A 70,253-nucleotide genomic window follows, 5' to 3' on the forward strand; every position below is an offset into this window, starting at 1 on the left:
AAATTTTGGTTTCCATTATTAACATAACAGGGCATTTGGAAAAACAAAATTTGATCAGGCAGCGTGTGCATGTATGTTATGAAGAAGTAGTGTTTGACAAATTTGCTGGAATTCTTTGAGGATGTAACAAACAGGGTGGTTAAAGGTGAACCAGTGGCTGTGGTGTATTTGGACTTCCAAAAGGCATTTGACAAGTTGCCACAAAAGATTACTGCACAAGATGAAAGTTCATAGGCTTTGGGGTAATATATTAGCATGGATAAAGGATTGGCTAAAGAACTGAGTCAGGATAAATGGTTCATTCTCTGGTTGGCAACCAGTATCTAGTAGGGTGCCACAGGGATCAGTGCTGGGACCCCAACTGTTTACAATCTATATATTACACTCTGTCCCTCCTTCCAATTTGGTAACGTAGCCTAGTTTGTTATTCCTCCAAACTTTGTATCAGTAATGTGTGAGGAGAACACACTTCTGCAAAAGGACATAGGCAGGTGAAGTGAGTGGGGAAAAATTTGACTGTTGGAAAGTGAGGTCATGCACTTTAGCAGGAAAAAAAAAACAAAGAGCAAATGTTTATTTAAATGGAGCAAGATTGTAAAGTGCCACAGTACAGTACAGCAGGAGTGGAGGGGGGTGGGGGAGTGCATCTACTCATTGGAATTCAGAAAAATGAGGTCATCTTATTGAAATGTATAAGATTGAGGAGGTGTGACTGGGTAGATACAGGTGAGGATTTTTCCAGATGGGGGAGACAACAACTAGAGGCATGATCTTAGAATAAGGGGCTGCCCATTTAGAACTGATAAATTTCTTGAGGGTTGTCAATCTGTGGAATTTGCTGCCTGAGATGTGGAAAGCTGAGACATGAATAAATTTAAGACTGTAATACAGTTTCTTAAACGCTAAGGGGTTATGTGGCAATGGGTGGGGATGAGTCCATGATCAGATCAGCCATAATCTTAAATGGTGGAAGAAGCTCAGCTGTGGGGTCTACTCCTGGTCATATTTCTCATATTAAGTTTCCCTATGGCTGGAGCTGAGATTATCCAATATCTTTACCAGGTTAGTTGAGTAGGTGCTAGTTTCCATAACTATACATAAGTTCAGTGAGACTGAGCCCTTAAAACAAGAAACATGAGTTTGACTTCATGTACAGTGCCCATGATGATGGGTGTGCCATGCAATAATCAACGACTCTTCTGATCCCTCCACAGTCCTTCTACTTTGACCGGGATGATGTTGCCCTGCGTCACTTTGCTGAGTTCTTCAAGGAGCAGTCACATGAGGAATGTGAGCATGCTGAGAAACTGATGAAATTCCAGAATCGGCGTGGAGGCCGAATCATCTTGGCAGACATCAAGGTTTGGCTCCATAAACGAGGGGCCTTCTGTTTGGTTCCCCTTAAACTGATTGTTCCCAATACATGTTAAAGGAGTTGGTTCCAATTCCACAGGAACCAGCCATTTGGACAAACTGGTCCATGCTGGTGATCAGGCTCCAGATGTCGTCCTCCCACCTTGCTTTATCCAGCAACATATCGTTCTATTCCTTTTTCCCTCATGTACTTATTTAGCTTCCCCTTAAATACATCTATGCTGTTCACCTCATAAATTTTACACCAGTAGTTGACTTAATTCAGTAATTCAATATTTTAACACATTGGTTCATGGTAAACTAGACTTCTTCTGATTGCATTTTCTTTCATCCTTATTTTCCTTCAATACTGTCCTATTTCCAAACTTGTTTTTACTGCTTGTAGTATTACATATATGCCACTAGAGGGCACTGCAGTCAGACTTGCAGGTTACCTGTACAGGTGTGGCAGGCCACCAGGTGTGATCCTCAGCACTGGAGTTCCATTAAACGCACTAAGGTCAATACAGTTAATGTACAATACTTTACCTCGTGGAGTCATTATCAGAGTATCTAAAGACAAAAAATACTTGGTTTGTTTTAATCTGACTTTCCTCTTCAGAAACCAGAGCAGGATGAGTGGAGCAATGGTCTGGAGGCCATGCAGAGAGCTCTGCAAATGGAGAAGAATGTGAACCAGAGTCTGTTGGATCTGCACAAACTCTCCACTGGGAGCACTGACCCTCATGTAAGTTCCTAATGCTTCAATGTGGGCTTTTGGGTAAGTTGCTGTCCTTGAACTTAATTTAAAAGATCTGTGTCCAATAGCTTTGTGTTGGGTCTATTTTAGGGTAGATATTGTAAGTGTCTGATCCTAGCACCTTTTTGTATAGCAAGTTTTCATCAAAATGATGGAATTACTGCATCAATTTCAATTGCACCACTTAACTATCCTCGAGTCCAAGAGGACTAAAATCCCAACTCTCAAGCAGTAAGCTCCAATGTTCCTTGATATCTGCTACTGGCCATAACTCCTTTTCTGTTTCTCCATCAGTTGTGTGACTTCCTGGAGACCCACTACTTGGACGAACAAGTGAAGATGATCAAGAAGCTTGGCGATCACATCACCAACCTGAAGAGACTGGGAGCCCCTGAGAATGGCCTGGGAGTGTACCTGTTTGACAAGCACACTCTGGGGGAGAGTGACTGAAGCTTCTGATCAGTACTCTTGTTTATACAATATGTGTGAGACTCTGTCCTACATAGAATGATGGCTTTGTACAGGCTGAGACCTGGGCTCTTGATGTGAAATGTAATCGACTGTAAATAAGCTGTTCAATATTGGACTGGGTTTTGTCTCCCAGCAAGTTAGTGGTTACTTATTTTCCATTTACCATAACTTGTTTGCAGCACAAGTATTGCATTCGGCTATGCAACAATCATACATTGGCCTCCTGTGCTGTAACCACTCAGCTGGCTCTCCAAGAGCACTTCAGCTTGTCCTACTCCCTTGCATTTTCCTTGTTTCCCTGCAATGTTTTTCCTTCATGTACTTGTTCAATCCTATGATTGAAAATGTCTTCACCACCCTCTCGGACAGTGCAATCCAGATATTAACCACTCATTGCATAAAAGTTTATCCTCATGTCAGCTGTGGTTCTTCTGTCAATTGTCTTAAATTTGTGTCTGCTGGTTCTCGTCCCTTCTACTACTGTTAATAGTCCTATAATTTGGCTCGTTGCTGGGGTAATTTCAATATATTGACAGTTATATTCATAAAAACATAAATGCAGTCGTTGTCCATTTTGGTTCTGTCAAGACTGCACCACCATTAAATATGATCATAACTAATCCTTTACCACCACCATGTTCATGCTTTTACCCCATAGCCCTTGATGCCTTTTGTATCAAGATATCTCATATCCTTCTTAAATATATTCAGCAATTGGGCTCCACTGCCTTCTGTAGTCAATAGTTCCCCAGTTTCCCCATCCTGAGTGAAAACATTTATCATCTTTGCGCTAAATTTCCTACAGCATAGTCTGAGCCTGTGACTTTTTATTCTCAACTTCCCAGCAAAGGGCTACTTCCTCCCCACATCCAATCTCTCCAAACCAGTCTGAATTTTATGATTTAATAAGATCCCCTTTCACTCTTCTGGTGAATACAGGCCTGGTCAAGCTATTCTCTCGTCATACGACAATCTTTACATCCAAGGAATCAGTCTGGTGGAACTTCGCTGCGCTCTTAAGGAGACCCAAAACTGTGCACAATACACCAGGTGTAGTTTCACCAAGGCCATGTATAATTGTAGTAAGACATTCTTGCTCCTGTACTGTGGAAAAATTGTAAATATTAAATTTGGGTTCCTCCTCCAAATCTATTTATATATGTGATTAGTTGGGGCCCAAGCACCGATCCCTGTGGTATCCCACTAGTCACGACTCACCACCCAGGAAAAGACCTGTTTATTCCGACTGTGTTTTCTATCAATTAACCAATTTTCAATCCACAGTCTATTACCCCCAATCCCATGTGCTTTAATTTTTCACACTAACCTCTTGTGGGACTTTATCAAAGGCCTTCTGAAAATCCAAATATACGACATCCACCGGTTCTCCCTTATCTAATCTCAGTTACATCCTCGAAAAAAACTCCAGTAGGTTTGTCAAACACAATTTTCTTTTCATAAATCCATATTGACTTTGTCTAATCCCGTTGATAGTTTCCAAGTGTCCTTTTATCACATTCTACTAATGTTAGGCTAACCGGGCTGCAATTACCTGTTTTCTTTCTCCTTCCTTTTTAAAATAGTGGGGTTACATTTGCCACCCTCCATTCTGCGGCAACTGTTCCATAATCTGTAGAAATTTGGACGATGATAACCAATGCAACCACTATTTCCATGGCTACCACTTTTATTCCTCTGGGATGCAGATTATCAGGCCCTGGGGATTTATCAGCTTTCAGTCCCATTAGTTTCTCCAGCACTATTTTCTGACTAATAATCATTACCTTTAATTTCTCTTGCTCACGAGATCCTTAGTTCCCTAGCATTTCTGTGATGTTATTTGTGTCCTCTTCTGTAAAGACAGAACCAAAGTATTTAATTGTTCTGCCATTTCCTTGTTCCCCATTATAAATTATCCCATTTGTGACTGAAAAGGACCTTCATTTGTCTTTACTAATCTTTTTCTTTTTACAGACTGGGAGAAACTTTTACAGTCGGTTTTTATGATCCTTGCAAGATTAGTCTCATACTATTTTCCTCCTCTTAAACAATCTCTTGGTCCTTTTTTGCTGAATACTAAATTGCTCCCAATCCTCAGGATTGCTACTTGTTCTGGCAACTTTGTATGACTCCTCTTTGGATCTAATACTATCCTTATATTCTTGTGTAAACCATGGTTGGGCCACTTTTCCTTTTGTGTTTTTGAAGCAGAAAGGAATGTATAATTGTTGCAATTCATGTATTCGTTACTTAAATGTTAGCCATTGACTATCCACCATCATGCCTTTTAATGACTCTTCCCAATCTATCATAGCCATTCCTCATACCTTCATAGTTTCCTCTGTTTAGATTTAGGACCTAGTTTTGGATTGGACAACTTCACTTTCAATCTTCATAAAGAATTCAATTATGTTATGATCATTCTTCCCTAAAGCACCCCGCACAAAAAGACTATTAATTAACCCCTTCTCATTGTACAATACCCAATCTACAATAGGTATTCAGACATGTTGAAGATCTAATTTCAATTGTACGTATATGTAACGACTCAAAAATCTGGTTCCTGTAAACTCACTCAGGTGCAACATCATCCATCTTTATTCCAGCCCAAGAGTGCCAGTGTGACAAAGACACCCAGCTTATATACAGGTGATCAAGCACACATGCCACGTGTGTCCAGCCCAATGATCTCCGACCGCGGCGCCCTCTGGTGTCTTGTGACTACCAAGCATTAATACACAAGAGTATATCTTGCAAATTGTATTCATGCATTTCAATCTAGCGTTGCAATGCTGTAATACAACAAGTGAAAATGTTCACGTTTGTTCAGCCACATAAGGCAGTGAGACCACAGGTACATTTTAGTGTCTTAAAGGAGGCAGAGAGGTTTACATAATAACATGCTATGCCATTTGGCACCTCGAGCCTGTTCCGCCATTCAGTAAAATCATGACTGGTCTGATCTTGGTCTCAATACTTTCCTGCCTGTTCCCCATAACCCTTGACTCCGCTATTGTTCAAAAATCTATCTATCTCCACCTTAAATGTATTCAATGACCCTGCCTCCACACACGCGCACACACACACAGACACACACAGTACTGAGTGAAAGCCGCACTGTCAGAGGGGCAGTACTGAGGGAGTGCCGCACTGTCAGAGGGGCAGTACTGAGGGAGTGCCGCACTGTCAGAAGGGCAGGACTGAGGGAGCGCCGCACTGTCAGAGGGGCAGGACTGAGGGAGCGCCGCACTGTCAGAGGGACAATACTCACAGGATTCTTCACTGTCGGAGGAGCAGCACTAAGGGATTGCCACACTGTCTGAAGGGCACTACTGAGGGATTGTTGTACAGACTCATGTTTGATTCAGGTTGGTCAACTGTGCTCATTGGTGGCATCTCCCCTGAAAGGGTAGTGCCTGTGGTGTGATTGGTGGCTCCGGATCTGAATCACTGCCGCACTCTCTGCCCCATCTAAAGCAGAGTTTTAATCCAAGGGATCACCTCTCATCAGCTCATCGAGAACTGAACCACTTCTGCACTGAAACCAGACGTCACGGCTTTGAATCTCCGGGATACACCAGCATGAAAGGTCAATGACCAGAGGGGAGAGATGAGGACGATTATTTTAACGCAGGGAGTTGTTGTGATCCGGAACGCACTGCCTGAAAGGGCGGTGGAATCAGATTCAACAGTAACTTTGAAGAGGGAATTGCATATACACTTGACAAAAGTTGCAGGGCTATGGGGAAGGAGCTGAGGAATGGGACGAATTGGATGGCTCTTACAAAGTGCCTGCACAGGCACGATGGGCCGAATGCCTCTTTCTGTGCTGATAGAATCTATGATGAGCCAGACAGTTAGAGCATACCTGAGCCTCATCATTTCAATCAGATTTAAATATTCATCATTTCAATCAGATTTAAATATTCTTTCGAGTCACTGAAAACCGACTGTGAAAGGACACGTCTAACACATCAAATTGAGGGGCAGGAAAAGACCAGCTGGTCCATCAAGCCTGCCCCAAAACATGCCGGAGCAAATCATAGAATCATAGAATGGGTACAGCACAGAGGGAGGCCATTCGGCCTATCGAGCCCGTGCCGGCTCTCTTCAAGAGCACTTCAGCTCGTCCCACTCCCCCGCCCTTCCCCTGCAACCCTGCTATTAATTTTTCCTTCAGGTACTTATCCAATTCCCTTTTGAAAGCCACGATTGAGTCTACCTCCACCACCCTCTCGGGCATTGCATTCCAGATCCCAACCACTCGCTGCGTAAACATGTTGACTTTGGTTCTTTTGCCAGTCACTTTAAATCTGTGTCCTCTGGTTCTCGACCCTTCTGCCAATGGGAACAGTTCCTGTCTATCGACTCTGTCCAGACACCTCATGATTTTGAATCCCTCTATCAAATGGAGATGTGGGTGACAATGTGTTCAGTAATGTTCACTCCCTCTCATTCTCACTCAATATATTGAATTTTACCAGACATCATTCCATGAGAATAAAAATGAAAGATTGTTGATGCCCCCATGTAGCCAATCCTCAGACACATGCCCATTCTCTGTATTCGAACTGGGGGCAGTTCACACCACCCACAGGATGGAATTCCCATTCCACTGGCCAATGCTTGGTTTGTAAATGCACCAAGATGACTTGATTGCTTTGAATATTGTCTCAGTGCCACAGAAACTTGCAAGTAACAAACTTCGCCAGATTATGAAAAACCCCTTTGGAGAAAGTCGAAAATTATAATTTCATTCAAGTGAGAGCGTTAAACAACGGCACACTTTCAGATTTGAAGACGTTCAAGGAACCCAAAGGCAGTGACATCACCAAGACTGATCTCCCCCAGACCCCTCCTACAAATCCCCTCTCCTTTGTTAATTGGTGCCTCAATTCCTGATTGGCTCTGAGGGATTGTCAATCATCATTGGTGATGTCATACCCTGTTTGACTGCAGCTGTTCCAATAGTATAAATATAGGAGCTTGTGCAAGACTGTGTGAGTTTCAGAATTGTGCAGAGGATAGTGAAATATAGATAGTGAAGATGGCTTCCCAAGTGTGTCAGAACTACCACAAGGACTGTGAGGCTGCTGTCAACAAGCATATCAACATGGAGCTCTGTTCCTCCTATGTTTATCTCTCCATGGTGAGTTGTGTATTCCTTGTTGCTGCATTCTGAAAAGTTGTTAATTCTCCAGTTCAATGAATTGGCTTTATGTTGTATTTCTCTGGACTTCCTTCCCTGGGGGAGCAGAATCTTTGGGCAGTGAGAACTTCAGGTGTGTAATACAGGGGATCTTGTTGAGTTCATGGACTGCTCCTGACAGCAGCTGCCCTCTATTGAGGTTTAATATTGGAAACCAGCTCAGCTGCTGCCTGAGTGTGTGACAGAAGAGCACAAACCTGGTCAGGGGCGTGTTGACCTGAAACAATGTTCAGTTTCAGTGGGGGACTGCAGTGAGTGAAATGTGGGTAGGTTCTCATTAGTGCTCTCATTAATTGGAGGTGATGTACTGAGAATCCTGCTGTTGGAGCCCTGCTCACTGCTGAGATCTCTTGCACTATTGTTGTGTAAACTACTGGAGTGGAGGATTTTTCTCACTCCATGTCCAAACTTTGATTAGAATGGAAGAATAATCATTTCTATAATGCCTTTCACTACCTTGGAATATCCAAAGTGCTTTGTAGCCAATGAAGGAGTTAAGTGTAGTTACCTGTTATGTGGGAAATGCAGCAGCCAATTAGTGCACAGGATGCTCCCACAAACTGAAATGAGATAATGATCAGATCATCTGTTTTCGTGGTGTTGGTTGAGGGATAAATATTAGCCAGGACACTGCAGAGAGCTCTCTGCAGTAGTATTTAGAACATGGAGAAGGCTTGAGGAACCAATGGCTGACTCCAGTCATTCACTCAGATCATTGCTAATCTTGTACCTCAACTCCACCTCCTGCACTGTCCCCATATCCTTTGCTATCCAAAAGTCTATTGCTCTTGAATATACTCTGACTGGAATTCTCTACCCCAGGAGTTGTGGAGGCTCAGAGTCATCACATTGAGTTTAGAAATTCCTCCTCATCTCAGTCCTCAATGACCCCTGGTTCTTGACTCTCCAGCAAGGGGAACCATCCTCCCTGCATCTAATCCTTCAAGTCCTGTAAGAATTTTGTACATGCCTAATGACATCACCTCTCATCCTTCGAACCTTGAGAATAGAGGCTCAGTCTGCTCAATCTCTCCTCCTTGATCTTTCACATGCACCTGATGACTGACACACTCTTGTGTGAATGACACAGTAGAGGAGGTATTGCTTATCCAGGAGTAGAATTTAGTTTGACTGGACATTAAATATAATCCTGAACTTTAGTTTTATATGTTCAACCAGCAAAGGAAAAACTTTCATCATGCTATGGGGAGGTGAGGCTCAACTCCAATTGATGAAGTCAATGGCATTTTGCTAGTTTACAAATGGTGTCTATCTTTTTAAGAATTCATTCATTCTGTGGAAAAATAACTCTTGCATTGTATATGAAGATCAAGGTCTAAATAGGCTGTCTTAATTTCTCTCTGCAGTCGTTCTATTTTGACCGGGATGATGTTGCCCTGTGTCACTTTGCTGAGTTCTTCAAGGAGCAGTCACATGAGGAACGTGAGCATGCTGAGAAACTGATGCAATTCCAGAATCGCCGTGGAGGACGGATCATCTTGTCTGACATCAAGGTTTGGTTCAATTATCTAGTGGCCTTCTGTCTGGATACCCTTTGACCTGATTGATTCAAATACCTCCTAAAGCAATTGATTCCATGGTTGTGGTAGTGGAATTCAGTAATTCTATATTCCTGTGACACATTTCTGATTGCTTTTTTTAATCCTATTTTCCTTTGTATTGTCTTTTGTATTTTGTTTGTACATTGTAAGTGAACTGCCTGTGATTTTCCTCTTCAGAAACCAGAGCAGGATGAGTGGAGCAATGGTCTGGATGCAATGCAGAGAGCTCTGCAGATGGAGAAGAATGTGAACCAGAGTCTGCTGGATCTGCACAAAATCTCCACTGGGAGCACTGACCCTCATGTAAGTTCCTCATGTGGGTTTCTGGGCAACTTGGAGGTGGTGGAATATTGCTATCCTTGAGCTGTTTCAAAAGTGCTCCATGCCCAATAGCTTTGTTTTTAAGGGGAGGGTGGTCTCTCTTGGGTTCTTCAGGGGGTGGGGGAGAGGACCATGAAGTTGGCCTACTGTGGACATTGAGACATAAATGGGTCCCAATGTTTCCAGGATCTAAGCTCACATTGTACAGTAGCTACTGGATCATTAGAGCAAATGTACATCAATTTCAATTGCCCTACCTGATCCTTCTCCACTCAGAGAATTAAAATCCTAACTTTGGAGGGGGGATGCTCTGATCCTTGATATCTGCTACTGGCCATAACTCATTTCCCTCTTTTCTTTCAGTTGTGTGACTTCCTGGAGACCCACTACTTGGATGAACAAGTGAAGATGATCAAGAAGCTTGGAGATCACATCACCAACCTGAAGAGACTGGGAGCCCCTGAGAATGGCATGGGAGTGTACCTTTTTGACAGGCACACTCTGGGGGAGAGTGACTAAACTGACTGGGATCAAGCTTATTGTGTTTAGTACTTGCATTTATATAATCAGGCCCATATACTGTAGGGAATGAAGGCTTGTGACTTTGTGCAAAAAGAGCTGAAACCCACAACAGTAAATAAACTGTTCAACATAGGGCTGTGTTTTGTCACCTTGTAAATTTGAGTGGTTACTTAAATGAAAAATAACACAAGTTGGTTTCCATCAAACAAGAATTACACTGACCTGTGCAACATTTATATGGGATTCAGTCCTATGAAATGTGTTTTCGCCTTGTGTAATGTCTATGTATTGACTGGGCCATTCAGGCACCTGTTATAAGATCTAAAATGTTCAATGGTGTGTTTGGACAACTGACAGTCCCATGGCATATTGGCCCAGTGCCCAAAAGTCTGGTCAGAGGTATGTATTGATAAGGTACAGAGATGTTTAGGAAGGCATGTCTGGAGCTTGGGACTGATAAGCTGTATACAATTACCTGTTCCAATGATCTGTCTTTGTACAAATGACAAATCAATCCAACAAGATGTAACATCTGCTAAACTCAGGGCCAATTTGCCAGTAATTCATTGTTGCACCATTTCAGTCCAATGAAGAAAAAGTCCTGGATTAGCTTCCTATTTAATCTATCTGCCTCGTGAACGAACAGCAGTTTGTATTCAATCGCTGCAACAGATCCTCTTCAGTTATGCAGGTCGTTCAGTAATGGGACTCACCACTGCTGCTATTGGCTTGCTGTTAAGCTTTGTAGGCAGAAAAGCAATATCTCAGCACACTGAACTCTGGGCACTACAATTGGGTGAGGAGCGAAAGCAACAGCTGTCATCAGCTTGCTGTCATAGCTTCAGTGCTGCGTGTGGATACCCTAGTCGTTCTGGGAGAGCTTCTCTTCTGTCTACTCCCCTAATGGTTGAATAACTTGCCAACACAACCTCCATTCACATGAATAAGGTATTGCAAGACTAACGATACTCCAAAAACATTTAATACTTGGGGAAGGTGTAAATGTATTTAATTCCACAAAGCAAACGGAACAAGATGTTAAACCCATTTCTGGCCACAATGCCGAAGCACTCAATTTATAAGCCCATCAATTTTTTTTTTTCTTAGTAATGAAATTCACAGTGGTACTATCACCCTGGATTCGATCTCCATTTCTCTCCTCCGTGGCTATGAATGGATACAAATGGTACTGCTGCTCCAATAATCCAGTGTTTACAAGTTATTTTTAGTAATTTAACTGAGAACTGTGTTGAGTGCAATTAAATAGCCATGCACAGACATTCCAGGTTAATGTCTTGGCAACACTCAAGCGCCTTTTGGCTATCGATGTTACAAAATGTCATATATTGATGAGCCACAGTTCCACGAGTCGGCCTGGGTTTGCGTGCTGATGGGTTTGATAGCTTCATGTATCAACAAATCTCCAGCTCACTCGATGTGAAACTTTACAGGTGCTCGTGTTTTAAGAATTACTTACAATTTACAGCACAGGAAAAAGACCATTTGGGCCAACTGGGCCATGCTGTGGTTTATGCTCCATGTGAAACTTGTCCCACCCCACTTCATCTAGACCTATTAGCATATCCTTCTATTCCTTTCTCCTTGTGTTTATCTAGCTTTCCCTTAAATGCATCTATGCTCTTTGCATTCAGAGTTATTACTGCGGGTAGCTCAGTAAACGCACCGCTGCTGCTGTGGACTTTCTGTTAAGCTGTGTGGGTAAAGAAGTGAGCAACAGCTATAAAGACCCGCAATGTTTGAGATCAAGGAAAGCATTTATTGTCTGTCACTAATTGCCTTTGAGAAGGTGCTGGTCAGCCATCTTCTGGAACCGCTGCAGTCTTGTGGTGAAGGTACTCCAACAGTGCTTTTCGGGAGGAAGTTCCTGGATTTTGCCGCAGTGACGAAAAAGGAATGGTGATATATTTCCAAGTCAGGTTGGTGAGTATCGTGGAGGTGAACTTGCAGGCATTAGTATTCCCAAACTTCTGCTGCCCTTGTCCTTCTAATTGCTAGAGCTCGTGGGATGGCTTGCGCTGCTGAAAAAGCCTTGGCGAGTTGCTGCAGTGCATCTTGTCGATGGTACACACTGCAGCCATGGTGCACCGGTGGTGGAAGCAGTGAATGTGGAAGGTGGTGGATGGGGTGCCAATCAAGCGGCCTGCTTTGTCCTGGATGGTGTCGAGCTTCTTGATGATTGCTGAAGCTGCACTCAGCCAGTCAAGTGGAGAGTATTCCACCACACACCTGACTTGTGCCTTGTCGATGCTGGAAAGACGTTAGGTGTCAGGAGGTGAGACACTCACTGCAAAATACCCAGCCTCTGGTCTGCTCTTATTACCAGAGTAGTTATGCGGCTGGGCGAGTTCAGTTCCTGATCAGCGATGACCCCCAGGGGTTAATGCTGGGGAATTCAGCGACAGTGAATGTTAAGGGCAGGTGGTTAGTCTCTCGCTTATTGCAGATAGTCATTGCCTGGCACTTGTGTGGTGCCATTGTTACTTGCCCATTATCAGCCCCACACTGAATGTCATCCAGGTCTTGCTGCATGTGGGCATGGACTGCTTCATTTTCTGATGTCTTGCAAATGGAACAGAACACTGTGTAATCATCAGCAAACATTCCCACTCCTGGCCTTTATGATGGAGGGAAGTTCATTGATGAAGCAGCTTAAGATAGCTGGGCCAAGGACACTGCCCTGAGGTATTCCTGCAGAGATGTCCTGGGGCTTAGATGATTGACCTCCAACAACCACTTCCTTTGTTCTAGATATGAGTCCAGCTCATCGAGAGTTTTCTATATTCGCATTGACTTCAATTTTACAAGGGCTACTTGATGCCGCACTCCATCAGATGCTGCCTTGCTGTGAAAGGCAGTCACTCTCTCCTCACCTGGAATTCAGTTCCTTTGTACATGTTTGGACCAAGGCTGCAATGAGATCAGGAGCCGAGTGGTCCTGGCACAACCCAAATTGGGCATCGGTGAGCAGATTATTGTCGACAAAATCTTCCCTCACTTTGCTGAAGTTTGAGTGTAGACTGATGGGGCGGTAATTGGCCTGAATGGATTTGTCCTGCTTTTTCTGGACAGGACGTACCAGGGCAGTTTTTCACATTGTTGGGTAGATGCCAGTGTCTCTGTACTGGAACAGCTTGGCTAGAGGTGTGGCCATGAATTTACAGATTGTGGTGCAATACAATTCTGCAGTTGCTGATGACCCACAGTGCCTCATGGATGACCAGTTTTGAGCTGCTAGATCTGTTTTGAATCTATTCCATTTAACACTGTGGTCAAGCCACTCACCACGAAGGAGAGTGTCCTCAGTGTGAAGACAAGACTTTGTCTCCACAAGGACTGTGTGGTGGTCACTGCTACCAATGCTGTCATGGACAGATGAATCTGTGACAGGTCGATTGCTGAGGACAAGATCAGTAGGTTTTTCCCTTGTATTGATTCTCTCACCATCTATCAGAAGCCCAATCTGGATGTTATGTCCTTCAGGACTCAGCCCGCTTGCTCATTGCTGCCGAGCCCCTCTTGGTAATGGACATTGAAGCCTATTGCTAATATCAGTGCTTCTTCCAAGTGGCCTTCAACACTGAGGAGTACTGATTCATCAGCTGAGGGAGGGCGGTAGGTGTAAATCAGCAGGAGGTTTCCATTCCCAAGCTTGACCTGAACCCATGAGACTTGATAGGGTCCAGCGTAAATGTTCAGGACTCCTACCGCTACTCCCTCCCGACTATATACCACTGGGCCGCCACCTCTGGTGGGTCTGCCCTTCTGGTGGGACAGGACATACGCAGGGATGGTGAAGGAGGAATCTGGGACATTCGCTGAAAGGTATAATTCTGTGATTATGACTATGTCAGGCTGTTGCTTGGCTAACCTGTGGGACAGCTCTCCCCATTTAGGCACAAGATACCTGATGTTAGTGAGGAGGACTTTGCAGTGTCGACTGGGCTGGGTGTACCATTGTCATGTCAGAAGCCGGTGCCGAGGTCAATGCCGGGTTGTCCATCCTGTTTTATTCTAATTATTGTTTCTCGCAGCGGTTTTTACAACTGATCGGCTTGCTTGGCAATTTCAGAGGGCAGTTACGACTCAACCACATTGCTTTGGGTTTGGAGTCATATCGGCCAGATTTCCTTCCCGAAGGACATTATTGAAGCAGGTGGGTTTCTATGACAAACCGATGGCTCCCTGGGCAAATTTACTGATACTAGCTTTTCATTCCAGATTTTAATTTCATGAACTGAATTTCAATTCCCCAGCTGCCGTGGTGGGACTTTGGATCATTAGTCCAGGCCTCTGAATTACTCGTCCAGTAACATAACCACTATGTTACCGTATTCTTTGCATCTCTCAATGGCACTTTTGGAGTTTCGATGTCACCACAACTCGTACGTTGATGAGACACAATTCTAAAAGTCATGTTGGGTTTTGCGTGCTGATGGGTTTGACGGCTTCATGTTTCAGACAAAACAAATTCTTCAGCTCACTCGATGTGAAAAAACTTCACAGCTGCCCTTGTTTTAAGAATTACATAGAATTTACAGCACAGAAAAAGGCCATTCAGCCTGGCAAATTGCAGTGGTGAGCGGTTCTTCTTGAACGTAAAACACATCAATGATGAGGTGAGGAACCGAATGAGAAAAGATCAATTTAATAGTCTTTCAATCATGAGCATGGAGAGCGAAGTACTGAGAGGACTTGACTTCACACACTGAGCCTCCTCCCAACTTCATTTAACCCTATCAGCATATCCTTCCAATCCTTCCTCCCGCAGGTGTTCATCTAGCTTCCCCTTAAACGCGTCTATGCTTTTTGTCTCAACTATTCCTATTGATAGCGAGTTAAACATTCTAAACACTCATTGAGTAAAGAAGTTTCTTTTGAAGTCTCTCTTAGATTTTTAATTATAACTTTCTATATAATTCTATGGAAATCAGAACTTTGCACCATATACCAAGTGTTGTCTAGCCAAGGTGCTAAATAAACTTACCATGCTGCACAGGGATGTGGTTCAGTTCACCTCAAATGTGTTCTCCCTGTGGCCGAGGAGCTCCTCCCAGAGTCACAGTGCGTATTTCGTCCCCTCCGGGTAACAACGGACATGATCTTTGCAGCACGCCAATTGCAGGAAAAATGCAGGGAGCAGCGCCAACCCTTATACATGGCATTTTTCGATCTTATAAAGGCCTTTGAGACTGTCGACCGTGAAGGTTTATGGAGCGTCCTCCCTCCATTTTGGATACCCACAAAAGTTTGTCAACATCCTTGGCCTGCTCCACGTCGACATGCATGCCGTGATCCTTATCAGCGGATTTGTTACAGACCCATTCCACATCCGAAGCGGGGTCAAACAGGGTTGCGTCATCGCTCCAAAGCTCTTCTCAATCTTCCTCGCTGCCAACTCCACCTCACTGTCAACAAGCTTCCTGCTGGAGTGGAAATAATATACAGAATCAGTGGGAAGCAGTTTAACCTATGCCCTCTCCAGACCAGTGCAAGACCACCCAAACCTCTGTCGTTGAACTGCAGTATGCGGACGACGCCTGCGTCTGCGCACATTCTGAGGCTGAACTCCAGAATTTAGTCGATGTCGTCACTGAGGCATATGAAATCATGGGCCTTGCACTTAACATCCATAAGGGAAAGTGCCTCCATCAGCCTGTCTTCGCCGCACAGCACGGCCCCCCGGACATCAAGATTCACGGCGTGGCTCTCGACAATGTGGACCACTTCCTATACCGTGGGTGCCTCCTGTCAACAAAGGCAGACATCGATGCGGAGATTCAATATCGCCTCCAGTGCGCCAGTGCAGCCTTCAGCTGCCTGAGGAAAGGAGTGTTCGAAGACCAGGCCCTCAAACCTACCACCAAGCTCACGCTCTACAGAACTGTAGTAATACCCACCCTACTGTATGGATCAGAGGCATGGACGACTTACAGAAGGCACATCTCGTCGCTGGAGATATATCACCAAAGATGCCTCCGTAAGATGCTGTAAATTCCCTGGGAGGACAGATGCACCGACATCAGTGTCCTCGCGCAGGCTAACATCCCCAGCATTGAAGCACTAACCACATGCGATCAACTTTTCTGGGCAGGCCACTTCGTCAACATGCCAGACATGAGACTCTCTCAGCAACTGCTCTATGTGGAACTCCTTTATGGCAAACGAGCCAAAGTTGAGCAGTGGAAACGTTACAAGGACACCCTCAAAACCTCTCTGATGAAGTGCAACAGCACCACTGATGCCTGGGAGACCCTGGCCGAAGTCCATCCTAGTTGGAAAAAGTGTATCCGGGAGGGTGTTGAGCTCTTCGAATCTCAACGCTGCGAGCGTGAAGAGGTCAGCTGCTGGGTTCAGCTGCAGGTATTCCTCGCTCTGAGCTCAGAACTGCGCCAATGGTTAACACTCATCTGTGCCTTTCTATCTCTAGAATTGACTCTTTCAATGCTCTCCTGCTGGCCTTACATGCTCCATAAACTTAAGCTTATCCAAAACTCTGCTGCCCGTATCCTAACACACACCGAGTCCCACTCACCCATGACCCCTGTGCTTGTGGACCATCATTGGCTCCCGGTCTGACAGCGCCTCAAATTCAAGATTCTTATCCTTGTATTAAATCCCACCATAGCCCTTCCCTCACCTCTTTTCCCAGCACATTGATAATATCGGTGCTGTTTCCTGCTCTCACAATAAACTGGAACATTTAATTCACTATGTTCCCAATTTCCACCCTTCACTCACCTTCACATGGTCCATTTCTGTCACTTCACTTCCCTTTCTCGACTTCTCTGTCTATCAGACAAATATCCAATGAGTTGTTTGGATGTTGCTTCAAACCCGCAGATACCTGCAAATGACCAAACTACTGAACAATCCAGAACTCTTAAAAAGACACTGAATCGCAAACAACAGAGGATTCAATGAACCTTTCAAGGTGGCCATTAACTGGTCCAGGCAGAGCACGGTCGATAGGGTGTTCTCTCTGTCTGCCTGCCTTTGTTCCGCGGCTATATCCGTGCCCGGGTATCCCTGGATTGGGAGCATGTGGTGTCTGCCGGTATGCTTGAGGCTTTCCGTCATCGGAGGGCACCAGAGGGAGGGGAGCGCAGCGTGGATACAAGGAAATAATGTAAATTTTTTAAGTTTTTATGCTAGTTTTGTCATAATGTGGATCTGACAGTTTATTCCCCCTTATAAAGGGAGCACTTATGGTTTAAGTGTTTCCGATAGCTGAATTAAAATGCCCAAAGAATAGAGAATCCAATTAAACCTGTGACTCTGGATATTTGAACTGTGTTTGAGGAAAGTTCGGACAATTGAGATCCTCATTGAGATGTCAGCCAATGATGCTCATTCTTCGAAGATCTGATTGGCTCTGGGAGTCCATCTCCCTCCTCCCTTTACTTGATTGGTGCTCTGAGAAGATGCAACTTCTGATTGGGTATTGATGACTGTCACTCATCATCAAGAGTGCCACACCCTGGATTATCCCTCAGTATAAATATTGGAGTTTGATATTAGTGAAATGTTATCTTTGTACTTTTAAAAAGTTTTTACTTTGGAAAAATAAAATATTAAGATGGCTTCTCAAGTGCGTCAGAATTACCACAAGGACTCTGAGGATGCTGTCAACAAGCAGATCAACATGGAGCTCTATTCCTCCTATGTTTATCTCTCTATGGTGAGTTTTGTATTTTTTGCCACTTTACAATGGAGACTATGTAATGTGAATTTATGAAATCCTGTGCTGTACCCAGCCCACCTATTTCTCTCTTTCTGCCCACCTGCCCCCAGCCCTGAATCTATGCAGTGAGTTCACTTTAAAGCTATAATATGATACAATTTATCTTAATTTGTATTTATTAACAAATTCTCTTTGTTTCTTGCAGCAGCTGTATCATCTGATTATTTTGATTCTTTTTTTCCTGGGATCTTGAGCTTGATGAAGTTTATTTGGAATACATTCTGTACACAATGCAAGGAATTCAGAATTTGTATCCTCATTCTAAATCACTGCATGGATTTTCCTTACCTTGCTGGTTCAATGGGTGATGTCATAAAAATAAATCTAGGCCATTTCAGAGGGATGTCAGGAAGTATTCTTTCCCACCAGTGTGGTGGAAATCTGAAACACTTTCTTTCCCAGCCATCCCTCACCTCCACGGGGAGGATGGGAAGCAAGTGTTACAAATGTTTCTGCTTCCCTCCTGTTCCTAGTATTTCTCGCCACTAATTTTCAGGACCAGTTTGTATCCTTCTGTCTTTCCTCTAACTTTTTGCAATCATAAAGCAGATAGTTAATTATCAATTATCTGTGCTCAGTGGACTCTCCCTTAACCCCTGTGACCTTCACCAAGCACCCTCAAATTCTGAGGGGTTCTCATAACTTTTATTCTGTGGTCTCTGGTTCTCCTCTACAATGCTTTGATTTGTGTAGACTGTCAAATTAATGCTGCTTGTGGTAGTTCTAGTTCCTTGGCATGAATGCAGCCAGTAAAACTCGGTTAGTTTTTCATTTTTATTATATGAATTCTGCATTGGGACTAGATCTAGTTTAGGCAATTGCTTTTACTGCCTCTCAACTAGCCTGTACAAAATGTATTTGGGTTAATAAACAATTATTATTGGAGCATGCTACTGGTGACCAGGGTATAAATCTTGTGGCAATTCCTTCACCTAATTTCCAGAGCTACAATGAATATTGGGTGCCAAGATTCAGGTTCCAGTTTTAAGCATGTTCAATCAAAGCTGAATTGGTGATCGAGTGATGCAGCACAGGAGGTTATTCAGTCCATTGTGCCTTGCTGAATGTTGGGTGGAGCGATACAACTGTTTCCATAGCCTACAAATGTTTCTAAATCACGTAAGAGGATGAGACTGGGGAATTAGTAATGGGCAACATAGAGATGGCAGAAAATCTGAACAAATATCTTGTATCTCTCTTTACAGTAGAGGACAGTAACAACATTCCAATGGTGGATAGTCAAGGGGCTATCTGGGGGAGGTACTTAATGCAATAACAATCACCTGAGGAAGTAGTACTCAGTAAGATAATTGGGCTCAATTATGTCCTGATGGCTTGCATCCTCGGGCCTTGAGAAGCAGGGATTGTGGATGTATTGGTTATAATTTACCAAAATTACCTGGATTCTGGGGAGGTCCCAGCAGATTGGAAAGCTGCAAATGTAATGCCCCTTCCTTTTTTTTTTTGAAATAAAAGAAACTTTTGACCAGTTAGCCTAATATCTGATAGGGAAAATGTTGGAGTCCATTATTAACATCGCAGGGACATTTGGAAAAGCAAAATTTGATCAGGCAGAGTCGGCATGGATTTGTGAGGGGAAGTCGTGTTTGACAAATTTGCTGGAATTCTTTGAGGATGTCATGAACAGGGTGGATGAAAGTGAACCAGTGGCTGTTTTGTATTTGGACCTCCAGAAGGTATTTGAGAAGGTGCCACAAAAGATTACGGCACAAGATGAAAGTTCACAGGCTTTGGGGGTAATATATTAGCATTGATAGAGGATTGGCTAAAGAACCGAGTCAGGATAAATGGTTCATTCTCTGGTTGGCAACCTGGATCTAGTAGAGTGCTGCAAGGATCAGTGCTGGGACCCCAACTATTTACAATCTATATTACATTCTGTCCCTCCTTCCAAGTCGGTTACGTCGCCTAGTTTGTTCCTCCCAACTTTGTATCAGTAATGTGTGAGGAGAACACACTTCTGCAGAAGGACATAGGCAGGCTAAGTGAGTGGGCAAAAATTTGACTGTAGGAAAGTGAGGTCATGCACTTTAGCAGAACAAGAATCAAAGAGCAAATGTTTATTGAAATGGAGCAAGATTGCAAAGTGTCGCAGTACAGCAGGAGCGGAGTGGGGTGGGGTGTGGTGGGTGCCTCTACTCATTTGGAATTCAGAAGAATGAGGTGAACTTATTGAAGTGTATATGATTGAGGGGGCTTGACTGGGTAGATACAGAGGATGTTTCCACTGATGGGGAGACTACAACTAGAGGGCATGATCTTAAAATAAGGGGCTGCCCATTTAGAACTGAAATATCTTGAGCGGTGTCAATCTGTGGAATTCACTGCCTGAGCTGTGGAAAGCTGAGACATTGAATAAATTTAAGACTGTAATACAGTTTCTTAAATGCTAAGGGGTTATGTGGGGATGAGTCCATGATCAGATCAGCCATAATCTTAAATGGTGGAACAGGCTCTGAGCTGTGTGGTCCACTCCTGTTCATATTTCTCATGTTAGGTTTCCCTATGGCTGGTGCTGAGATTATCCAATGTATTTACCAGGTTAATTGAGTAGGTTCTAGTTTCCATAAATATACATACAAGTTCAGTGAGACTGAGCTCTTGAAGCAAGAAAAATGAGTTTGGCTTCATGTACAGTGCCCATGCTGATGGGTCTGCCATGCAATAATCAACTACTCTTCTGATCCCTCCGCAGTCCTTCTACTTTGACCGGGATGATGTTGCCCTGCGTCACTTTGCTGAGTTCTTCAAGGAGCAGTCACATGAGGAACGTGAGCATGCTGAGAAACTGATGAAATTCCAGAATCGGCGTGGAGGCCGAATCATCTTGGCAGACATCAAGGTTTGGCTCCATAAACGAGGGCCCTTCTGTTTGGTTCCCCTTAGACTGATTGTTCACAATACATTGTAAAGGAGTTGGTTCCAATTTACAGCACAGGAACCAGCAATTTGGACAAACTGGTCCATGCTGGTGATCAGGCTCCAGATGTCGTCCTCCCACCTTGCTTTATCCAGCAACATGTCGTTCTAATCCTTTTTCCCTCATGTACTTATTTAGCTTCCCCTCAAATACATCTATGCTGTTCACCTCATAAATTTGACACCGTTAGTTGACTTAATGCAGTAATTCAATATTCTAACATATTGGTTCATGGTAACATAAACTTCTGATTTCATTTTTTCATCCCTAATTTCCTTCAATACTGTCCTATTTACAAATGTGTTTTTACTGTTTGTACTATTACATATGTGCCACCAGAGGGCACTGCAGTCAGACTTGCAGGTTACCTGTACAGGTGCGCCAGGTGCAGTACAGAAGGCAGGTCACCAGGTGTGATCCTCACCACCGAGAGTTCCATTAAATAAAGTCCTGTCCCCTCAGTACAGATTCACATGAGGCATGTAGTGAAGTCAAGGTCACTCTGGACCTACACCTTTATTTCAAGCTCTGGAATGCTGCACTTGCCTGAGACCTGTCCTTGTATACCTGTCTCTTGCAAGTGCATCACTGGTGGTAAGGTATGCTGGTGGTTACAGGTCAATCTTATTAGTCATGTATAGTATGTTATATATATTCACCCTCCCCCCCCCCCCCCCAAGGTCTTATTGTCTTTATAGGTTCAGTCTCAGGTGGTCTGCACTCTCGCATGGAGCGTCTGAGTTGTGGTTCAGTTGTTTGCCTTGGTGTCTGTTTTTCTTTGGGTGTGGTTGCCGGTATCTTGCCTGGGCTGTCTGTTGCGATTGCCCTTTCCTCAGGTTGTTCTCTCCATCTGTCCATCAGTTGTGATGCGAGTTCCACATTGTAGTCTGCCCCTCTGGTTCCACAGTGTTGTTGGTAAATCTGATTTTGACTTGGCCTACATGCCTCTGGCAGGTTTTGCCATTGTCCATTAGTACTACCAGTAGCCTGTTTCCTTCCTTGCCCGTTACTGTCCCTGCAAGCCATTTGGGACCCCTGCCATAGTTTAGTACAAACACTTTGTCCCCTATCTCATTCCATCTCCCCCTCGAATTTCTGTCATGCTACTCAATCAGCTTATGGCGCTTTGCCTCAATGATTCCATGCATGTCTGGGAGGATTAATGAGTGCCTTGTTTTTAAAGTCTTTAACATCAACAGTTGCACAGGGGGATCCCAGTCAATGAGTGCGGACGAGATCTGTATGCCAGCAGCAGTCGCGACAGGTGATCCTGTAGCATGCGACCTTGTATTTTAAGCATGCCTTGTTTAATGATTTGCACTGCTCTCTCCACCTGGCTGTTGGAGGCTGGCTTGATGTGATTTATGCCATGGTCAATTAAAAAATCTTGGAATTCTGTGCTGGTGAAGCACGGACCATTGTCACTGACCAATATGTCAGGGATTCCGTGCATTGCAAACGTAGTTGCAAGGTTCTCCAGTGGTGGAGGTTGTGCACGTGTTTAAAAATAGTGCACTCGATCTACTTTTTGAAAATGCATCTACAACTACGAGGAACATTTTGGCCATGAATGGGCCTGCATAGTCGATGTGCACCCACGACCACAGTTTGGTAGGCCAGGGCCCAGGGGCTCAGGAGACCCTCCCTGGGGGCATTGCTGAGCTGGGCACAAATGGTGCACCTTCGTACGCAGAGCTCCAAGTCTGCGTCAACACCAGGCCACCAGATGTGGGATCTGGCTATGGCCTTCATAATGATCCCCGGGTGCTCGCAGTGGAGCTCCCAGACAAATGCCTCTCTGCCTCGCAGAGGCATGTCTACTCGGCTGCCCCACATCAGGTAGTCTGCTTGTAGTGATAGCTCATGCATGCGCCTGTGAAAGGGTTTAATTCCTCGGGGCAGTCATCGCGAGCCAGTCACCAGTTAGGACACATCTTCTTACGAAGGATAGCGTGGGGTCGCTGGCCGTCCAGGCTCTGATTTGGCGAGCCGTCATTGGCGAACCTGTGGACTCCAAGGCATTGATTGCCATGACTATCTTAGTCCTAGTCATCAGACCCTTCCGTGGTCGCCAGGGGTAGCCTGCTGATCGCGTCGGCACAGTTGTCTGTGTGCCTTATGGTATAGTCATAGGACGCCAGCATGAGTGCCCACTGTTGAATTCTCACTAGGGCGTTAGCGTTTATTGCCTTGCTCTTGGATGTGAGGGGCTTGTGGTCAGTTTCTAACACGAACTTGGCTCCGAAAAGGTATAGGTGCATCTTTTTGACACTGTACACGCACGCGAGCGCCTCCTTCTCTACCATTCTGTACCCGCGCTCCGCACGCGAAAGTGACCTGGAGGCATAAGCTATGGGTTGTAATTTGCCCGCACTATTGACATGTTGCAAAATGCACCCGACCCCATACGCTGACTCATCGCATGTGAGAACTAGCTTTTTAAATGGATCAAAGATTCAAAACACTGTTGGAACACAGAAGGTTGTGTGCCTTTATTGAAGGCACGTCCCTGCCACCCCCAAAACCAATCACACCCCTTCCTGAGTAGCACATGGAGAAGCTCCAGCAGCGTGCTCAAGTTCTGCATAAAGTTCCCAAAATAATTGAGTAGCCTGAGAAAGGCGTGCAGTTCTGGGGCCTGGGTGCCAGGCGAATTGCTTCTGTTTTGGACACTGTTGGGCAGATTCCATCAGTGGCAAACCTTCTGCCCAAAAATTCAACCACTGGTGCGAGGAACAGGCACTTTGATTTCTTGACTCATAGGCAGACCTGATCCAACCGCTTTCGTACTTCCTCCAAATTATGGAGATGGGAGTCGGTGGCCCTGCCCGTGATAAGTATGTCGTCTTGCAATACAACCGTCCCCGGGATGGATTTGAGTAGACTCCATGTTGCACTGGAATATGGCAGCTGCCGACCTGATGCTGAATGGGCGTCGATTGTACATGAAAAGGCCTCTGTTAGTTGATGGTGAGTAGCTTGGATTCTTTGGTCAATTCTTGCGTCATATACACAGATGTGAGGTCTAGTTTTGAGAAGTTTACCTGCAGCCAATGTGGCAAATAAGTCCTCCACTCTGGGCAGTGGGTACTGGTCCTGTAGGGAGACTCTGTTTATGGTAGATTTGTAGTCCCCACAGATTCGTACGGATCCATCAGACTTCATGACTGGGACGATGGGACTTGCCCAGACGCTAAATTCCACAGGTGATATAATGGCTTCCTGCAGAAGCCTGTCTAGTTTGTGTTCAATCTTTTCCCTCATCACACAGGATACAGCTCTGGCCTTGTGATGGACCGGTTGAGCATCCTGTGATGTAGATTTTGACTTTGGCCCCTTTGAAAGTGCCCACACCTGGCTGAAAGATGTTCAAATTGCTTTATAACTATTGAGCAGGAGGTCCGTCCATCTAATGACATAGCATGGACATCATCCCATTTCCAGCTTAGTTTTGCCAGCCAGCTTCTCCCCAGCAGTGCTGGGGGGTCTCTGGGGACAATCCACAGGGGAAGTCTGTTCACTGTCCCTTTGTGTGTGACAGAGAGCATGGCGCTGCTGAGGACTAGTACGATTTCTTTTGGTATAGGTCTTTAGTTGGGTGTTGACCCTTGAGTTTTGATCTGTCTTTTATGCGGCCACAGTTGTTCAAATTGTTGAGGGCCCATGAGAGATTGACTCGCTCCTGTATCCAGCTCCATGTTGATGGGTATCCCATTGAGTCAGACCCTCATCATTTATAGGTGGTGTCCTGTTGTAGGAGCAGCGGCCATTGATCATGTTGACCCGCTGTACATCGGTGTCCCGGATACTATCCCCACCGTCTTCTGGTCCGCTTTCCGACCCATCCGATTTGTATACCAGCCGAGCTGTTTTTTGCATAGGTGGGTGAAATGCCCTGTATATTCACAGTTCCTGCAAACAGCCTGCAGAAATTGACACCCCCTTGATGAGTGCCCATCCCCACACCTCCAGCACAGACCGCTTCCATTGTTCCCAAAGAATGAGCTGTGTCTGGCTGATCTCTCGAGCTTCTCTCAGTTTGTAGTTGATTGCTCGCATTGTGGGTTGATGTGTGAATGTCCTTTTCTGTGGCCCTTGATGGCTTCTGGTACCACTGCCTGCTGTCGAGAGCCTGTTCTCCCAGTTTGGTCTGTGGGGGAGCAGCTTGTTTAATGCTGTGAACTACTTGTTCTGATATTTTGTTAGTTGTCGTACCTGCATTGTAAATCAACCTTGTTTCTTCTTCTCCCACCAAGAATGTCTGCAACCAGTGCTGCTGCCTCTAAGGTCAAGTTCTTGGTCTCTGAGCTTTCGGAATATGCCTGCTTGGCCTATTCCTTCAATGAAAAGTCTCTCGGCATTTCTCTCCTCAGTTCATCGGAGAACTCCCAGACTAGCCAACCTCAAGTTCTGCCATAAAGTTGGGTATGCTCTGGCCCACACAGCGTCTGTAGTTGTAGAACATGTGTCGGCTACTCGCCAGCTTCAGGTCGTCTCTTACCAGTGTGCTCAATTCTTCAAATGACTTGGGTGCCAGCAGATCCTTCATTAAAGCGTATGTTTTCAAGCCACAGCTGGTCAAGAGATGAGCTCTTCTCTTGTCTGCTTTGTCGTCTCCTAACCAGTCTTTTGTTACAAAGCTTTGCTGGAGCCTTTCTATAAATCCCTCCCAATTGTCTCCAGCATTGTACTTTTCATCTGATCCGTTGTTTGCCATTCTGTAATCCCGTAACTTGTCGCCACTAAAGTCCTGTCCCCTCAGTACAGATTCTCACAAAGCATGGAGTGAAGTCAAGGTCACTCTGGACCTGTACCTTTATTTCACAGCTCTGGAATGCTGCACTTGCCTGAGACCTGTCCTTGTATACCTGTCTCTTGCAAGTGCACACCTGGTGGTAAGGTATGCTGGTGGTTACAGGTCATATCTTATCAGTCATGTATAGTATGTTAGGATACAGTTATATATAATAATGTAAGATATGACACATTAAATGAACTAAGTTCACTACAGTTAAAGTACAATACATTGCCTCATGGAGTCATTATCAGAGCATCTAAAGACAAAAAAAAACATAGTTTAATCTGACTTTCCTCTTCAGAAACCAGAGCAGGATGAGTGGAGCAATGGTCTGGAGGCCATGCAGAGAGCTCTGCAGATGGAGAAGAATGTGAACCAGAGTCTGCTGGATCTGCACAAACACTCCACTGGGAGCACTGACCCTCATGTAAGTTTCCCAATGCTTCAATGTGGGCTTTTGGTTAAGTTGCTGTCCTTGAACTTAATTTAAAAAGATATCTGCCCAGTAGCTTTGTGTTGGGTCTATTTCAGGGAAGATTTTGTAAGTGTCTGATCCCAGAACATTTTTGTAAAGCAAGTTTTCATCTAAATGATGCAGTAATTCCATCAATTTCAATTGCACCACTTAACTATCCTCGAGTCCAAGAGGACTAAAATCCCAACTCTCAAGCAGTAAGCTCCAATGTTCCTTGATATCTGCTACTGGCCATAACTCCTTTCTGTTTCTCCTTCAGTTGTGTGACTTCCTGGAGACCCACTACTTGGATGAACAAGTGAAGATGATCAAGAAGCTTGGAGATCACATCACCAACCTGAAGAGACTGGGAGCCCCTGAGAATGGCCTGGGAGAGTACCTGTTTGACAAGCACACCTTGGGGGAGAGTGACTGAAGCTTCTGATCAGAACTCTTGTTTATACAATATGTGTGAGACTCTGTCCTACATAGAATGATGGCTTTGTACAGGCTGAGACCTGGGCTCTTGATGTGAAATGTTATCAACTGTAAATAAACTGTTCAATATTGGACTGGGTTTTGTCTCCTTGCAATTAGTGGTTGCTTATTTTCCATTTACCGTAACTTGTTTGCAGCACAAGTATTGCACTAGGCTATGCAACAATCATACATTGGCCTCCTGTGCTGTAACCACTCAGCTGGCTCTCCAAGAACACTTCAGCTAGTCCTACTCCCTTGCATTTTCCCTGTAGCCCTGCAATGTTTTTCCTTCATGTACTTGTTCAATCCTATGATTGAAACTGCTTTCACCACCCTCTCAGCCAGTGCAATCCAGATATTAACCACTCACTGCATAAAAGTTTATCCTCATGTCAGCTGTGGTACTTCTGCCAATTGTCTGAAATTTGTGTCTGCAGGTTCTCATCCCTTCTGCCAGTGTGAACAGTCCTATAATTTTGCTCTTTGCTGGGATAATTTCAATATATTGACATTTTATATTCACAAACATAAATAGGAGCAGTTGTCGCCCATTTGCTCCTTGAATGGCGGTGCAGGCTTTAAATATGATCATAACTGATCCTTTACCACCACCATGTTCATGCTTTTACCCCGTAGCCCTTGACTCCTTTTTTGAATCGAGATATCTCATCTCATCTTGTTAAATATATTCAGCAATTGGGCTCCACTGCCTTCTGTAGTCAACAGCTTCCCCATTCTGACTGAAAACATTTCTCATCTCAGTGCTAAATTTCCTACTTCCTCCCCACATCCAATCTCTCCAAACCAGTCCAAATTTCAAGATTCAATAAGATCCCCTTTCACTCTTGTGAATACAAGCCTGGTCAAGCCATTCTCTCTTTATACGACAATCTTTCCATCCAAGGAATCAGTCTGGTGGAACTTCGCTGTACTCGTTCTTGGTTAAGGAGACCCAAAACTGTGCACAATACATCAGGTGTCATTTCACCAAGGCAGTATATGATTGTAAGACATCCTTGCTCCTGTACTGTGGAAAAATTGTAAATATTACATTTGATTTCCTCCTCCAAATCTATTAATATATATGACTAGCTGGGGCCCAAGCACTGATCCCTGTGGTATCCCACTCGTCACTACCCACCACCCAGGCAAAGACCTGTTTAGTCCGACTCGGTTTTCTATCAATTAACCAATTTTCAATCCATGGCAGTATATTACACCCAATCCTATGTGCTTTAATTTTGCGCACTAACCTCTTGTGGGACTTTATCAAAGGCCTTCTGAAAATCCAACTACATTACATCCACTGGTTCTCCCTTATTTAATCTCCGTTACATCCTCACAAAAATCTCCAGTAGGTTTGTCAAACACTATGTTCTTTTCATAAATCCATATTGACTTTGTCTAATCCTGTTGATTTTTTCTAAGTGTCCCTTTATCACATTTTACTAATGTTAGGCTAACCAGGCTGCAGTTACCTGTTCTTTCTCCTTCCTTTTAAAAATAGTGGGGTTACATTTGCCACCCTCCATTCTGCAGCAACTGTTCCATAATCTGTAGAAATTTGGAAGGTTGATAACCAATGCATCCACTATATCCATGGCTACCACTTTTAGTACTCTGGGATGCAGATTATCAGGCCCTAGGGATTTATCAGCTTTCAGTCCCATTAGTTTCTCCAGCAGTATTTTGTTCCTAATAATCATTCCCTTTAATTTCTCTTGCTCACTGGACCCTTAGTTCCCTAGCATTTCTGGGATGTTATTTGTGTCCTCTTCTGTGAAGACAGAACCAAAGTATTTAATTGTTCTGCCATTTCCTTGTTCCCCATTATAAATTATCCCATTTGTGACTGTAAAGGACCTACATTTGTCTTCATTAATCTTTTCCTTTTTACATACTGAGAGAAACTTTTACAGTTGGTTTTTATGATCCTTGCAAATTTAGTCTCATACCCTATTTTCCCCCTCTTAAACAATCTCTTGGTCCTTTTTTGCTGAATACTAAACTGCTCCCAATCCTCAGGATTGCTACTTGTTCTGGCAACTTTGTATGACTCCTCTTTGGATCTAATATTATGCTTATTTCTTGTGCAAACCATGGTTGGGCCACTTTTCCTTTTGTGTTTTTGCAGCAGAAAGGAATGTATAATTGTTGCAATTCATGCATTTGTTCCTTAAATGTTAGCCATTGACGATGCACCATCATGCCTTTTAATGACTCTTACCAATCTATCATCGCCATTCCTCATACCTTTGTAGTTTGCTCTGTTTAGATTTAGGACCTAGTTTTGGATTGGACAACTTCACTTTCAATCTTCATGAAGAATTCAATCATGTTATGATCATTCTTCCCTTAAGGACCCCGCACAAAAAGACTATTAATTAACCCCTTCTCATTGCACAATACCCAATCTACGATAGCTATTCAGACTTGTTGAAGACCTAATTTCAATTGTACATGTATGTATCATCTCAAAAATCTGGTTACTGTAAACTCACTCAGGTGCAACCTCATCCATCCTTATTCCAGCCCAAGAGTGTCAGTATGACAAAGACACCCAACTTATATACAGGTGATCAAGCACACATGCCACATGTGTACAGCCCGATGATCTCCGACTCCCAAGCATTAATACATCAGAATATATCTTGCAAATTCTATTCATGCATTTCAATCTAGCATTGCAATGCTGTAATATAACAACTGAAAATGTTCACGTTTGTTCAGCCACATAAGGCAGTGGGACCACAGATACAATTTAGTGTCTTAACGGAGGCAGAGAGGTTTACATAATAACATTTGTGTGCCATTTGGCACCTCGAGCCTGTTCTGCCATTCAGTAAAATCATGACTGGTCTGATCTTGGTCTCAACACTTTCCTGCCTGTTCCCCATAACCCTTGACTCCCTTATTGTTCAAAAATCTATCTATCTCCACCTTAAATGTATTCAATGATCCTGCCTACACACACACACACACACACACACAGACAGGACTGCGTGAGTGCCGCACTGTCAGAGGGGCAGTACTGAGGGAGCACCGCACTGTTGGAGGGGCATTACTGAGGGAGCGCCGCACTGTCAGAGGGGCAATAGTCACAGGATTTTGCACTGTCGGAGCGGCAGCACTAAGGGATTGCCACACTGTCTGAAGGGCAGTACTGAGGCATTGTTGCACAGACTCATGTTTGATTCAGGTGGGTCAACTGTGCTCATTGGTGGCATCTCCCCTGAAAGGGTAGCGCCTGTGGTGTGATTGGTGGCTCCGGATCTGAATCACTGCCGCACTCTCTGCCCCATCTAAAGCAGAGTTTTAATCCAAGGGAACACGTCTCATCAGCTCATCGAGGACTGAACCACTTCTGCACTGAAACCAGACGTCATGGCTTTGGATCTCCGAGACACACCAGCATGAAAGGTCAATGACCAGAGGGGAGAGATGAGGACGATTATTTTAACGCAGGGAGTCGTTGTGATCCGGAACGCGCTGCCTGAAAGGGCGGTGGAATCAGATTCAACAGTAACTTTGAAGAGGGAATTGCATATATACTTGACAAAAGTTGCAGGGCTATGGGGAAGGAGCTGAGGAGTGAGACGAATTGGATCGCTCTTACAAAGTGCCTGCACAGGCACGATGGGCCGAATGGCCTCTTTCTGTGCTGATAGGATCTATGATGAGCCAGATAGTTAGAGCACTTCTGAGCCTCATCATTTCAATCAGATTTAAATATTCATCATTTCAATCAGATTTAAATATTCATCATTTCGATCAGATTTAAATATTCTTTCGCCTCACTGAAAGCCGACTGTAAAAGGACTCGTCTAACACATCAAATTGAGGGGCAGGAAAAGACGAGCTGGTCCATCAAGCCTGCCCCAAAACACGCCGGAGCAAATCATAGAATCATAGAATGGTTACAGCAGAGAGCGAGGCCATTCGGCCCGTCGAGCCCGTGCCGGCTCTCTGCAAGAGCACTTCAGCTAGTCCCACTCCCACGCCCTTCCCCCACAACCCTGCTATTAATTTTTCCTTCAGGTACTTATCCAATTTCCTTTTGAAAGCCACGATTGAGTCTACCCCCACCACCCTCTCAGGCATTGCATTCCAGATTCCAACCACTCGCTGTGTAAACATGTCGCCTTTGTTCTTTTGTCAGTCACTTTAAATCTGTGTCCTCTGGTTCTCGACCCTTCGCCAATGGGAACAGTTCCTGTCTATCGACTCTGTCCAGACACCTCATGATTTTGAATCCCTCTATCAAATGGAGATGTGGGTGACAATGTGTTCAGTAATGTTCACTCCCTCTCATTCTCACTCAATATATTGAATTTTACCAGGCATCATTCCATGAGAATAAAAATGACAGATCGTTGATGCCCCCATGTAGCCAATCCTCAGACACATGCCCATTCTCTATATTCGAACTGGGGGCAGTTCACACCACCCACAGGATGGAATTCCCATTCCACTGGCCAATGCTTGGTTTGTAAATGCACCAAGAAGACTTGATTGCTTTGAATATTGTCTCAGTGCTATAGAAACTTGCAAGTAACAAACTTTGCCAGATTATGAAAAACCCCTTTGGCGAAAGTAGAAAATTATCATTTCATTCAAGTGAGAACGTGAAACAACGGCACACTTTCAGATTTGAAGACGTTCAAGGAACCCAAAGGCAGTGACATCACCAAGACTGATCTCCCCCAGCACCCTCCCCAAAACCCCCTCTCCTCTGTTAATTGGTGCCTCAATTCAGGGAAGATTCCTGATTGGCTCTGAGGGATTGTCAATCATCATTGGTGATGTCATACCCTGTTTGAATGCAGCTGTTCCAATAGTATAAATACAGGAGCTTGTGCAAGATAGAGTGAGTTCTAGAACTGTGCAGGTGATAGTGAAATATAGATAGAGAAGATGGCCTCCCAAGTGCGTCAGAACTACCACAAGGACTGTGAGGCTGCTGTCAACAAGCAGATCAACATGGAGCTCTGTTCCTCCTATGTTTACCTCTCCATGGTGAGTTGTGTATTCCTTGTTGCTGCATTCTGAAAAGTTGTTAATTCTCCAGTTCAATAAATTGGCTTTAAGTTGTATTTCTCTTGACTTCCTTCCCTGGGGGAGCAGAGTCTTTGGGCAGTGAGAACTTCAACTGTGTAATACAGGGGATCTTGTTGAGTTGATGGACTGCTCCCTACAGCAGCTGCCCTCTATTGAGGTTTAATATTGGAAACCAGCTCAGCTGCTGCCTGAGTGTGTGACAGAAGAGCACAAACCTGGTCAGGGGCCTGTTGACCTGAGACAATGTTCAGTTTCAGTGGGGGACTGCAGTGAGTGAAATGTGGGTAGGTTCTCATTAGTGCTCTCATTAATTGGAGGTGATGTACTGAGAATCCTGCTGTTGGAGCTCTGCTCACTGCTGAGATCTCTTGCACTATTGCTGTGTAAACTACTGGAGTGGAGGATTTTTCTCACTCCATGTCCACACTTTGATTTAGAATGGAAGAAGAATCATTTCTATAATGCCTTTCACTACCTTGGAATATCCCAAGTGCTTTGTAGCCAATGAAGGAGTTAAGTGTAGTTACCTGTTATGTGGGAAATGCAGCAGCCAATTAGTGCACAGGATGCTCCCACAAACTGAAATGAGATAATGATCAGATCATCTGTTTTAGTGGTGTTGGTTGAGGGATAAATATTAGCCAGGACACTGCAGAGAGCTCCTTGCAGTAGTATCTAGAACATGGAGAAGGCTTGAGGGACCAATGGCTGACTCCTGTCATTCACTAAGATCATTGCTAATCTTGTACCTCAACTCCACCTCCTGCACTGTCCCCATATCCTTTGCTATCCAAAAATCTATTGCTCTTGAATATACTCAATGACTGGAATTCTCTAACCCAGGAGCTGTGGAGGCTCAAAGAGTCATCATGGAGTGAAGAAATTTCTCCTCATCTCAGTCCTCAATGACCCCTGGTTCTAGTCTCTCTCCAGCAAGGGGAACCATCCTCCCTGCATCCAATCCTTCAAGTCCTGTAAGAATTTTGTACATTCCTAATGACATCACCTCTCATCCTTTGAACCTTGAATAGAGGCTCAGTCTGCTCAATCTCTCCTCCTTGATCTTTCACATCCACCTCATGACTGACACACTCTTGTGTGAATGGCAGAAAGTAGAGGAGTTATTGCTTATCCAGGAGTAGAATTTAGTTTGACTGGACATGAAATATAATCCTGAACTTTAGTTTTATATGTTCAACCAGCAAAGGAAAAACTTTCATCATGCTATGGGGAGGTGAGGCTCAACTCCAATTGATGAAGTCAATGGCATTTTGCTAGTTTACAAATGGTGTCTATCTTTTTAAGAATTCATTCATTCTGGGGAAAAATAACTCTTGCATTGTATATGAAGATCAAGGTCTAAATAGGCTGTCTTAATTTCTCTCTGCAGTCCTTCTACTTTGACCGGGATGATGTTGCCCTGCGTCACTTTGCTGAGTTCTTCAAGGAGCAGTCACATGAGGAACGTGAGCATGCTGAGAAACTGATGCAATTCCAGAATCGCCGTGGAGGACGGATCATCTTGTCTGACATCAAGGTTTGGTTCAATTATTTAGTGGCCTTCTGTCTGGATACCCTTAGACCTGATTGTTTCAAATACCTCCTAAAGCAATTGATTCCGTGGTAGTGGAATTCAGTAATTCTATATTCCTGTGACACATTGTTTATGGTAAAATGGACTCTGGTTGCTTTTTTTATCCTATTTTTCTTTGTACTGTCTTGTATTTTGTTTGTTCCATTGTAAGTGAACTACCTGTGATTTTCCTCTTCAGAAACTAGAGCAGGATGAGTGGAGCAATGGTCTGGATGCAATGCAGAGAGCTCTGCAGATGGAGAAGAATGTGAACCAGAGTCTGCTGGATCTGCACACAATCTCCACTGGGAGCACTGACCCTCATGTAAGTTCCTCATGTGGGTTTCTGGGCAACTTGGAGGTGGTGGAACATTGCTATCCTTGAGCTGTTTCAAAAGTGCTCCATGTCCAATAGCTTTGTTTTTAGGGGGGGGGGTGGTCTCTCTTGGGTTCTTCAGGGGGTGGGGGAGAGGACCATGAAGTTGGCCAGCTGTGGACATTGAGACATAAATGGGTCCCAATGTTTCCAGGATCTGAGCTCTCATTTGTAGGGGAGGATGAAAACCCCCTCATTTTACCCAGAAGGAAAAGGGCTGTGGGATCAGTCTGTGCTGTGAATTGAAACCGATGGAAGGAAAACTTTGGGACACAAATGGAGACCCCCCCAGTGTTTGGACTCGAAGGAAAGGGAATTTAATTTGGAACTATCTACCAAAAAGTTTGAAATCTTCAAGTGCACATGGAAGAAACTATGAACTTTAATCGAATTTGGGATTTTTTAAAAGGTCTGCAAGACAAGGGGTGGAGTCAATATCAAAAGGGCCAGTTTGGACATTGGAACTAATCAAATTGTCTGGGAACTGTATACCCTCGAAACTTGCCCCTTGAAAACATTAGCATTTAAACAATGCCACATACATATTCCAACACCTTTTTCATCAGGCATAGAAATATCTGGCTCTGGCCAGACTAGCACAATGGCTACAGGAGGCCAATGCAATCAACACCCACTCAAACCTTGAGTAGGTTAAGATCAGTGGGGGGAAAAAAAACCTAAAAACCTCAAACTGCTGCATTTTTCAAAATCAAAAGTCCACCAATGAGAAGAATCGACTTCAGCAGGAGAGGCGGACTGGATAATCTGGCTATAAACAAGGGGTTTCTGACGTAGTGAAAAAAGAAATGATGATTTTCCCTGCCCTCATGATTCAACAACCACAACCACAAGCCTCTCGACACTGAAGGAAAACCAGTGTCCGAAGATAGAAGAAACAAACCACCAGACTGCGGAAGGCACAGTAGTGAGTATAACCTCCGGTCCCCAGAACTCCCAACTCAGTTAGGCCAGGAAAGGTGGGAGGTTGGGCATTGTACTGCTAAACTGGTGTAAAGATTTTCGTTGGGTCCGTTTTAGTGGGATTTAAGGGAATTGTTTTGTTGGTGTATTGCTGTTTGTTGAATTACACCTTGTCAAATAAATTGGAAGCCTAAAGTTCCTCTTGGAATCACCTTGTCTCAGTTCTATTGTATTACATCTCCTGATCGTGAGTCTTATGTCAGAACCGTGTAAAGGAAGCTAGGAGTGCCTCAAACACTCAACTGTGTGTCACAGGCTAGGGAAGAAGGTGTTAGGAGTGTTTGACACTCTCAGGTGCCTCACAGGCTAGGCAAAAGCTGTGGGGACGCACGAGTCTCAAAACCCCCTTCATAAGCTGTGGATACAGTCTCTCCAGGGGTGCTCTTGCAGCACTCAGGGTACCTCACAGGTCAGGCATAAGCTGTGAGGGCAGAAGCCTAGAGAGAGACACCCAAGGCACAACAACAACCCTGTGAAAACCCCTTACACATTGCACAGTAGCAACTGGATCATTAGAGCAAATGTACATAAATTTCAATGGCCCTGCCTGATCCTTCTCCACTCCCAGAGAATTAAAATCCTAACTTGGGGGGGATGCACTGATCCTTGATATCTGTTACTGGCCATAACTCATTTCCCTCTTCTCTTTCAGTTGTGTGACTTCCTGGAGACCCACTACTTGGATGAACAAGTCAAGATGATCAAGAAGCTTGGTGATCACATCACCAACCTGAAGAGACTGGGAGCCCCTGAGAATGGCATGGGAGTGTACCTTTTTGACAAGCACACTCTGGGGGAGAGTGTCTAAACTGACTGGGATCAAGCTTATTGTGTTTAGTACTTGTATTTTTATAATCAGGCCCCTATCCTGTAGGGAATGAATGCTTGTGACTTTGTACAAAAAGAGCTGAAACCCATAACAGTAAATAAACTGTTCAACATTGGGCTGTGTTTTGTCACCTTGTAAATTTGAGTGGTTACTTATTTTTCATTTAACATAACTTGGCTTCTATCAAACAAGAATTACACTGACCTGTGCAACATTTATATGGGATTCAGTCTTATGAAATATGTTTTCCCCCTTGTGTAATGTCTATGTATTGACTGGGCCATTCAGGCACCTGTTATAAGATCGAAAATGTTCAAGAATGTGTTAGGACAACTGACAGCCCCATGGGATATTGGCCCAGTGACCAAAAGTCTGGTCAGAGGTATGTATTGAGAAGGTACAGAGATGTTGAGGAAGGCATGTCTAGAGCTTGGGACTGATAAGCTGTATACAATTACCTGTTCCAACGATCTGTTTTTTTTACAAATGAGAATTCAATCCAACAAGATGTAACATCTGCTAAACGCAGGACCAATTTGCCAGTAATTCATTGTTGCACCATTTCAGTCCAATGAAGAAAAAATAGTCCTGGATTAGCTTCCTATTTAGTCTATCTGCCTCGTGAACGAACAGCAGTTTGTATTCAATCGCTGCAACAGATCCTCTTCAGTTATGCAGGTCGTTCAGTAATGGGACTCACCACTGCTGCTATCGGCTTGCTGTTAAGCTTTGTAGGCAGACAAGAAATATCTCAGCACACTGAACTCTGGGCACTACAATTGGGTGAGGAGGGAAAGCAACAGCTGGCATCAACTTGCTGTCATAGCTTCGTGTGGATACCCTAGTCGTTCTGGGACAGCTTCTCTTCCGTCTGCTCCCCTAATGGTTGAATAACTTGCCAACACAACCTCCATTCAAACATGAATAAGGTATTGCAAGACTAACGATACTCCAACAACATTTAATACTTGGGGAAGGTGTAAATGTATTTAATTCCACAAAACAAAAGGCACAAGATGTTAAACCCATTTCTGGCCACAATGCCTAAGCACTCAATTTATAAGCCTATCAATTTTTTTTTGTTAGTACCACTGTGAATTTCATTACTATCACCCTGGATTAGATCTCCATTTCTCTCCTTCATGGCTATGAATGGATACAAATGGTACTACTGCTCCAATAATCCAGTGATTACGAGTTATCTTTAGGAATTTAACTGAGAACTGTGTTGAGTGCAATTAAATAGCCATGCACAGACATTCCAGGTTAATGTCTTGGCAACACTCAAGCGCCTTTCGGCTATCGATGTTACAAACTGTCATATATTGATGAGCCACAGTTCCACGAGTCGGCCTGGGTTTGCGTGCTGATGGGTTTGATGGCTTCATGTATCAACAAATCTCCAGCTCACTCGATGTGAAACTTTACAGGTGCTCATGTTTTAAGAATTAGTTACAATTTGCAGTTCAGGAAAAAGACCAACTGGGCCATGCTGTGGTTTATGCTCCATGTGAAACTTGTCCCACCCCACTTCATCTAGACCTATTAGCATATCCTTCTATTCCTTTCCCCTTTGTGTTGATCAAGCTTTCCCTTAAATGCATCTATGGTCTTTGCATTCAGAGTTATTACTGCGGGTAGCTCAGTAAACGCACTGCTGCTGCTGTGGATTTTCTGTTCAGCTGTGTGGGTAAAGAAGTGAGTAACAGCTTTCAAGACCCGCAATGTTTGAGCTCAAGGACAGCATTTATTGTCCGTCACTAATTGCCTTTGAGAAGGTGCTGGTCAGCCATCTTCTGGAACCGCTGCAGTCTTGTGGTGAAGGTACCCAACAGTGCTTTTCGGGAGGGAGTTCCTGGATTTTGCCGCAATGACGAAAAAGGAATGGTGATATAAACCAACCTGACTTGGAAATATAACGTGGAGGTGAACTTGCAGGCGATAGTATTCCCAAACTTCTGCTGCCCTTGTCCTTCTAATTGCTAGAGCTCGTGGGATGGCTTGTGCTGCTGAAAAAGCCTTGGCGAGTTGCTGCAGTGCATCTTGTCGATGGTACACACTGCAGCCATGGTGCACCGGTGGTGGAAGCAGTGAATGTGGAAGGTGGTGGATGGGGTGCCAATCAAGCGGCCTGCTTTGTCCTGGATGTTGTCGAACTTCTTGATGATTGCTGAAACTGCACTCAGCCAGTCAAGTGGAGAGTATTCCACCACACTCCTGACTTGTGCCTTGTCGATGCTGGAAAGACGTTAGGTGTCAGGAGGTGAGACACTCACCGCAAAATACCCAGCCTCTGGCCTGCTCTTATTACCAGAGTATTTATGTGGCTGTGCGAGTTCAGGTCCTGATCAGCGATGATCCCCAGGGATTAATGCTGGGGAATTCAGCGGCAGTGAATGTTAAGGGCAGGTGGTTAGACTCTCGCTTTTTGCAGATAGTCATTGCCTGGCACTTGTGTGGTGCCATTGTTACTTGCCCATTATCAGCCCCACACTGAATGTCATCCAGGTCTTGCTGCATGTGGGCATGGACTGCTTCATTTTCTGATGTCTTGCAAATGGAACAGAACACTGTGTAATCATCAGCAAACATTCCCACTTCTGGCCTTTATGATGGAGGGAAGTTCATTGATGAAGCAGCTTAAGATAGTTGGGCCAAGGACACTGTCCTGAGGTATTCCTGCAGAGATGTCCTGGGACTGAGATGATTGACCTCCAACAACCACTTCCTTTGTGCTAGATATGAGTCCAGCTCATCGAGAGTTTTCGATATTCGCATCGACTTCAATTTTGCAAGGGCTACTTGATGCCGCACACCATCAGGTGCTGCCTTGCTGTGAAAGGTAATCACTCTCACCTCACCTGTAATTCAGCTCCTTTGTACATGTTTGGACCAAGGCTGCAACGAGATCAGGAGCTGAGTGGTCGTGGCACAACCCAAACTGGGCATCGGTGAGCAGATTATTGTCGACAAAATCTTCCCTCACTTTGCTGATGATTGAGTGTAGACTGATGGGGCGGTAATTGGCCTGAATGGATTTGTCTGGCTTTTTCTGGAGAGGACGTACCAGAGCAGTTTTTCACATTGTTGGGTAGATGCCAGTGTCTCTGTACTGGAACAGCTTGGCTAGAGGTGTGGCCATGAATTTACAGATTGTGGTGCAATACAATTCTGCAGTTGCTGATGACACAGTACCTCATGGATGCCCAGTTTTGAGCTGCGAGATCTGTTTTGAATCTATTCCATTTAACACTGGTCAAACCACTCACCACAAAGGAGGGTGTCCTCAGTGTGAAGACAAGACTTTGTCTCCACAAGGACTGTGTGGTGGTCACTGCTACCAATGCTGTCATGGACAGATGAATCTGTGACAGGTAGATTGCTGTGGATAAGATCAGTAGGTTTTTCCATTGTGTTGATTCTCTCACCATCTGTCGGAAGCCCAATCTCGATGCTATGTCTTTCAGGACTCAGCCCGCTTGCTCAGTGCTACCGAGCCCCTCTTGGTGATGGACATTGAAGCCTATTTGCTATATCAGTGCTTCTTCCAAGTGGCCTTCAACATGGAGGTGTACTGATTCATCAGCTGAGGGAGGGCGGTAGGTGGTAATCAGCAGGAGGTTTCCATGTCCAAGCTTGACCTAAACCCATGAGACTTGATAGGTTCCAGATTAAATGTTCAGGACTCCTACCGCTACTCCCTCCCGACTGTATACCACTGAGCCGCCACTTCTGGTGTGTCTGCCCTTCTGGTGGGACAGGACATACGCAGGGATGGTGAAGGAGGAATCTGGGACATTGGCCGAAAGGTATGATTCTGTGATTATGACTATGTCAGGATGTTGCTTGACTAACCTGTGAGACAGCTCTCCCCATTTAGGCACAAGATACCAGATATTAGTGAGGAGGACTTTGCAGGGTCGACTGGGCTGGGTGTACAATTGTCATGTCAGAAGCCGGTGCCGAGGTCAATGCCGGGTTGTCCATCCTGTTTTATTCGAATTATTGTTTCTCGTAACGGTTTGTTATAACTGATCGGCTTGCTTGGCCATTTCAGAGGGCAGTTAAGACTCAACCACATTTTTTTAGGTTTGGAGTCATATCGGCCAGATTTCCTTCCTGAAGGACATTAGTGAAGCAGATTGGTTTTTATGACAATCCGATAGCTCCCTGGGCAACATTACTGATACTAGCCTTTTATTCCAGATTTTAATTTAATTAACTGAATTTCAATTCCCCAGCTGCCATGGTGGGACTTTGGATTATTAGTCCAGGCCTCTGAATTACTTGTCCAGTAACTTAACCACGATGTTACCGCACTCTTTGCATCTCTCAATGGCACTTTTGGACTATCGATGTCACCACAATTCATACATTGATGAGTCACAATTCTACAAGTCATGTTGGGTTTTGCGTGCTGATGAGTTTCACGGCTTCATGTTTCAGATAAAACAAATTATTCAGCTCACTCAATGTGAAAAACTTTACAGATGCCCTTGTTTTAAGAATTACATAGAATTTACAGCACAGAAAAAGGCCATTCAGCCTGGCAAATTGCAGTGGTGAGCGGTCCTTCTTGAACGTAAAACGCATCTAGGATGAGGTGAGGAAACGAATGGGACAAGATCGATTTAATTGTCTTTCAATCATGAGCATGGAGAGCGAAGTACTGAGAGGACTTGACTTCACACACTGAGCCTCCTCCCAACTTCCTATCAGCATATCCTGCCAATCCTTCCTCCCTCATGTGTTTATCCAGCTTCACCTTAAACACTGTCTATGCTTTTTGTCTCAACTATTCCTTTTGATAGCGAGTTAAAAATTCTGAACACTCTCTGAGTAAAGAAGTTTCTTTGAAGTCTCTCTTAGATTATTAATTCTAACTTTCTATATAATTCTATGGAGATCAGAACTGTGCGCAATACTCCAAGTGTTGTCTAGCCAAGGTTCTCTTTAAATTTAACATGCTGCACAGGGATGTGGTTCTGTTCACCTCAACTGTGTTCTCCCTGTGGCCGAGGAACTCCGTCCGCAGTCACAGTGTGTATTTCGTCCCCTACGGGTAACAACGGACATGATCTTTGCAGCACGCCAATTGCAGGAAAAATGCAGGGAGCAACACCAGCCCTTATACATGGCATTTTTTGATCTTATAAAGGCCTTTGAGACTGTCGACCGTGAGGGCTTATGGAGCGTCCTCCCTCCATTTTGGATACCCCCAAAAGTTTATCAACATTCTTCGCCTGCTCCACGTCGACATGCATGCCGTGATCCTTATCAGCGGATTTGTTACAGACCCATTCCACGTCCGAAGCTGGGTCAAACAGGGCTGCTTCATCGCTCCAAAGATTTTCTCAATCTTCCTCGCTGCTAACTCCACCTTACTGTCAACAAGCTTCCTGCTGGAGTGGAAATAATAGACAGAATCAGTGGGAAGCAGTTTAACCTATGCCCTCTCCAGACCAGTGCAAGACCACCCAAACCTCTGTCGTTGAACTGCAGTATGCGGACGACGCCTGCGTCTGCGCACATTCTGAGGCTGAACTCCAGGATTTAGTCGATGTCGTCACTGAGGCATATGAAATCATGGGCCTTGCACTTAACATCCATAAGGGAAAGTGCCTCCATCAGCCTGTCTTCGCCGCACAGCACGGCCCCCCGGACATCAAGATTCACGGCGTGGCCCTCGACAATGTGGACCACTTCCCATACGGCATGAGCCTCCTGTCAACAAAGGCAGACATCGATGCGGAGATTCAATATCGCCTCCAGTGCGCCAGTGCAGCCTTCAGCTGCCTGAGGAAAGGAATGTTCGAAGACCAGGCCCTCAAAACTACCACCAAGCTCACGCTCTACAGGACTGTAGTAATACCCACCCTACTGTATGAATCAGAGGCATGGACGACTTACAGAAGGCACATCTCGTCGCTGGAGATATATCACCAAAGATGCCTCCGTAAGATGCTGTAAATTCCCTGGGAGGACAGATGCACCGACATCAGTGTCCTCGCGCAGGCTAACATCCCCAGCATTGAAGCACTAACCACATGCGATCAGCTTTTCTGGGCAGGCCACTTAGTCCACATGCCAGACATGAGACTCCCTAAGCAACTGCTCTATCCGGAACTCCTTTATGGCAAACGAGCCAAAGTTAAGCAGCGGAAACGTTACAAGGACACCCTCAAAACCTCTCTGATGAAGTGCAACAGCACCACTGATGCCTGGGAGACTTTGGCCGAAGTCCATCCTAGTTGGAAAAAGTGTATCCGGGAGGGCGTTGAGCTCTTCGAATCTCAACGCTGCGAGCGTGAAGAGGTCAGGCAGTGGAAGGAAGGTGTGGTAAATCAGTGACACCCACCCACTTCCCCCGACGAATATCTGTCCCATCTGTGACAGGGTCTGTGGCTTTCATGTTGGACTGTTCAGCCACCAACGAACTCACTTTAGGAGTGAAAGCAAGTCTTCCTCGATGCCGAGTGACTGTCTATGATGATGGGTTCAGCTGCAGGTATTCCTCGCACTGAGCTCAGAACTGCGCCAATGGTTAACACTCATCTGTGCCTTTTTATCTCTAGAATTGACTATTTCAATGCTCTCCTGCTGGCCTTACATGCTCCATAAACTTAAGCTTATCCAAAACTCTGCTGCCCGTATCCTAACACACACCTAGTCCCACTCACCCATGACCCCTGTGCTTGTGGACCATCATTGGCTCCCGGTCTGACAGCGCCTCAAATTCAAGATTCTTATCCTTGTATTAAATCCCACCATAGCCCTTCCCTCACCTCTTTTCCCAGCACATTGATAACATCGGTGCTGTTTCCTGCTCTCACAATAAACTGGAACATTTAATTCACTATGTTCCCAATTTCCACCCTTCACTCACCTTCACATGGTCCATCTCGGTCACTTCACTTCCCTTTCTCGACTTCTCTGTCTATCGTCTCAGTCTATCAGACAAATATCCAATGAGTTGTTTGGATGTTGCTTCAAACCCGCAGATACCTGCAAATGACCAACCTACTGAACAATCCAGAACTCTTAAAAAGACACTGAATCGCAAACAACAGAGGATTCAATGAACCTTTCAAGGTGGCCATTAACTGGTCCAGGCAGAGCACGGTCGATAGGGTGTTCTCTCTGTCTGCCTGCCTTTGTTCCGTGGCTATATCCGTGCCCGGGTATCCCTGGATTGGGAGCACGCGGTGTCTGCCGGTATGCTTGAGGCTTTCCGTCATCGGAGGGCACCAGAGGGAGGGGAGCGCAGCGTGGATACAGGGAAATAGTGTAAATTTTTAAAGTTTTTATGTTAGTTTTGTCATAATGTGGATCTGACAGTTTATTCCCCCTTATAAAGGGAGCACTTATGGTTTAAGTGTTTCCGATAGCTGAATTAAAATGCCCAAAGAATAGAGAATCCAATTAAACCTGTGACTCTGGATATTTGAACTGTGTTTGAGGAAAGTTCGGACAATTGAGATCCTCATTGAGATGTCAGCCAATGATGCTCATTCTTCGAAGATCTGATTGGCTCTGGGAGTCCATCTCCCTCCTCCCTTTACTTGATTGGTGCTCTGAGAAGATGCAACTTCTGATTGGGTATTGATGACTGTCACTCATCATCAAGAGTGCCACACCCTGGATTATCCCTCAGTATAAATATTGGAGTTTGATATTAGTGAAATGTTATCTTTGTACTTCTAAAAAGTTTTTACTTTGGAAAAATAAAATATTAAGATGGCTTCGCAAGTGCGTCAGAATTACCACAAGGACTGTGAGGATGCTGTCAACAAGCAGATCAACATGGAGCTCTATTCCTCCTATGTTTATCTCTCTATGGTGAGTTTTGTATTTTTTGCCACTTTACAATGGAGACTATGTAATGTGAATTTATGAAATCCTGTGCTGTACCCAGCCCACCTATTTCTCTCTTTCTGCCCACCTGCCCCCAGCCCTGAATCTATGCAGTGAGTTCACTTTTAAGCTATAATATGATACAATTTATCTTAATTTGTATTTATTAACAAATTCTCTTTGTTTCTTGCAGCAGCTGTATCATCTGACTATTTTGATTTTTTTCCTGGGATCTTGAGCTTGATGAAGTTTATTTGGAATACATTCTGTACACAATGCAAGGAATTCAGAATTTGTATCCTCATTCTAAATCATGGATTTTCCTTACCTTGCTGGTTCAATGGGTGATGTCATAAAAATAAATCTAGGCCATTTCGGAGGGATGTCAGGAAGTATTCTTTCCCACCAGTGTGGTGGAAATCTGAAACACTTTCTTTCTCAGCCATCCCTCACCTCCACGGGGAGGATGGGAAGAAAGTGTTATAAATGTTTCTGCTTCCCTCCTGTTCCTAGTATTTCTTGCCACTAATTTTAAGTACCAGTTTGTATCCTTCTGTCTTTCCTCTAACTTTTTGCAATCATAAAGCAGATAGTTAATTATCAATTGTCTGTGCTCAGTGGACTCTCCCTTAACCCCTGTGACCTTCACCAAGCACCCTCAAATTCTGAGGGGTTCTCATAACTTTTATTCTGTGGTCTCTGGTTCTCCTCTACAATGCTTTGATTTGTGTAGACTGTCAAATTAATGCTGCTTGTGGTAGTTTTAGTTCCTTGGCATGAATGCAGCCAGTAAAACTCGGTTAGTTTTTCTTTTTTTTTTTTTATATATGAATTCTGCATTGGGACTAGATCTAGTTTAGGCAATTGCTTTTACTGCCTCTCAACTAGCCTGTACAAAATGTATTTGGGTTAATAAACAATTATTATTGGAGCATGCTACTGGTGACCAGGGTATAAATCTTGTGGCAATTCCTTCACCTAATTTCCAGAGCTACAATGAATATTGGGTGCCAAGATTCAGGTTCCAGTTTTAAGCATGTTCAATCAAAGCTGAATGGGTGATCGAGTGATGCAGCACAGGAGGCCATTCAGTCCATTGTGCCTTGCTGAATGTTGGGTGGAGCGATACAACTGTTTCCATAGCCTACAAATGTTTCTAAATCACGTAAGAGGATGAGACTGGGGAATTAGTAATGGGCAACATAGAGATGGCAGAAAATCTGAACAAATATCTTGTATCTCTCTTTACAGTAGAGGACAGTAACAACATTCCAATGGTGGATAGTCAAGGGGCTATCGGGGGGAGGTACTTAATGCAATAACAATCACCTGAGGAAGTAGTACTCAGTAAGATAATTGGGCTCAATTATGTCCTGATGGCTTGCATCCTCGGGCCTTGAGAAGCAGGGATTGTGGATGTATTGGTTATAATTTACCAAAATTACCTGGATTCTGGGGAGGTCCCAGCAGATTGGAAAGCTGCAAATGTAATGCCCCTTCCTTTTTTTTTTAAATAAAATAAACTTTTGACCAGTTAGCCTTATATCTGATAGGGAAAATGTTGGAGTCCATTATTAACATCACAGGGACATTTGGAAAAGCAAAATTTGATCAGGCAGAGTCGGCATGGATTTGTGAGGGGAAGTCGTGTTTGACAAATTTGCTGGAATTCTTTGAGGATGTCATGAACAGGGTGGATGAAAGTGAACCAGTGGCTGTTTTGTATTTGGACCTCCAGAAGGTATTTGAGAAGGTGCCACAAAAGATTACGGCACAAGATGAAAGTTCACAGGCTTTGGGGGTAATATATTAGCATGGATAGAGGATTGGCTAAAGAACCGAGTCAGGATAAATGGATCATTCTCTGGTTGGCAACCAGGATCTAGTAGAGTGCCGCAAGGATCAGTGCTGGGACCCCAACTATTTACAATCTATATTACATTCTGTCCCTCCTTCCAAGTCGGTTACGTCGCCTAGTTTGTTCCTCCCAACTTTGTATCAGTAATGTGTGAGGAGAACACACTTCTGCAGAAGGACATAGGCAGGCTAAGTGAGTGGGCAAAAATTTGACTGTTGGAAAGTGAGGTCATACACTTTAGCAGAAAAAGCATCAAAGAGCAAATGTTTATTGAAATGGAGCAAGATTGCGAAGTGCCAAAGTACAGCAGGAGCGGTGGGGGGGTGGGAGGGTGCCTCTACTCATTTGGAATTCCGAAGAATGAGGTGAACTTATTGAAGTGTATAAGATTGAGGGGGCTTGACTGGGTGGATAGAGAGGATGTTTCCACTGATGGGGAGACTACAACTAGAGGGCATGATCTTAAAATAAGGGGCTGCCCATTTGGAACTGAAATATCTGGAGGGTTGTCAATCTGTGGAATTCACTGCCTGAGCTGTGGAAAGCTGAGACATTGAATACATTTAATACAGTTTCTTAAATGCTAAGGGGTTATGTGGGGATAAGTCCATGATCAGATCAGCCATAATCTAAAATGGTGGAACAGGCTGAGCTGTGTGGTCTACTCCTGTTCATATTTCTCATGTTAGGTTTCCCTATGGCTGGAGCTGAGATTATCCAATGTATTTACCAGGTTAATTGAGTAGGTTCTAGTTTCCATAAATATACATACAAGTTCAGTGAGACTGAGCTCTTGAAGCAAGAAAAATGAGTTTGGCTTCATGTACAGTGCCCATGCTGATGGGTCTGCCATGCAATAATCAACTACTCTTCTGATCCCTCCGCAGTCCTTCTACTTTGACCGGGATGATGTTGCCCTGCGTCACTTTGCTGAGTTCTTCAAGGAGCAGTCACATGAGGAACGTGAGCATGCTGAGAAACTGATGGAATTCCAGAACCGGCGTGGAGGCCGAATCATCTTGGCAGACATCAAGGTTTGGCTCCATAAACGAGGGGCCTTCTGTTTGGTTCCCCTTAGACTGATTGTTCACAATACATTGTAAAGGAGTTGGTTCCAATTTACAGCACAGGAACCAGCAATTTGGACAAACTGGTCCATGCTGGTGATCAGGCTCCAGATGTCGTCCTCCCACCTTGCTTTATCCAGCAACATGTCGTTCTAATCCTTTTTCCCTCATGTACTTATTTAGCTTCCCCTCAAATACATCTATGCTGTTCACCTCATAAATTTGACACCGTTAGTTGACTTAATGCAGTAATTCAATATTCTAACATATTGGTTCATGGTAACCTAAACTTCTGATTTCATTTTTTCATCCCTAATTTCCTTCAATACTGTCCTATTTACAAATTTGTTTTTACTGTTTGTACTATTACATATGTGCCACCAGAGGGCACTGCAGTCAGACTTGCAGGTTACCTGTACAGGTGTGCTAGGCGCAGTACAGAAGGCAGGTCACCAGGTGTGATCCTCACCACCTCGAGTTCCATTATGTAAAGTCCTGTCCCCTCAGTGCAGATTCACATGAGGCATGTAGTGAAGTCAAGGTCACTCTGGACCTACACCTTTATTTCAAGCTCTGGAATGCTGCACTTGCCTGAGACCTGTCCTTGTATACCTGTCTCTTGCAAGTGCATCACTGGTGGTAAGGTATGCTGGTGGTTACAGGTCAATCTTATTCGTCATGTATAGTATGTTATATATATTCACCCTCCCCCCCCCTTATTGTCTTTTAGGTTCAGTCTCAGGTTGTCTACGCTCTCGCATGGAGCGTCTGAGTTGTGGTTCAGTTGTTTGCCTTGGTGTCTGTTTTTCTTTGGGTGTCGTTGCCGGTATCTTGCCTGGGCTGTCTGTTGCGATTGCCCTTTCCTCCGGTTGTTCTCTCCATCTGTCCATCAGTTGTGATGCGAGTTCCACATTGTAGTCTGCCCCTCTGGTTCCACAGTGTTGTTGGTAAATCTGATTTTGACTTGGCCTACATGCCTCTGGCAGGTTTTGCCATTGTCCATTTGTACTACCAGTAGCCTGTTTCCTTCCTTGCCCGTTACTGTCCCTGCAAGCCATTTGGGACCCCTGCCATAGTTTAGTACAAACACTTTGTCCCCTATCTCATTCCATCTCCCCCTCGAATTTCTGTCATGCTACTCAATCAGCTTATGGCACTTTGCCTCAATGATTCCATGCATGTCTGGGAGGATTAATGAGTGCCTTGTTTTTAAAGTCTTTAACATCAACAGTTGCACAGGGGGATCCCAGTCAATGAGTGCGGACGAGATCTGTATGCCAGCAGCAGTCGCGACAGGTGATCCTGTAGCATGCGAACTTATATTTTAAGCATGCCTTGTTTAATGATTTGCACTGCTCTCTCCGCCTGGCTGTTGGAGGCTGGCTTGCTGTGATTTATGCCATGGTCAATTAAAAAATCTTGGAATTCTGTGCTGGTGAAGCACGGACCATTGTCACTGACCAATATGTCAGGGATTCCGTGCATTGCAAACGTAGTTGCAAGGTTCTCCAGTGGTGGAGGTTGTGCACGTGTTAAAAATAGTGCATTCGATCCACTTTGAAAATGCATCTTCAACTACGAGGAACATTTTGGCCATGAATGGGCCTGCATCGTCTATGTGCACCCGCGACCACAGTTTGGTAGGCCGGGGCTGAGGAGACCCTCCCTGGGGGCATTGCTGAGCTGGGCACAAATGGTGCACCTTCGTACGCAGAGCTCCAAGTCCGCGTCAACACCAGGCCACCAGATGTGGGATCTGGCTATGGCCTTCATAATGATCCCCGGGTGCTCGCAGTGGAGCTCCAAGACAAATGCCTCTCTGCCTCGCAGAGGCATGTCTACTCGGCTGCCTCACATCAGGCAGTCTGCTTGTAGTGATAGCTCATGCATGCGCCTGTGAAAGGGTTTAATTCCTCGGGGCAGTCATCGCGAGCCAGTCACCAGTTAGGACACACCTTTTTACGAAGGATAGCGTGGGGTCGCTGGCCGTCCAGGCTCTGATTTGGCGAGCCATCATTGGCAAACCTGTGGACTCCAAGGCATTGATTGCCTTGACTATCTTAGTCCTAGTCATCAAACCCTTCCGTGGTCGCCAGGGGTAGCCTGCTGATCGCATCGGCACAGTTGTCTGTGTGCCTTATGGTATAGTCATAGGACGCCAGCATGAGTGCCCACTGTTGAATTCTCACTGGGGCGTTAGCGTTTATTGCCTTGCTCTTGGATGTGAGGGGCTTATGGTCGGTTTCTAACACGAACTTGGCTCCGAAAAGGTATAGGTGCATCTTTTTGACACTGCGCACGCGAGCGCCTCCTTCTCTACCATTCCGTACCCGCGCTCCGCACGCGAAAGTGACCTGGAGGCATAAGCTATGGGTTGTAATTTGCCCGCACTATTGACATGTTGCAAAATGCACCCGACCCCATACGCTGACTCATCACATGTGAGAACTAGCTTTTTAAATGGATCAAAGATTCAAAACACTGTTGGAACACAGAAGGTTGTGTGCCTTTTATTGAAGGCGTGTCCCTGCCACCCCCAAAACCAATCACATCCTTCCTGAGTAGCACATGGAGAAGCTCCAGCAGCGTGCTCAAGTTCTGCATAAAGTTCCCAAAATAATTGAGTAGCCTGAGAAAGGCGTGCAGTTCTGGGGCCTGGGTGCCAGGCGAATTGCTTCTGTTTTGGACACTGTTGGGCAGATTCCATCAGTGGCAAACCTTCTGCCCAAAAATTCAACCACTGGTGCGAGAAACAGGCACTGTGATTTCTTGACTCATAGGCAGACCTGATCCAACCGCTTTCGTACTTCCTCCAAATTATGGAGATTGGAGTCTGTGTCATAGTTTTGCCAGCCAGCTTCTCCCCAGCAGTGCTGGGGGGTCTCTGGGGACAATCCACAGGGAAGTCTGTTCACTGTCCCTTTGTGTGACAGAGAGCATGGCGCTGCTGAGGACTAGTACGATTTCTTTGGTATAGGTCTTTAGTTTGGTGTCGACCCTTGAGTTTTGATCTGTCTTTTACGCGGTCACAGTTGTTCAAATTGTTGAGGGCCCATGAGAGATTGACTCGCTCCTGTATCCAGCTCCATGTTGATGGGTATACCATTGAGTCAGAACCTCATCATTTATAGGCGGCGTCCTGTTGTAGGAGCAGCGGCCATTGATCATGTTGACCCGCTGTACATCGGTGTCCCGGATACTGTCCCCACCGTCTTCTGGTCCGCTTTCCGACCCATCCGATTTGTATACCAGCCGAGCTGTTTTTTGCATAGGTGGGCGAAATGCCCTGTATATTCACAGTTCCTGCAAACAGCCTGCAGAAATTGACACCCCCTTGATGAGTGCCCACCCCCACACCTCCAGAACAGACCGCTTCCATTGTTCCCAAAGAATGAGCTGTGTCTGGCTGATCTCTCGAGCTTCTCTCAGTTTGTAGTTTGCTCGCATTGTGGGTTGATGTGTGAATGTCCTTTTCTGTGGCCCTTGATGGCTTCTGGTACCACTGCCTGCTGTCGAGAGCCTGTTCTCCCAGTTTGGTCTGTGGGGGAGCAGCTTGTTTAATGCTGTGAACTACTTGTTCTGATATTTTGTTAGTTGTCGTACCTGCATTGTAAATCAACCTTGTTTCTTCTTCTCCCACCAAGAATGTCTGCAACCAGTGCTGCTGCCTCTAAGGTCAAGTTCTTGGTCTCTGAGCTTTTGGAATATGCCTGCTTGGCCTATTCCTTCAATGAAAAGTGTCTCAGCATTTCTCTCCTCAGTTCATCGGAGAACTCCCAGACTAGCCAACCTCAAGTTCTGCCACAAAGTTGGGTATGCTCTGGCCCACACAGCGTCTGTAGTTGTAGAACCTGTGTCTGGCCATGTGTCGGCTGCTCGCCAGCTTCAGGTCGTCTCTTACCAGTGTGCTCACTTCTTCAAATGACTTGGGTGCCAGCAGATCCTTCATTAAAGCGTATGTTTTCAAGCCACAGCTGGTCAAGAGATGAGCTCTTCTCTTGTCTGCTTTGTCGTCTCCTAACCAGTCTTGTTACAAAGCTTTGCTGGAGCCTTTCTATAAATCCCTCCCAATTGTCTCCAGCATTGTACTTTTCATCTGATCCGTTGTTTGCCATTCTGTAATCCCGTAACTTGTCGCAACTGTAAAGTCCTGTCCCCTCAGTACAGATTCTCTCAAAGCATGTAGTGAAGTCAAGGTCACTCTGGACCTGTACCTTTATTTCACAGCTCTGGAATGCTGCACTTGCCTGAGACCGGTCCTTGTATACCTGTCTCTTGCAAGTGCACACCTGGTGGTAAGGTATGCTGGTGGTTACAGGTCATATCTTATCAGTCATGTATAGTATGTTAGGATACAGTTATATATAATAATGTAAGATGTGACACATTAAATGAACTAAGGTCACTACAGTTAAAGTACAATACATTGCCTCGTGGAGTCATTATCAGAGCATCTAAAGACAAAAAAAAACGTAGTTTAATCTGACTTTCCTCTTCAGAAACCAGAGCAGGATGAGTGGAGCAATGGTCTGGAGGCCATGCAGAGAGCTCTGCAGATGGAGAAGAATGTGAACCAGAGTCTGCTGGATCTGCACAAACACTCCACTGGGAGCACTGACCCTCATGTAAGTTTCCCAATGCTTCAATGAGGGCTTTTGGTTAAGTTGCTGTCCTTGAACTTAATTTAAAAAGATATCTGCCCAGTAGCTTTGTGTTGGGTCTATTTCAGGGAAGATTTTGTAAGTATCTGATCCCAGCACATTTTTGCAAAGCAAGTTTTCATCTAAATGATGCAGTAATTCCATCAATTTCAATTGCACCACTTAACTATCCTCGATTCCAAGAGGACTAAAATCCCAACTCTCAAGCAGTAAGCTCCAATGTTCCTTGATATCTGCTACTGGCCATAACTCCTTTCTGTTTCTCCTTCAGTTGTGTGACTTCCTGGAGACCCACTACTTGGATGAACAAGTGAAGATGATCAAGAAGCTTGGAGATCACATCACCAACCTGAAGAGACTGGGAGCCCCTGAGAATGGCCTGGGAGAGTACCTGTTTGACAAGCACACCTTGGGGGAGAGTGACTGAAGCTTCTGATCAGTACTCTTGTTTATACAATATGTGTGAGACTCTGTCCTACATAGAATGATGGCTTTGTACAGGCTGAGACCTGGGCTCTTGATGTGAAATGTAATCAACTGTAAATAAACTGTTCAATATTGGACTGGGTTTTGTCTCCTTGCAATTAGTGGTTGCTTATTTTCCATTTACCGTAACTTGTTTGCAGCACAAGTATTGCACTAGGCTATGCAACAATCATACATTGGCCTCCTGTGCTGTAACCACTCAGCTGGCTCTCCAAGAACACTTCAGCTAGTCCTACTCCCTTGCATTTTCCCTGTAGCCCTGCAATGTTTTTCCTTCATGTACTTGTTCAATCCTATGATTGAAACTGCTTTCACCACCCTCTCAGCCAGTGCAATCCAGATATTAACCATTCACTGCATAAAAGTTTATCCTCATGTCAGCTGTGGTACTTCTGCCAATTGTCTGAAATTTGTGTCTGCAGGTTCTCATCCCTTCTGCCAATGTGAACAGTCCTATAATTTTGCTCTTTGCTGGGATAATTTCAATATATTGACATTTTATATTCACAAACATAAATAGGAGCAGTTGTCGCCCATTTGCTCCTTGAATGGCGGTGCAGGCTTTAAATATGATCATAACTGATCCTTTACCACCACCATGTTCATGCTTTTACCCCGTAGCCCTTGACTCCTTTTTTGAATCAAGATATCTCATCTCATCTTGTTAAATATATTCAATTGGGCTCCACTGCCTTCTGTAGTCAACAGCTTCCCCATCCTGACTGAAAACATTTCTCATCTCAGCGCTAAATTTCCTACTTCCTCCCCACATCCAATCTCTCCAAACCAGTCCAAATTTCATGATTCAATAAGATCCCCTTTCACTCTTGTGAATACAAGCCTGGTCAAGCCATTCTCTCTTTATACGACAATCTTTCCATCCAAGGAATCAGTCTGGTGGAACTTCGCTGTACTCTTTCTTGGTTAAGGAGACCCAAAACTGTGCACAATACACCAGGTGTCATTTCACCAAGGCAGTATATGATTGTAAGACATCCTTGCTCCTGTACTGTGGAAAAATTGTAAATATTACATTTAGTTTCCTCCTCCAAATCTATTAATATATATGACTAGCTGGGGCCCAAGCACTGATCCCTGTGGTATCCCACTCGTCACTACCCACCACCCAGGAAAAGACCTGTTTAGTCCGACTCGGTTTTCTATCAATTAACCAATTTTCAATCCATGGCAGTATATTACACCCAATCCTATGTGCTTTAATTTTGCGCACTAACCTCTTGTGGGACTTTATCAAAGGCCTTCTGAAAATCCAAATACACGACACCCACTCGTTCTCCCTTATTTAATCTCCGTTACATCCTCAAAAAAATCTCCAGTAGGTTTGTCAAACCCTATGTTCTTTTCATAAATCCATATTGACTTTGTCTAATCCTGTTGATTTTTTCTAAGTGTCCCTTTATCACATTTTACTAATGTTAGGCTAACCAGGCTGCAGTTACCTGTTCTTTCTCCTTCCTTTTAAAAATAGTGGGGTTACATTTGCCACCCTCCATTCTGCAGCAACTGTTACATAATCTGTAGAAATTTGGAAGGTTGATAACCAATGCATCCACTATATCCATGGCTACCACTTTTAGTACTCTGGGATGCAGATTATCAGGCCATGGGGATTTATCAGCTTTCAGTCCCATTAGTTTCTCCAGCAGTATTTTGTTCCTAATAATCATTCCCTTTAATTTCTCTTGCTCACTGGACCCTTAGTTCCCTAGCATTTCTGGGATGTTATTTGGGTCCTCTTCTGTGAAGACAGAACCAAAGTATAATTGTTCTGCCATTTCCTTGTTCCCCATTATAAATTATCCCATTTGTGACTGTAAAGGACCTACATTTGTCTTCATTAATCTTTTCCTTTTTACATACTGAGAGAAACTTTTACAGTCGGTTTTTATGATCCTTGCAAATTTAGTCTCATACCCTATTTTCCCCCTCTTAAACAATCTCTTGGTCCTTTTTTGCTGAATACTAAACTGCTCCCAATCCTCAGGATTGCTACTTGTTCTGGCAACTTTGTATGACTCCTCTTTGGATCTAATATTATGCTTATTTCTTGTGCAAACCATGGTTGGGCCACTTTTCCTTTTGTGTTTTTGCAGCAGAAAGGAATGTATAATTGTTGCAATTCATGCATTTGTTCCTTAAATGTTAGCCATTGACTATGCACCATCATGCCTTTTAATGACTCTTACCAATCTATCATAGCCATTCCTCATACCTTTGTAGTTTGCTCTGTTTAGATTTAGGACCTAGTTTTGGATTGGACAACTTCACTTTCAATCTTCATGAAGAATTCAATCATGTTATGATCATTCTTCCCTTAAGGACCCCGCACAAAAAGACTATTAATTAACCCCTTCTCATTGCACAATACCCAATCTACGATAGCTATTCAGACTTGTTGAAGACCTAATTTCAATTGTACATATATGTAACATCTCAAAAATCTGGTTACTGTAAACTCACTCAGGTGCAACCTCATCCATCTTTATTCCAGCCCAAGAGTGTCAGTATGACAAAGACACCCAGCTTATATACAGGTGATCAAGCACACATGCCACATGTGTACAGCCCGATGATCTCCGACTCCCAAGCATTAATACATCACAATATATCTTGCAAATTCTATTCATGCATTTCAATCTAGCGTTGCAATGCTGTAATATAACAACTGAAAATGTTCACGTTTGTTCAGCCACATAAGGCAGTGGGACCACAGATACAATTTAGTGTCTTAACAGAGGCAGAGAGGTTTACATAATAACATTTGTGTGCCATTTGGCACCTCGAGCCTGTTCTGCCATTCAGTAAAATCATGACTGGTCTGATCTTGGTCTCAACACTTTCCTGCCTGTTCCCCACAACCCTTGACTCCCTTATTGTTCAAAAATCTATCTATCTCCACCTTAAATGTATTCAATGATCCTGCCTACACACACACACACACAGACAGGACTGCGTGAGCGCCGCACTGTCAGAGGGGCATTACTGAGGGAGCGCCGCACTGTCAGAGGGGCAATAGTCACAGGATTTTGCACTGTCGGAGCGGCAGCACGAAGGGATTGCCACACTGTCTGAAGGGCAGTACTGAGGCATTGTTGCACAGACTCATGTTTGATTCAGGTGGGTCAACTGTGCTCATTGGTGGCATCTCCCCTGAAAGGGTAGTGCCTGTGGTGTGATTGGTGGCTCCGGATCTGAATCACTGCCGCACTCTCTGCCCCATCTAAAGCAGAGTTTTGATCCAAGGGAACACCTCTCATCAGCTCATCGAGGACTGAACCACTTCTGCACTGAAACCAGACGTCATGGCTTTGGATCTCCGAGATACACCAGCATGAAAGGTCAATGACCAGAGGGGAGAGATGAGGACGATTATTTTAACGCAGGGAGTCGTTGTGATCCGGAACGCGCTGCCTGAAAGGGTGGTGGAATCAGATTCAACAGTAACTTTGAAGAGGGAATTGCATATATACTTGACAAAAGTTGCAGGGCTATGGGGAAGGAGCTGAGGAGTGGGAAGAATTGGATCGCTCTTACAAAGTGCCTGCACAGGCACGATGGGCCGAATGGCCTCTTTCTGTGCTGATAGGATCTATGATGAGCCAGATATTAAGAGCACTTCTGAGCCTCATCATTTCAATCAGATTTAAATATTCATCATTTCAATCAGATTTAAATATTCATCATTTCGATCAGATTTAAATATTCTTTCGCCTCACTGAAAGCCGACTGTAAAAGGACTCGTCTAACACATCAAATTGAGGGGCAGGAATAGACCAGCTGGTCCATCAAGCCTGCCCCAAAACACGCCGGAGCAAATCATAGAATCATAGAATGGTTTCAGCACAGAGGGAGGCCATTCGGCCCGTCGAGCCTGTGCCGGCTCTCTGCAAGAGCACTTCAGCTAGTCCCACTCCCACGCCCTTCCCCCACAACCCTGCTAATAATTTTTCCTTCAGGTACTTATCCAATTTCCTTTTGAAAGCCACGATTGAGTCTACCCCCACCACCCTCTCAGGCATTGCATTCCAGATTCCAACCACTCGCTGTGTAAACATGTCGCCTTTGTTCTTTTGCCAGTCACTTTAAATCTGTGTCCTCTGGTTCTCGACCCTTCGCCAATGGGAACAGTTCCTGTCTATCGACTCTGTCCAGACACCTCATGATTTTGAATCCCTCTATCAAATGGAGATGTGGGTGACAATGTGTTCAGTAATGTTCACTCCCTCTCATTCTCACTCAATATATTGAATTTTACCAGGCATCATTCCATGAGAATAAAAATGACAGATCGTTGATGCCCCCATGTAGCCAATCCTCAGACACATGCCCATTCTCTATATTCGAACTGGGGGCAGTTCACACCACCCACAGGATGGAATTCCCATTCCACTGGCCAATGCTTGGTTTGTAAATGCACCAAGAAGACTTGATTGCTTTGAATATTGTCTCAGTGCCACAGAAACTTGCAAGTAACAAACTTCGCCAGATTATGAAAAACCCCTTTGGCGAAAGTAGAAAATTATCATTTCATTCAAGTGAGAGCGTGAAACAACGGCACACTTTCAGATTTGAAGAGGTTCAAGGAACCCAAAGTCAGTGACATCACCAAGACTGATCTCCCCCAGCACCCTCCCCCAAACCCCCTCTCCTCTGTTAATTGGTGCCTCAATTCAGGGAAGATTCCTGATTGGCTCTGAGGGATTTTCAATCATCATTGGTGATGTCATATCCTATTTGAATGCAGCTGTTCCATTAGTATAAATACAGGAGCTTGTGCAAGACTGTGTGAGTTCCGGAACTTTGCAGAGGATAGTGAGATATAGATAGTGAAGATGGCTTCCCAAGTATGTCAGAACTACCACAAGGACTGTGAGGCTGCTGTCAACAAGCAGATCAACATGGAGCTCTGTTCCTCCTATGTTTATCTCTCCATGGTGAGTTGTGTATTCCTTGTTGCTGCATTCTGAAAAGTTGTTAATTCTCCAGTTCAATGAATTGGCTTTAAGTTGTATTTCTCTGGCCTTACTTCCCTGGGGGAAGCAGCGTCTTTGGGCAGTGAGAACTTCAGGTGTGCAATACAGGGGATCTTGTTGAGTTCATGGACTGCTCCCTACAGCAGCTGCCCTCTATTGAGGTTTAATATTGGAAACCAGCTCAGCTGCTGCCTGAGTGTGTGACAGAAGAGCACAAACCTGGTCAGAGGCCTGTTGACCTGAAACAATGTTCAATTTCAGTGGGGGACTGCAGTGAGTGAAATGTGGGTAGGTTCTCACTTGCTCTCATTAATTGGAGGTGATGTACTGAGAATCCTGCTGTTGGAGCCCTGCTCACTGCTGAGATCTTTATGGCACTATTGCTGTGTAAACTACTAGAGTGGAGGATTTTTCTCACTCCATGCCCAAACTTTGATTAGAATGGAATAAGAATCATTTCTATAATGCCTTTCACTACCTTGGAATATCCAAAGTGCTTTTGTAGCCAATGAAGGAGTTAAGTGTAGTTACCTGTCATGTGGGAAATGCAGCAGCCAATTAGTGCACAGGATGCTCCCACAAACTGCAATGAGATAATGATCAGATCATCTGTTTTAGTGGTGTTGGTTGAGGGATAAATATTAGCCATGACACTGCAGAGAGCTACTGCAGTAGTATCTAGAACATGGAGAAGGCTTGAGGGACCAATGGCTGACTCCTGTCATTCACTAAGATCATTGTTAATCTTGTACCTCAACTCCACCTCCTGCACTGTCCCCATATCCTTTACTATCCAAAAACCTATTGCTCTTGAATATACTCTGACTGGAATTCTCTACCCCAGGAGTTGTGGAGGCTCTGAGTCATCACATTGAGTGAAGAAATTCCTCCTCATCTTAGTCCTCAATGACCCCTGGTTCTAGACTCTTCAGCAAGGGGAACCATCCTCCCTGCATCCAATCCTTCAAGTCCTGTAAGAATTTTGTACATTCCTAATGACATCACCTCTCATCCTTTGAACCTCTAGAATAGAGGCTCAGTCTGCTCAATCTCTCCTTGATCTTTCACATCCACCTGATGACTGACACACTCTTGTGTGAATGACAGAAAGTAGAGGAGGTATTGCTTATCCAGGAGTAGAATTTAGTTTGACTGGACATAAAACTAAAGTTCAGGATTATATTTCATGTACAACCAGCAAAGCAAAAACTTTCATCATGATATGGGCAGGTGAGGCTCAACTCCAATTGATGAAGTCAATGGCATTTTGCTAGTTTACAAATGGTGTCTATCTTTTTAAGAATTCATTCATTCTGGGGAAAAATAACTCTTGCATTGTATATGAAGATCAAGGTCTAAATAGGCTGTCTTAATTTCTCTGCAGTTGTTCTACTTTGACCGGGATGATGTTGCCCTGTGTCACTTTGCTGAGTTCTTCAAGGAGCAGTCACATGAGGAACGTGAGCATACTGAGAAACTGATGGAATTCCAGAATCGCCGTGGAGGATGGATCACCTTGTCTGACATCAAGGTTTGGTTCAATTATCTAGTGGCCTTAGACCTGATTGTTTCAAATATCTCCTAAAGCAATTGATTCCATGGTTGTGGTAGTGGAATTCAGTAATTCTATATTCCTGTGACATTATTTATGGTAAAATGGAATTCTGGTTGCTTTTTAATCCAATTTTCCTTTGTTCTGTCTTTTTTGTATTTTCTTCCATTGTAAGTGAACTCTGTGATTTTCCTCTTCAGAAACCAGAGCAGGATGAGTGGAGCAATGGTCTGGATGTGATGCAGAGAGCTCTGCAGATGAAGAATGTGAACCAGAGTCTGCTGGATCTGCACAAAACCTCCACTGGGAGCACTGACCCTCATGCAAGTTCCTCATGTGGGTTTCTGGGCAACTTGGAGGTGGTGGAACACTGCTATCCTTGCTGTTTCAAAAGTGCTCCATGCCCAATAGCTTTGTTTTTTGGGGGGGGGTCTCTCTCTGGTTCTTCAGGGGGTGGGGGAGAGGACCATGAAGTTGGCCTACTGTGGACATTGAGAAATAAATGGGTCTCAATGTTTCTAGGATCTAAGCTCACATTGTACAGTAGCTACTGGATCATTAGAGCAAATTACATCAATTTCAATTGCCCTACCTGATCCTTCTCCACTTCTAGAGAATTAAAATCCTAACTTGAGGGGGGATGCTCTGATCCTTGATATCTGCGACTGGCCATAACTTATTTCCCTCGTCTCTTTCAGTTGTGTGACTTCCTGGAGACCCACTACTTGGATGAACAAGTGAAGATGATCAAGAAGCTTGGTGATCACATCACCAACCTGAAGAGACTGGGAGCCCCTGAGAATGGCATGGGAGTGTACTTGTTTGACAAGCACACCCTAGGGGAGAGTGACTAAACCGACTGGGCTCAAGCTTATTGTGTTTTGTACTTGTATTTATATAATCAGGCCCCTATCCTGTAGGGAATGAAGGCTTGTGACTTTGTACAAAAAGAGCTGAAACCCATAACAGTAAATAAACTGTTCAACATTGGGCTGTGTTTTGTTGCCTTGTAAGTTTAAGTGGTTACTTATTTTTCATTTAACAGAAATTGGTTTCCATCAAACAAGAATTACACTGAGCTGTGCAACATTTATATGGGATTCAGTCCTATGAAATGTGTTTTCCCCTTGTGTAATGTCTATGTATTGACTGGGCCATTCAGGCACCTGTTATAAGATCTAAAATGTTCAATGGTGTGTTTAGACAACTGGCAGCCCTATGGGATATTGGCCCAGTGACAAAGTCTGGTCAGAGGTATGTATTGAGAAGGTAGAGATGTTTTGGAAGGTATCTTGGGACTGATAAGCTGTATACAATTACCTGTTCCAACGATCTATCTTTGTACAAATGACAATTCAATCCAACAAGATGTAACATCTGCTAAACTCAGGGCCAATTTGCCAGTAATTCATTGTTGCACCATTTCAGTCCAATGAAGAAAAAGTCCTGGATTCGCTTCCTATTTAGTCTCTCTGCCTTGTGAATGAACAGCAGTTTGTATTCAATAGCTGCAACAGATCCATTTCAGTTATCCAGCTGGTTCAGTAAAGGGACTCATCAATGCTGCTATAGGCTTGCAGTTAAGCTTTGTAGACAGAAAAGCAATATCTCAGCACATTGAACTCCGGGCACTACAATTGGGTGAGGAGGGAAAGCAACAGCTGTCATAACTTCAGTGCTTAGTGTGGATACTCTAGTGGTTCTGGAACAGCTTCTCTTCTGCCAGCTCCCATCATGGTTGAATAACTTACCAACACAACCTCCATTCACATGAATAAGGAATTGGGTAAGGTATCGCAAGACTAATGATACTCTAACAACATTTAATAGTTGGTGAAGGAGTAAATGTATTTAATTCCACAAAGCAAAAGGCACAAGATGTCAAACCCATTTCTGGCCACAATACTCAATTATAAGCCTATCAATTTTTTTTGTTATTACCATTGTGAATTTCATTACTTTCACCCTGGATTAGATCTCCATTTCTCTCCTTCGTGGCGATGAATGGATACAAATGGTATTGCTGCAGTTCCAATAATCCAGTGTTTACAAGTTATTTTTAGGAATTTAGCTGAGAACTGTGTTTGCAATTAAATTGCGAAGTACAGATATTCCACGTTCATGTCTTGGCAACACTCAAGCGCCTTTCGGATATCGATGTTACAAAATGTCATATTGATGAGTCACAGTTCCACGAGTCGGCCTGGGTTTGCGTGTTGAAGAATTTGATAGCTTCATGTATCAACAACTTTCCAGCTCACTCGATGTGAAACTTTACAGGTGCTCGTATTTTGAGAATTTCTTACAATTTACAGCACAGGAAAAATATCATTTGGGCCAACTTGCCCATGTTGTTGTTTATGCTCCATATGAAACCTGTCCCACCCCACTTCATCGAGACCTATTAGCATATCCTTCTATTCCTTTCTCCCTTGTGTTTATCGAGCTTTCCCTTAAATGCATCTATGCTCTTTGCATTCAGAGTTATTACTGCGGGTAGCTCAGTAAACGCACCGCTGCTGCTGTGGATTTTCTGTTAAGCTGTGTGGGTAAAGAAGTGAGTAACAGCTATAGAGACCCGCAATGTTTGAGATCAAGGAAAGCATTTATTGTCCGTCACTAATTGCTTTTGAGAAGGTGCTGGTCAGCCATATTCTTGAACCGCTGCAGTCTTGTGGAGAAGGTACTCCAACAGTGCTTTTCGGGAGGGAGTTCCTGGATTTTGCTGCAGTGACGAAAAAGGAATGGTGATATATTTCCAAGTCAGGTTGGTGTGTAACGTGGAGGTGAACTTGCAGGCGATAGTATTCCCAAACTTCTGCTGCCCTTGTCCTTCTAATTGCTAGAGCTCGTGGGATGGCTTGTGCTGCTGAAAAAGCCTTGGCGAGTTGCTGCAGTGCATCTTGTCGATGGTACACACTGCAGCCATGGTGCACCGGTGGTGGAAGCAGTGAATGTGGAAGGTGGTGGATGGGGTGCCAATCAAGTGGCCTGTTTTGTCCTGGATGGTGTCGAGCTTCTTGATGATTGCTGAAGCTGCACTCAGCCAGTCAAGTGGAGAGTATTCCACCACACACCTGACTTGTGCCTTGTCGATGCTGGAAAGACTTTAGGGTGTCAGGAGGTGAGACACTCCCTGCAAAATACCCAGCCTCTGGCCTGCTCTTATTACCACAGTATTTATGCAGCCGGGCTAGTTCAGTTCCTGATCAGCGATCACTCCCCAGGGGTTAAAGCCGGGGAATTTAGTGGCAGTGAATGTTAAGGGCAGGTGGTTAGACTATCACTTTTTGCAGATAGCCATTGCCTGGCACTTGTGTGCTGCCATTGTTACTTGCCCATTATCAGCCCCACACTGAATGTCATCCAGGTCTTGCTGCATGTGGGCATGGACTGCTTCATTTTCTGATGTCTTGCAAATGGAACAGAACACTGTGTAATCATCAGCAAACATTCCCACTTCTGGCCTTTATGATGGAGGGAAGTTCATTGATGAAGCAGCTTAAGATAGTTGGGCCAAGGACACTGCCCTGAGGTATTCCTGCAGCGATGTCCTGGGGCTGAGATGATTAACCTCCAACAACCACTTCCTTAGTGCTAGATATGAGTCCAGCTCATCGAGAATTTTCTATATTCGCATCGACTTCAATTTTACAAGGGCTACTTGATGCCGCACTGCATCAGATGCTGCCTTGCTGTGAAAGGCAGTCACTCTCACCTCAACTGGAATTCAACTCCTTTGTACAGGTTTGGACCAAGGCTGCAATGAGATCAAGAGCCGAGTGGTCCTGGCACAACCCAAACTGGGCATCGGTGAGCAGATTATTGGCGACAAAATCTTCCCTCACTTTGCTGATGATTGAGTGTAGACTGATGGGGTGGTAATTGGCCTGAATGGATTTGTCCTGCTTTTTCTGGACAGGACGTACCAGGGCAATTTTTCACATTGTCGGGTAGATGCCAGTGTCTCTGTACTGGAACAGCTTGGCTAGAGGTGTGGCCATAAATTTACAGATTGTGGTGCAATACAATTCTGCAGTTGCTGATGACCCACAGTGCCTCATGGATGACCAGTTTTGAGCTGCTAGATCTGTTTTGGATCTATTCCATTTAACACTGTGGTCAAGCCAGTCACCACGAAGGAGGGTGTCCTCAGTGTGAAGACAAGACTTTGTCTCCACAAGAACTGTGTGGTGGTCACTGCTACCAATACTGTCATGGACAGATGAATCTGTGACAGGTAGATTGCTGAGGGCAAGATCAGTCGGTTTTTCCCTTGTGTTGATTTTCTCACCATCTGTCGGAAGCTCAATCTGGATGCTATGTCCTTCAGGACTCAGCCCGCTTGCTCAGTGCTACCGAGCCCCTCTTGGTGATGGACATTGAAGCCTATTGCTATATCAGTGCTTCTTCCAAGTGGCCTTCAACATGGAGGTGTACTGATTCATCAGCTGAGGGAGGGTGGTAGGTGGTAATCAGCAGGAGGTTTCCATGTCCAAGCTTGACCTAAACCCATGAGACTTGATAGGGTCCAGATTAAATGTTCAGGACTCCTATCGCTACTCCCTCCCGACTGTATGCCACTGAGCCGCCACTTCTGGTGTGTCTGCCCTTCTGGTGGGACAGGACATACGCAGGGATGGTGAAGGAGGAATCTGGGACATTGGCCGAAAGGTATGATTCTGTGATTATGACTATGTCAGGATGTTGCTTGACTAACCTGTGAGACAGCTCTCCCCATTTAGGCACAAGATACCAGATATTAGTGAGGAGGACTTTGCAGGGTCGACTGGGCTGGGTGTACCATTGTCAAGTCAGAAGCCGGTGCCGAGGTCAATGCCGGGTTGTCCATCCTGTTTTATTCGAATTATTGTTTCTCGTGACGGTTTGTTATAACTGATCAGCTTGCTTGGCCATTTCAGAGGGCAGTTAAGACTCAACCACATTGCTTTGGGTTTGGAGTCATATCGGCCAGATTTCCTTCCTGAAGGACATTAGTGAAGCAGATTGGTTTTTATGACAATCCGATAGCTCCCTGGGCAACATTACTGATACTAGCCTTTTATTCCAGATTTTAATTTAATTAACTGAATTTCAATTCCCCAGCTGCCGTGGTGGGACTTTGGATTATTAGTCCAGGCCTCTGAATTACTTGTCCAGTAACTTAACCACGATGTTACCGCACTCTTTGCATCTCTCAATGGCACTTTTGGGCTATCGATGTCACCACAATTCATACATTGATGAGTCACAATTCTACAAGTCATGTTGGGTTTTGCGTGCTGATGAGTTTCACGGCTTCATGTTTCAGATAAAACAAATTATTCAGCTCACTCAATGTGAAAAACTTTACAGATGCCCTTGTTTTAAGAATTACATAGAATTTACAGCACAGAAAAAGGCCATTCAGCCTGGCAAATTGCAGTGGTGAGCGATCCTTCTTGAACGTAAAATGTATCTAGGATGAGGTGAGGAACCGAATGAGACAAGATCGATTTAATTGTCTTTCAATCATGAGCATGGAGAGCGAAGTACTGAGAGGACTTGATTCACACACTGAGCCTCCTCCCAACTTCATTTAACCCTATCAGCATATCCTGCCAATCCTTCCTCCCTCATTTGTTTATCCAGCTTCACCTTAAACGCGTCTATGCTTTTTGTCTCAACTATTCCTTTTGATAGCGAGTTAAAAATTCTGAACACTCTCTGAGTAAAGAAGTTTCTTTGAAGTCTCTCTTAGATTATTAATTCTAACTTTCTATATAATTCTATGGAGATCAGAACTGTGCGCAATACTCCAAGTGTTGTCTAGCCAAGGTTCTGTATAAATTTAACATGCTGCACAGGGATGTGGTTCAGTTCACCTCAACTGTGTTCTCCCTGTGGCCGAGGAGCTCCGTCCGGAGTCACAGTGTGTATTTCGTCCCCTACGGGTAACAACGGACATGATCTTTGCAGCACGCCAATTGCAGGAAATATGCAGGGAGCAACGCCAGCCCTTATACATGGCATTTTTCGATCTTATAAAGGCCTTTGAGACTGTCGACCGTGAGGGCTTATGGAGCGTCCTCCCTCCATTTTGGATACCCCCAAAAGTTTATCAACATTCTTCGCCTGCTCCACGTCGACATGCATGCCGTGATCCTTATCAGCGGATTTGTTACAGACCCATTCCACGTCCGAAGCTGGGTCAAACAGGGCTGCTTCATCGCTCCAAAGATTTTCTCAATCTTCCTCGCTGCCAACTCCACCTTACTGTCAACAAGCTTCCTGCTGGAGTGCAATTAAACTACAGAATCAGTGGGAAGCAGTTTAACCTATGCCCTCTCCAGACCAGTGCAAGACCACCCAAACCTCTGTCGTTGAACTGCAGTATGCGGACGACGCCTGCGTCTGCGCACATTCTGAGGCTGACAGGATTTAGTCGATGTCGTCACTGAGGCATATGAAATCATGGGCCTTGCACTTAACATCCATAAGGGAAAGTGCCTCCATCAGCCTGTCTTCGCCGCACAGCACGGCCCCCAGACATCAAGATTCACGGCGTGGCCCTCGACAATGTGGATCACTTCCCATACCGCGGGAGCCTGCTGTCAACAAAGGCAGACATCGATGCGGAGATTCAATATCGCCTCCAGTGCACCAGTGCAGCCTTCGGCTGCCTGAGGAAAGGAGTGTTCGAAGACCAGGCCCTCAAACCTACCACCAAGCTCACGCTCTACAGGACTGTAGTAATACCCACCCTACTGTATGGATCAGAGGCATGGACGACTTACAGAAGGCACATCTCGTCGCTGGAGATATATCACCAAAGATGCCTCCGTAACATGCTCTAAATTCCCTGGGAGGACAGATGCACCGACATCAGTGTCCTCGCGCAGGCTAACATCCCCAGCATTGAAGCACTAACCACATGCGATCAGCTTTTCTGGGCAGGCCACTTAGTCCACATGCCAGACATGAGACTCTCTAAGCAACTGCTCTATGCGGAACTCCTTTATGGCAAACGAGCCAAAGTTAAGCAGCGGAAACGTTACAAGGACACCCTCAAAACCTCTCTGATGAAGTGCGACAGCACCACTGATGCCTGGGAGACTCTGGCCGAAGTCCATCCTAGTTGGAAAAAGTGTATCCGGGAGGGTGTTGAGCTCTTCGAATCTCAACGCTGCGAACGTGAAGAGGTCAGGCAGCGGAAGGAAGGTGTGGTAAATCAGTGACACCCACCCCCTTCCCCCGATGAATATCTGTCCCATCTGTGACAGGGTCTGTGGCTTTCATGTTGGACTGTTCAGCCACCAACGAACTCACTTTAGGAGTGAAAGCAAGTCTTCCTCGATGCCGAGTGACTGCCTATGATGATGGGTTCAGCTGCAGGTATTCCTCGCACTGAGCTCAGAACTGCGCCAATGGTTAACACTCATCTGTGCCTTTTTATCTCTAGAATTGACTATTTCAATGCTCTCCTGCTGGCCTTACATGCTCCATAAACTTAAGCTTATCCAAAACTCTGCTGCCCGTATCCTAACACACACCTAGTCTCACTCACCCATGACCCCTGTGCTTGTGGACCATCATTGGCTCCCGGTCTGACAGCGCCTCAAATTCAAGATTCTTATCCTCGTATTAAATCCCACCATAGCCCTTCCCTCACCTCTTTTCCCAGCACATTGATAATATCGGTGCTGTTTCCTGCTCTCACAATAAACTGGAACATTTAATTCACTATGTTCCCAATTTCCACCCTTCACTCACCTTCACATGGTTCATCTTGGTCACTTCAATTCCCTTTCTCGACTTCTCTGTCTATCATCTCAGTCTATCAGACAAATATCCAATGAGTTGTTTGGATGTTGCTTCAAACCCGCAGATACCTGCAAATGACCAACCAACTGAACAATCCAGAACTCTTAAAAAGACACTGAATCGCAAACAACAGAGGATTCAATGAATCTTTCAAGGTGGCCATTAACTGGTCCAGGCAGAGCACGGTCGATAGGGTGTTCTCTCTGTCTGCCTGCCTTTGTTCCGCGGCTATATCCGTGCCCGGGTATCCCTGGATTGGGAGCACGCGGTGTCTGCCGGTATGCTTGAGGCTTTCCGTCATCGGAGGGCACCAGAGGGAGGGGAGCGCAGAGTGAATACAGGGAAATAGTGTAAATTTTTTAAGTTTTTATGTTAGTTTTGTCATAATGTGGATCTGACAGTTTATTTCCCCTTATAAAGGGAGCACTTATGGTTTAAGTGTTTCCGATAGCTGAATTAAAATGCCCAAAGAATAGAGAATCCAATTAAACCTGTGACTCTGGATATTTGAACTGTGTTTGAGGAAAGTTCGGACAATTGAGATCCTCATTGAGATGTCAGCCAATGATGCTCATTCTTCAAAGATCTGATTGGCTCTGGGAGTCCATCTCCCTCCTCCCTTTACTTGATTGGTGCTCTGAGAAGATACAACTTCTGATTGGGTATTGATGACTGTCACTCATCATCAAGAGTGCCACACCCTGGATTATCCCTCAGTATAAATATTGGAGTTTGATATTAGTGAAATGTTATCTTTGTACTTCTAAAAAGTTTTTACTTTGGAAAAATAAAATATTAAGATGGCTTCGCAAGTGCGTCAGAATTACCACAAGGACTGTGAGGATGCTGTCAACAAGCAGATCAACATGGAGCTCTATTCCTCCTATGTTTATCTCTCTATGGTGAGTTTTGTATTTTTTGCCCCTTTACAATGGAGACTATGTAATGTGAATTTATGAAATCCTGTGCTGTACCCAGCCCACCTATTTCTCTCTTTCTGCCCACCTGCCCCCAGCCCTGAATCTATGCAGTGAGTTCACTTTAAAGCTATAATATGATACAATTTATCTTAATTTGTATTTATTAACAAATTCTCTTTGTTTCTTGCAGCAGCTGTATCATCTGATTATTTTGATTCTTTTTTTTCCTGCGATCTTGAGCTTGATGAAGTTTATTTGGAATACATTCTGTACACAATGCAAGGAATTCAGAATTTGTATCCTCATTCTAAATCACTGCATGGATTTTCCTTACCTTGCTGGTTCAATGGGTGATGTCATAAAAATAAATCTAGGCCATTTCGGAGGGATGTCAGGAAGTATTCTTTCCCACCAGTGTGGTGGAAATCTGAAACACTTTCTTTCTCAGCCATCCCTCACCTCCACGGGGAGGATGGGAAGAAAGTGTTACAAATGTTTCTGCTTTCCTCCTGTTCCTAGTATTTCTCACCACTAATTTTAAGTACCAGTTTGTATCCTTCTGTCTTTCCTCTAACTTTTTGCAATCATAAAGCAGATAGTTAATTATCAATTGTCTGTGCTCAGTGGACTCTCCCTTAACCCCTGTGACCTTCACCAAGCACCCTCAAATTCTGAGGGGTTCTCCTAACTTTTATTCTGTGGTCTCTGGTTCTCCTCTACAATGCTTTGATTTGTGTAGACTGTCAAATTAATGCTGCTTGTGGTAGTTTTAGTTCCTTGGCATGAATGCAGCCAGTAAAACTCGGTTAGTTTTTCTTTTTTTTTATATATGAATTCTGCATTGGGACTAGATCTAGTTTAGGCAATTGCTTTTACTGCCTCTCAACTAGCCTGTACAAAATGTATTTGGGTTAATAAACAATTATTATTGGAGCATGCTACTGGTGACCAGGGTATAAATCTTGTGGCAATTCCTTCACCTAATTTCCAGAGCTGCAATGAATATTGGGTGCCAAGATTCAGGTTCCAGTTTTAAGCATGTTCAATCAAAGCTGAATTGGTGATCATGAGTGATGCAGCACAGGAGGCCATTCAGTCCATTGTGCCTTGCTGAATGTTGGTTGGAGCGATACAACTGTTTCCATAGCCTACAAATTTTTCTAAATCACGTAAGTGGATGAGAATGGGGAATTAGTAATGGGCAACATAGAGATGGCAGAAAATCTGAACAAATATCTTGTATCTGTTTTGACAGTAGAAGACAATAACAACATTCCAATGGTGGATAGTCAAGGGGCTATTGGGGGAGGTACTTAATGCAATAACAATCACCTGAGGAAGTAGTACTCAGTAAGATAATTGGGCTCAATTATGTCCTGATGGCTTGCATCCTCGGGCCTTGAGAAGCAGGGATTGTGGATGTATTGGTTATAATTTACCAAAATTACCTGGATTCTGGGGAGGTCCCAGCAGATTGGAAAGCTGCAAATGTAATGCCCCTTCCTTTTTTTTTGAAATAAAAGAAACTTTTGACCAGTTAGCCTAATATCTGATAGGGAAAATGTTGGAGTCCATTATTAACATCGCAGGGACATTTGGAAAAGCAAAATTTGATCAGGCAGAGTCGGCATGGATTTGTGAGGGGAAGTCGTGTTTGACAAATTTGCTGGAATTCTTTGAGGATGTCATGAACAGGGTGGATGAAAGTGAACCAGTGGCTGTTTTGTATTTGGACCTCCAGAAGGTATTTGAGAAGGTGCCACAAAAGATTACGGCACAAGATGAAAGTTCACAGGCTTTGGGGGTAATATATTAGCATGGATAGAGGATTGGCTAAAGAACCGAGTCAGGATAAATGGTTCATTCTCTGGTTGGCAACCAGGATCTAGTAGAGTGCCGCAAGGATCAGTGCTGGGACCCCAACTATTTACAATCTATATTACATTCTGTCCCTCCTTCCAAGTCGGTTACGTCGCCTAGTTTGTTCCTCCCAACTTTGTATCAGTAATGTGTGAGGAGAACACACTTCTGCAGAAGGACATAGGCAGGCTAAGTGAGTGGGCAAAAATTTGACTGTAGGAAAGTGAGGTCATGCACTTTAGCAGAACAAGAATCAAAGAGCAAATGTTTATTGAAATGGAGCAAGATTGCAAAGTGCCGCAGTACAGCAGGAGCGGAGGGGGGTGGGGTGTGGTGGGTGCCTCTGCTCATTTGGAATTCAGAAGAATGAGGAACTTATTGAAGTGTATAAGATTGAGGGGGCTTGACTGGGTGGATACAGAGGATGTTTCCACTGATGGGGAGACTACAACTAGAAGGCATGATCTTAAAATAAGGGGTTTCCCATTTACAACTGAAATATCTTGAGCGTTGTCAATCTGTGGAATTCACTGCCTGAGCTGTGGAAAGCTGAGACATTGAATAAATTTAAGACTGTAATACAGTTTCTTAAATGCTAAGGGGTTATGTGGGGATGAGTCCATGATCAGATCAGCCATAATCTTAAATGGTGGCACAGGCTCTGAGCTGTGTGGTCTACTCCTGTTCATATTTCTCATGTTAGGTTTCCCTATGGCTGGAGCTGAGATTATCCAATGTATTTACCAGGTTAATTGAGTAGGTTCTAGTTTCCATAAATATACATACAAGTTCAGTGAGACTGAGCTCTTGAATCAAGAAAAATGAGTTTGGCTTCATGTACAGTGCCCATGCTGATGGGTCTGGCATGCAATAATCAACTACACTTCTGATCCCTCCGCAGTCCTTCTACTTTGACCGGGATGATGTTGCCCTGCGTCACTTTGCTGAGTTCTTCAAGGAGCAGTCACATGAGGAACGTGAGCATGCTGAGAAACTGATGGAATTCCAGAATCGGCGTGGAGGCCGAATCATCTTGGCAGACATCAAGGTTTGGCTCCATAAACGAGGGCCCTTCTGTTTGGCTTCCCTTAGACTGATTGTTCACAATACATTGTAAAGGAGTTGGTTCCAATTCCACAGGAACCAGCAATTTGGACAAACTGGTCCATGCTGGTGATCAGGCTCCAGATGTCGTCCTCCCACCTTGCTTTATCCAGCAACATGTCGTTCTAATCCTTTTTCCCTCATGTACTTATTTAGCTTCCCCTCAAATACATCTATGCTGTTCACCTCATAAATTTGACACCGTTAGTTGACTTAATGCAGTAATTCAATATTCTAACATATTGGTTCATGGTAACCTAAACTTCTGATTTCATTTTTTCATCCCTAATTTCCTTCAATACTGTCCTATTTACAAATGTGTTTTTACTGTTTGTACTATTACATATGTGCCACCAGAGGGCACTGCAGTCAGACTTGCAGGTTACCTGTACAGGTGTGCCAGGTGCAGTACAGAAGGCAGGTCACCAGGTGTGATCCTCACCACCTAGAGTTCCATTATGTAAATCCTGTCCCCTCAGTACAGATTCACATGAGGCATGTAGTGAAGTCAAGGTCACTCTGGACCTACACCTTTATTTCAAGCTCTGGAATGCTGCACTTGCCTGAGACCTGTCCTTGTATACCTGTCTCTTGCAAGTGCATCACTGGTGGTAAGGTATGCTGGTGGTTACAGGTCAATCTTA

At 44.4% G+C, this 70,253-nt stretch overlaps 7 protein-coding genes across 7 annotated transcripts in view; all 7 read left to right on the forward strand.

Annotated features, from left to right (window-relative positions):
* The window catches only part of LOC139262576 (ferritin heavy chain, oocyte isoform-like), a 4,235-nt gene extending 1,672 nt beyond the window's left edge, over positions 1–2,563 (forward strand). The window contains exons 2-4 of the mRNA XM_070877738.1: positions 1,215–1,361; positions 1,976–2,101; positions 2,408–2,563. Coding sequence (XP_070733839.1) covers positions 1,215–1,361; positions 1,976–2,101; positions 2,408–2,563 — 429 coding nt within the window. The remainder of the gene's footprint in view (positions 1–1,214; positions 1,362–1,975; positions 2,102–2,407) is intronic.
* A 5,068-nt stretch (positions 2,564–7,631) lies between these two features.
* Positions 7,632–10,195, forward strand: LOC139262577 (ferritin, higher subunit-like). The gene is made up of 4 exons (XM_070877739.1): positions 7,632–7,733; positions 9,161–9,307; positions 9,533–9,658; positions 10,040–10,195. The coding sequence occupies exons 1-4, from the start codon at positions 7,632–7,634 to the stop codon at positions 10,193–10,195; spliced, it is 531 nt and encodes a 176-aa protein (XP_070733840.1).
* A 7,600-nt stretch (positions 10,196–17,795) lies between these two features.
* Positions 17,796–26,589, forward strand: LOC139262212 (ferritin heavy chain-like). The gene is made up of 4 exons (XM_070877358.1): positions 17,796–17,897; positions 20,677–20,823; positions 26,001–26,126; positions 26,434–26,589. The coding sequence occupies exons 1-4, from the start codon at positions 17,796–17,798 to the stop codon at positions 26,587–26,589; spliced, it is 531 nt and encodes a 176-aa protein (XP_070733459.1).
* Positions 26,590–31,547: 4,958 nt separating this feature from the next.
* LOC139262579 (ferritin, higher subunit-like) lies at positions 31,548–35,429 on the forward strand. The gene is made up of 4 exons (XM_070877740.1): positions 31,548–31,649; positions 33,082–33,228; positions 33,464–33,589; positions 35,274–35,429. The coding sequence occupies exons 1-4, from the start codon at positions 31,548–31,550 to the stop codon at positions 35,427–35,429; spliced, it is 531 nt and encodes a 176-aa protein (XP_070733841.1).
* Positions 35,430–43,187: 7,758 nt separating this feature from the next.
* On the forward strand, positions 43,188–51,317 carry LOC139262213 (ferritin, higher subunit-like). The gene is made up of 4 exons (XM_070877359.1): positions 43,188–43,289; positions 46,050–46,196; positions 50,729–50,854; positions 51,162–51,317. Exons 1-4 carry the CDS (start codon positions 43,188–43,190, stop codon positions 51,315–51,317), a joined length of 531 nt encoding a protein of 176 aa, XP_070733460.1.
* A 4,912-nt stretch (positions 51,318–56,229) lies between these two features.
* LOC139262580 (ferritin, higher subunit-like) lies at positions 56,230–58,776 on the forward strand. Its single transcript, XM_070877741.1, has 4 exons — positions 56,230–56,331; positions 57,755–57,901; positions 58,123–58,245; positions 58,621–58,776. The coding sequence occupies exons 1-4, from the start codon at positions 56,230–56,232 to the stop codon at positions 58,774–58,776; spliced, it is 528 nt and encodes a 175-aa protein (XP_070733842.1).
* A 7,749-nt stretch (positions 58,777–66,525) lies between these two features.
* LOC139262581 (ferritin heavy chain B-like) overlaps positions 66,526–70,253 on the forward strand; it is an 8,741-nt gene continuing 5,013 nt past the window's right edge. Inside the window, exons 1-2 of the mRNA XM_070877742.1 lie at positions 66,526–66,627; positions 69,407–69,553. Coding sequence (XP_070733843.1) covers positions 66,526–66,627; positions 69,407–69,553 — 249 coding nt within the window. The remainder of the gene's footprint in view (positions 66,628–69,406; positions 69,554–70,253) is intronic.

This window comes from Pristiophorus japonicus, chromosome 4, assembly GCF_044704955.1.
Source record: "Pristiophorus japonicus isolate sPriJap1 chromosome 4, sPriJap1.hap1, whole genome shotgun sequence".
Taxonomy (NCBI): Eukaryota; Metazoa; Chordata; class Chondrichthyes; family Pristiophoridae; genus Pristiophorus; species Pristiophorus japonicus.

Bases quoted from the DNA above. Each gene is read 5' to 3' on its own strand.
- LOC139262577 (XM_070877739.1), top strand. From the start codon at position 7,632: ATGGCTTCCCAAGTGTGTCAGAACTACCACAAGGACTGTGAGGCTGCT. The intron at 7,734-9,160 runs GTGAGTTGTGTA...TTCTCTCTGCAG, and splicing joins CCTATGTTTATCTCTCCATG to TCGTTCTATTTTGACCGGGA. The intron at 9,308-9,532 runs GTTTGGTTCAAT...TTTCCTCTTCAG, and splicing joins TCATCTTGTCTGACATCAAG to AAACCAGAGCAGGATGAGTG.
- LOC139262212 (XM_070877358.1), top strand. From the start codon at position 17,796: ATGGCTTCTCAAGTGCGTCAGAATTACCACAAGGACTCTGAGGATGCT. The intron at 17,898-20,676 runs GTGAGTTTTGTA...ATCCCTCCGCAG, and splicing joins CCTATGTTTATCTCTCTATG to TCCTTCTACTTTGACCGGGA. The intron at 26,127-26,433 runs GTAAGTTTCCCA...TTTCTCCTTCAG, and splicing joins CTGGGAGCACTGACCCTCAT to TTGTGTGACTTCCTGGAGAC.
- LOC139262579 (XM_070877740.1), top strand. From the start codon at position 31,548: ATGGCCTCCCAAGTGCGTCAGAACTACCACAAGGACTGTGAGGCTGCT. The intron at 31,650-33,081 runs GTGAGTTGTGTA...TTCTCTCTGCAG, and splicing joins CCTATGTTTACCTCTCCATG to TCCTTCTACTTTGACCGGGA. The intron at 33,590-35,273 runs GTAAGTTCCTCA...CTTCTCTTTCAG, and splicing joins CTGGGAGCACTGACCCTCAT to TTGTGTGACTTCCTGGAGAC.
- LOC139262213 (XM_070877359.1), top strand. From the start codon at position 43,188: ATGGCTTCGCAAGTGCGTCAGAATTACCACAAGGACTGTGAGGATGCT. The intron at 43,290-46,049 runs GTGAGTTTTGTA...ATCCCTCCGCAG, and splicing joins CCTATGTTTATCTCTCTATG to TCCTTCTACTTTGACCGGGA. The intron at 50,855-51,161 runs GTAAGTTTCCCA...TTTCTCCTTCAG, and splicing joins CTGGGAGCACTGACCCTCAT to TTGTGTGACTTCCTGGAGAC.
- LOC139262580 (XM_070877741.1), top strand. From the start codon at position 56,230: ATGGCTTCCCAAGTATGTCAGAACTACCACAAGGACTGTGAGGCTGCT. The intron at 57,902-58,122 runs GTTTGGTTCAAT...TTTCCTCTTCAG, and splicing joins TCACCTTGTCTGACATCAAG to AAACCAGAGCAGGATGAGTG. The intron at 58,246-58,620 runs GCAAGTTCCTCA...CGTCTCTTTCAG, and splicing joins CTGGGAGCACTGACCCTCAT to TTGTGTGACTTCCTGGAGAC.